Source organism: Colobus angolensis, unplaced genomic scaffold, assembly GCF_000951035.1.
Source record: "Colobus angolensis palliatus isolate OR3802 unplaced genomic scaffold, Cang.pa_1.0 Scaffold124, whole genome shotgun sequence".
Taxonomy (NCBI): Eukaryota; Metazoa; Chordata; class Mammalia; order Primates; family Cercopithecidae; genus Colobus; species Colobus angolensis.
Window position 1 is genome coordinate 585,906 of NW_012113586.1, and position 60,870 is coordinate 646,775.

The 60,870-nt window shown below is 42.4% G+C and overlaps 1 protein-coding gene and 1 pseudogene across 1 annotated transcript; one reads left to right on the top strand and one right to left on the bottom strand.

The window, feature by feature from the left end:
- Positions 1-18,746: 18,746 nt before the first annotated feature.
- Positions 18,747-19,350, bottom strand: LOC105505371 (annotated as a pseudogene).
- A 2,071-nt stretch (positions 19,351-21,421) lies between these two features.
- NBPF7 (neuroblastoma breakpoint family, member 7) lies at positions 21,422-45,441 on the top strand. Its single transcript, XM_011933035.1, is given in 15 exon segments — positions 21,422-21,849; positions 22,966-23,124; positions 23,223-23,432; positions 25,167-25,269; positions 26,107-26,321; positions 27,372-27,438; positions 28,296-28,507; positions 30,216-30,267; positions 31,456-31,595; positions 32,584-32,635; positions 33,471-33,640; positions 36,354-36,399; positions 37,146-37,324; positions 42,991-43,227; positions 45,236-45,441. Coding segments are annotated over 13 exon segments (1,854 nt in total). The 5' UTR covers positions 21,422-21,849; positions 22,966-23,124; positions 23,223-23,257.
- Positions 45,442-60,870: the final 15,429 nt, after the last annotated feature.

The window sequence follows — 60,870 nt, forward strand, 5'->3', positions numbered from 1 at the left end:
TGAGATGACCCCAGTACCTCAGTTCAAAATGCAGAAATCACCGGTCTTCTGTGTCCTTCGCGCTGGGAGTTGGAGACTGCAGCTATTCCTATTCGGCCATCTTGCTCCGCCCCTCTTCTTTTTTAGTTGTGCAAAATTTCACATAGTGATCTAAACCCATTTTGCCTCTTCCTCCTTCCCCAAGCCTACTTTTGTCTTTAACTTCCTGTAATCCAACTTCTTTATCTCCTTTGTATTAAAATTGCATTTCAGAAGATTTCTAATGACTCAAAAATTCTGATGAACATTTTGCAGTTATCACTAGTATTTGAGTCTCCTGGCTGTGACTTACTAATAACCATGGTTTGTTAAAATCAGTCTTGGGAATGTCAAAATAAGTAAGAGCAGATTCTTGCCTTCCAGAGGCTGATAGTCTTCTCTTCGGTGAGCTGAGTACATAACCCAGTAAGAGTAGTAAAATATTATAGGAGCCGGCACCGAGGCGTTTAGAGTTGAGTTCAGGGCAAGCTTCTAAGGCTGCACCCTTTGACTTGAGGATGCTATCATGGCTGAGCTCTCTTCCCACCTCTCAAACCTCCTTTTTTCTCACTTTCCTCCTTTGGATCCCATTCCTCATCCATTTTCTGAAGGGTGGATGTTTCTCATACTTCGGGTCCAAATCCTCTGTTCTTATCACTCCACCCAATTTCCCTCACAGACTTGACACATTCCATGGCAACCAAAAAAAGATTCAAAATCGGAGTCTCTCATCCCGGCCTGTATTCTGAGCTCCTGGGTATTACTGCTCCATGTTTTTCACTCGGAAAACTCATCTTCAACTTACCATCATCTCTACCCTATTTCTCTGTCTCTGTCAATAGTTCCCGCATTCTCCCATTACTCAGACTTAAAACAGAAGTTCACTCCTCTCAGTCACCTTCCTTACCCCACCAAGTACTTAGATGCTTCCCAGTTCCTACCAGTGCTTCTTTGAAATTCACATTACTATTGTTAACAGCGCTGCAATAAACATATGTGTGCATGTGTCTTTATAGTAGAATGATTTTTAATCCTTTGGGTATACACCCAGTAATGGGATTGCTGGGTCAAATGGTATTTCTGGTTCTAGATCCTTGAGGAATTGCCACACTGTCCTCCACAATCATTGGACTAATTTACAGTCCCACCAACAGTGTAAAAGCGTTCCTATTTCTTCCTCTCCAGCATCTGTTGTTTCCCAACTTTTTAATGAACGCCATTCTAACTGATATAAGATGGTATCTCATTGCGGTTTTGACTTGCATTTCTTTAATGACCAGTGATGATGAGCTTTTTTTCATGTTTGTTGGCTGCATAAATGCCTTCTTTTGAGAAATAACTGTTCATATCCTCCTCCCAATTTTTGATGGGGTTGTTTGTGTTTTTCTTGTAAATTTGTTTAAGTTCTTTTTAGATTCTGGATATTAGCCCTTTGTCAGATGGATAGATTGCAAAAATTTTCCCCATTCTGTAGGTTGCCTGTTCACTCTGATGACAGTTTCTTTTGCTGTGCAGAAGCTCTTTAGTTTAATTAGACCCCATTTGTCTATTTTGGCTTTTGTTGCCATTGCTTTTGGTGTTTTAGTCATGAAGTCTTTTCCCATGCCTATGTCCTGAATGGTATTGCCTAAGTTTTCTTCTAGGGTTTTTATAATTTTAGGGCTTACGTTTAAGTCTTTAATCCATGTGGAGTTAATTTTTGTATAAGGTGTAAGGAAAGGGTCCAGTTTCAGTTTTCTCCATATGGCTAGCCTGTTTTCCCAACACCACTTATTAATAGGGAATCCTTTCACCATTGCTTGTTTTTGTCAGGTTTGTCAAAGGTCAGATGGTTGTAGATGTGTAGCTTTATTTCTGAGGCCTCTGTTCTGTTCCATTGGTCTATATGTCTGTTTTGGTACCAGTACCATGCTGTTTTGGTTACTGTAGCCTGTAGTGTAGTTTGAAGTCAGGTAGCATGATGCCTCCAGCTTTAAACTGGATAAAGAAAATGTGGCACATATACAACATGGAATACTAGGCAGTCATATAAAAGGATGAGTTCATGTCCTTTGCAGGGATGTGGATGAAGCTGGAAACCATCATTCTCAGCAAACTAACCCAGGAACAGAAAACCAAACACCACATGTTCTCACTCATAAGTGTGAGCTGAACAATGAGAACACATGGACACAGGGAGGGGAACATCACACACTGGGGCCTGTTAGGGGGTGGGGGGCTAGGGGAGGGATAGCATTAGGAGAACTACCTAATGTAGATGATGGGTTGATAGGTGCAGCAGACCACCATGGGACATGTATACCTATGTAACAAACCTGTACATTCTACACATGTATCCTTGAACTTAAATAAAATAAAAATTTAAAAAAAAGAAATTAACATACACACATATTTTCTACTTCTTAGTGTGACTATGTGTAGACTTTCTTATTTCTCCCTAGTGAATTTTACTACTCTTAAAATAGGAATTAATTTTTTCTTTGTGTCTCTTACAGCCTCTAGCACAATATACTCCATGTAGTAGTTGTTCAATAAATATCTGTTATTGAACCTACTTACAATCATTCCATGGGGGCTTAAAGAGCCACGAAGTTAAACTGGATCGTGCCTGTAACATAGCCAAGGCTACACCCTGAGTCACTGACTGCAGGGCAGGAAAGATCCTGCAGTCTCACCTCCTGCATGTGGGGCTAGACTATCCACTGGTCCCTGTTTCCACCAACAGCGCCACTAATCAGCTCTGGACCATCTGGGGCAAGGGTGCTTCAGGTTAGCACTGTGGCAGTCTGCCCAACTGATAGGAAACTGAATTTGGGGTGAGGAGGTAGAATTCAGAGAACAGGCTTATTATAGAGTCCTCACAGTCAAGTTGACAGCAGAGAAATTGAAATATGAGACATATTTTCCCATTCATCCATGCAGAATACAAATGAAAATAACTTTCCAGTCCCAGATTTAAGTAGTTTACTCTCTCAATCAAAAAGTTCAATCCCTACAGTCTTACAAAAATAGAAAAATGGTTGTGAGAAAAGCCTCACTCTAGAGAATAACTCTTCACCAGCTAGAGGCTGAACTGAGACAGGAACACCCAGCTCAGAATAAGAGCACCGTGAGGAAAGTCTCCATTCCCAGACACGAGGAGCTGATGCACCACCTCTGGCGAATGTACTTGCAACTCACGCCAAACATTTTTACTGAAATGGTAGCACCGACAGCAATGGAAACCTCCCCCAGCTCTTGAGGCTCATCATGCTCTAAAGGAGAGCTGAGAGAAAGTGTGGTCAGTTTTCTTTGACTCATATCCACCTAACTTCCATTGTTCACTTCTGCTTCATGTCCCAGAGCACTATTCCAAGCCCACACTGAAATTACATTTCTGGATTAATAACAAGCACAAGAAAATGAATCACATCTGCCCCAGAAGTGAGCCCAAAGTCAAAAGCAGCCACAGAGGGGAATTTGTGAGCTGGGCTAAGGGTCAACTTTAATTCTGGAGGAAATGAACCTTTAAAAAAAATCAGATAACAATCTATGCAGACAAAACATTTATCTACACTGCTCTAATAAGTTTTGGGGTCTTTAAAGCCTCTTTCTTTCTTGTGTGGATAGCTACCAGAGCAGAAATTCTCTGATAAGATGGCCTGAGGCCAAATACAGTTCAATAAAGTGCTTCATCTTTATCCAACCCTCAGGACTACTTTCATTTCCTAAGGAACATCCAGGTATCCAGGCATATCTCTAGAACATCATCTCACTGGGGCTTACAAACCACCTGCCCTTTCTGTCAGGACATTTCCCTGTGCCATCAGGTTCAAGTAAAAGGCTGCAGCACGGTCACTTCACCATTGCTGCCAGCTTCTATTTTTTATTTTGTTGTTGCTCTCTGTGTGTGTGTGTGTGTGTGTGTGTGCGCGCGCGCGCGCACGCGTGCATGTATGTGTGCATACGTGTGCATGCAAGCATGGTTCCACATGTTTCTATCAGGAATGATCTTTCAGGAGCACATAAGAAGTGCATGTGGGAATCTCATGCTATATCTTGTAGGCTCTGTCTCGTCTCTGCTGTCCATTCTCTCCAAATTTTCTGGACTCTGTTGGAGACTACCAACCCTTGCTTCTGCCTTTAGACATCCAGTCTAAATGCTTCTAAGACATCTGGAACACTCCGACAACCCTGCCCTCAAGGAACTCTATCTTCTGGACTCACAAAATACCTGCAGGTAACTTGGCTGTGCTCTGCTGTGCCAGTTTCCACACTCCCTGCTTTGAGACAGGACAAGCCTTTCATCCCTGGAAAGCACTTGGCACCACAGTCCAAGGCTTTAGAATACAAAGGGCTCCAGGCTCCTCTGAAGCACTGCTGTTGCTCTGTGACATTACGTATGGCCTGTGGATTCCAGCACCATCTCTACACAGAGGGCCTCCTGGAGTCCTGGTGACATCGCTGGCCTGGCTGAGACCAGGGTTACCTCCTGTCCTTTCCCTCTGTGTCATATGGACATAACAGTACCCACAGCTCAGTACGCTGTGCCGATTGAATTAACCCAAATGCACACTTAGCACAGTATGGTTCCTGGTAAAAGCTCTGCTAATATTAGCTATTAGGATATGTACTGACAAGAAATAATACTTTTACTTTAATTGTGTAATGCAATATACAGAAGTTGAATAGAACATAGGTATAAATTCTTGCATATGTTAACATGCAAGCATTAGCCAGAACTAAATACTAGCTTCCGGAATCTTCCCACATGCCCCTTCCTCACCACAGCACCTCTCCTACCTTTGGCAATGACCATTACCTGATTTTCACGATGTTTGGTTCTTTATAATTTTCTGCTTCTCATGCCCTCCTAATGGGTCTAGGTTTTAACCTGTAATCATACAAGTGTATTCCCTTATGCCTGGGTTTTTTTTTTTTTTTTAACTAAATGTTATGGATTTAGTAGTCATCACTGTTCACCCACTTTCGTTGCTAACGAAATATACCATAATCTGTTTATGCATACGCTTGATGATGGGCATCTGGGCTGTTTCCAGATTGTGGCTGTTAGGCACAGTGCAGCTGCGGCCATGCATGTAATGGTGTCCAGGGCATGGGAGCACCAATGTCTCTGGGTTACACACACGGAATGGAATTCCAGGCCCCGTGTTTCACTAATCTAAGCCTTTTTGAGGTTAAGAATTGGGCTGGGCTCAAGCCTGTAATCCCAGCACTTTGGGAGGCCGAGACGGGTGGATCACGAGGTCAGGAGATCGAGACCATCCTGGCTAACGCGGTGAAACCCTGTCTCTACTAAAAAAAAATACAAAAAAAACTAGCCGGGCGCGGTGGCGGGCGCCTGTAGTCCCAGCTACTGGGGAGGCTGAGGCAGGAGAATGGCGTGAACCCGGGAGGCGGAGCTTGCAGTGAGCTGAGATCGCGCCACTGCACTCCAGCCTGGGCGACAGAGCGAGACTCCGTCTCAAAAAAAAAAAAAAAAAAAAAAAAAGAATTGGGCTGGGCATAGTGGCACACGCCTATAGTCCCAGCTACTCAGGAGGCTAAGGTGGGAAGATTGCTTGAGCCCCGAAGTTCAAGGCTGCAGTGAGCTATGATCACATCATTGCATTCCAGCCTGGAAGACGGAGTGAGACCCTGACACTAAAAAAAAAGAAAAAGAAAAAGTGGAAAATGAAAGAGTCCCCATAATCAGGGGAAAGGAAAAGGGACGAGAAGCTGTTTTGTGGCAAGAAAGGCGGCTAGGGGATGCCTGACCAGGGGAGGATGTGTGGGCACAGAGTAGGGTGGGGGTATTCCAGAGAACGGGCCTGCCCTTCTGGGGATGACAAGAGAACCACCTTGACAGTCAGCTCGCCCACCCCCGCCCCAGCCACTCTTCCACATGTGTCTCTCCGGCCCTTTTCTCATCTGTCTCCACCTCCCCATTCTTGCCATTCTCTTCCTATCTTGTTACTGCTCCTCCTCCACTCTCCCAATTGAATCCCCCCCACCAAGCACACAGCAGGAGGCCCCGGACCACTGGAAGGTTTGCCCAGTCTGAGAGAAATACGAGGGAATATTTTCCACCAGCAGAAGCAGCATGGACGCATCTTTCTCCGGTCAGGGTCTGTTTTCGAGGAAATCAAGCAACATTGCTTCACCTGAGGTTCTGAGCCTCCACAGCCAACTCCCGAGGCCTGGGCAGTGCAGACCTTAGGCTGCTCCCTGGAATGGTGTCACCAAAAGTCAGGAACCTCTGGATACGCAGGGCTAATATTTGCCACAATCTCCCCGGAACTGAAACCAGCAGAGTTCCAAGGGAAAGCACCATGGCGCACTCTTGTGGCCCCCGTGGGGACTGCAAACAGAGAGCCCTAGGGATCCTCCTGGCCTTAGAAGCAGTGCTAACCTGGAAGACCAACTGATTCTTTAAATAAAATTTTATTAATTTATATTGTAAATTAATATACAGTAGGCACTTGCGCATGTTTTAATTTGTTTTAAAATCAGAGGCAAATACAAGGAATCAGCAGGTGTAGTGCAAGTCCTTTGTCCTTGGTGACCTCTAGCAAGGAACTTCCCTCCTCCAGGGAGGGGGTCCTACCTGGAAGGCCCAGAGTTCAGCCTTGCAGTTCAGCTTCAGTTTATCTTTTCTCTTTTTCATACTGGAGGATTTCGGAGCTCAGGGCAAGAGTTTTCTTGAATGTCACAGTTGCTACCTGTGTTAGGAGACATGAGGAAGAATTGCCTTATGCATTTTATCAATGGCCCGATTTTCTTCCAACCTACATGGATGAGCTGAAGTGAAATAATGGTTTAAGGAGGTCAAGTCACCAAAGAGGCCTCAATGGGACATGGCAGCACTAGGGCAGCTCGTAAGTGAAAAACTCAGCGCCACCACCAGACAACTACTTCCTCAGTCCCATGGGCCCGGAGACTGTCGTGGATGGGAGAGAAGGAGAGATACAGCCTTGAGGGGGAGGTGCGGGATCCCAAGAGTGTGTAAGAAGAAAAAGAAACAGTGAATAAAATGGTTAAAAACAAAGGTGTTTTAAATTATGCTGGGAATGAGGAAGCTGTGATTATCTCCCTGTTGAAATAGAGTCCCTTGAGATACCTCTCATCTATCAGGAAGCCTCGTAAGACCCCACATCACCATAGAGCTGTTGACCACAAACAAGGTTCAGTATGCCAAAGCTCCAAGTGATTTGGCTACCCTCTGAAAATCACATTATGATGATTTATCAGGAGTGCTAATAAAATTAAGCTTATCACTTACCATATATTGAGCAATTATGTACCAAGCTTATTAAGATCCATTGGCGTCCTAGCCTGTAATTGCTCAGTGGGCAAAAGTACGTTTTCAGAGTGATGAATTATCTTTGAGTTACTGGTACAATATGAACTCATTTCTCAATAGGATAAATAGGGGCAGTATAAATAACTCTGTATAAAACTTTTAATAATAAATAGAAAAATCACCCACTTTCCCGATAAATATAAAAGATAATTCATAAGAACAAAGAGTGCTGCTCAACTCCCTTGTTCTGCAGAGAAACAAGAGTCTCTTTATGCACTTCAATAAGCTGTACTTATCTTGACCTCTCAGTCCATGTAATAAAACAGAAAGCTTCAATTTGTAAGTTAAGATTACTGGAGTTCAAAACAAAGATCATAAGACAGCAGTGAAAAATGGCATCATGCTTCTGGAGTTGCAAATGGGCACATACAAAAGAATATATGGTTTCGGAAGGAACTTTGGCAATGTATTTAGTTTAATAGGGACCTACAGGCCACTGAGTATTTGATCCATAAGCTAACCATGACCCTACACACTGATTATTCTGGTTTGACTTTGGCCAACGGTCACTATTTTTTTTAATTTTTATTTTAGGTTAAGGAGTATATGTGCAGGTTTGTTTTATAAGCTCATATTCTACACATTATTTCCTCACCCAGGTACTAAACCTAGTATCCAATAGCTATTTTTCTGCTCCTCTCCCTCCTCCCAACCTCCACCCTCAGGTAAGCCCCAGTGTCTGCTGTTCCTTTCTTTGTGTCTGTGTGCTCACATCATTTAGCTCCCACTTATAAGTGACAACCTGCAGTATTGGTTTACTGTTTCTGAGCTGGTTTGCTAAGGATAATGGCCTCCAGTTCCATCCACGTTCCTGCAAAGGACATGACCTCTATTTTAAGAAAGGTCAGGGAATTGCATAAGAGAATATCCACCCGAAATGGAGAAAACACAAAAGATCGGATTGCAAATAAACCTTATGAGAATCATAAACCATACCTAGTATCAAATGTTATTAATTTATATTATCGTACTCAAGAAGAAAACTAATTGTAAGAGACACACAAATCAAGCACAAGTGTGAGAGCACCCCAAAGAGCCTCCCTTCCATATTAGGAAATGATGTAGCCCAGATGTAACATAAGAACTCTGTAAGTGATGTGCGAGATTGTAACTTACATAATATGGAGCCATTTTTGGTCATCTCCATTTGATAAAGCTGATAGTCGCATAGATTATGTGACAGTTTCCAAGGAACAAAGGCATGTAAATCTACAGATTCCAGGTTTGACTACCATGATTACCTATATAGATATGACACATCTTACTAAAAGCATTCCACATGTAAGAAGGTTTCCAATAGTAAGAACCATTGGTGTATTTACCAAGCAGTCTGTCACTGTTTGTTTACAATGAAAGTTGACTGGGTTACCTTTTTTCCTTTCCCAGGCTATCCTTCAGTAAAGGGAGATCATAGCAACTGAAATAAACAGTTCTTTGTGTCTTTTTTCCAAATAATTTTGTGGAGATTTTAGCCAAATTAACAGGAGTTCAATTTTCCTTGTCTGAGAAAAGGAACAATGATTCCTTCCAGCATTGGCCATTAGTCAGTGCCAGATCTCAGAGAATTAGTTCAGAGTATTATTCTTAGAAATAGCATGATAGCAATCCTATCTGGAATCATTACACACTTAAGAACACCCCTATGGTGTGCAATAATCTGTCTCTAATGCTTTTTATTGTATCCTGGACACACATAATTTTCCCAGTGGTGAAACCGGTTTAGAGGTACTGTATGACTTGGGGATGGGGCCAAGAAATAGCCTGACCAAGCCTGTAATTGAGTTGCATGCCAAGTTGGCTTCCATAAGGCTACACGATGTGAAGTTAAATTCCACCCTAAAATACTATTAGGAATACACATTCCAAATTTAAATGTATAGATATGGTATCTTTGGGATGGGTATCAAAGTTCTAGGCCTGCAATCCCAGCACTTTGGGAGGCCGAGGCGGGCGGATCACGAGATCAGAGATTGAGACCATCCTGGCTAACATGGTGAAACCCCATCTCTACTAAAAATACAAAAAATTAGCCGGACGTGGTGGTGCATGCCTGTAGTCCCAGCTACCGGGGAGGCTGAGGCAGGAGAATGGCATGAACCCGGGAGGCGGAGCTTGCAGTGAGCCGAGATGGCACCACTGCACTCCATCCTGGGCGACAGAGCGAGACTCTGTCTCAAAAACAAAACAAAACAACAAAGTTCTTGGTACAGGATGTGCTCTCAGAAGTTATGTTCCTGGACTCTGTTAAAGGCGACCATCTCCTCACCTGCACACTTCGGCATTTCCTGTCCAAAGGCCTCTGAGACATCTAGGACATGCCAGCAATCCTAGCTTTGAGAATCTCCACCTTTATAGGCCCCCAAATACGTGAAGGTACCTGGGAAGTCGATTCTTCCCTGCCATGGTTAGGCATTGGTGCTAGACTTGGGCCTGGAACCCTGAGATCAAACAAAATAAAAAAAAATTCTGAGGTGGGAAAGATATTTTGTTATACTAAGCTATATAATTGCATTCTCCCTTTACCCCTCATTCCACTTCACAAATCTAGAAGACATTCCAGTGGGATCTGCACTTTACTTACCCTCGTTCAAGCTGAGGACACAATAATTTAAACTACAAACCCAACCTTTCCAATTTTGTCCATCTCCCCTGTTTTGACTACCATGTGTTTCAATTGACCATCAGGGGTTTCATTTTTCATTTTCAGAAAGGCTACTGCAGTGAGAGTGGTAAGTAATACATTCCCTGAACTATGTATTTACTCATAGTGTCAATTTCATTGGGCTAGTGTTCCTTTGGCCACACATAGGAAACCCAACAAATCTTAAAAGTGTGGGGTCTGTAGGCTGGGATAGGATAATATCAGCTAACACTTAGGATTCTCTCAGAGATCACTGGTTCTTAAATGGATGGAACCCTTGGTTGTCAACTTTATCTTTTCTTTAGGAGATTATAAGTCTAGATGCCTGCCATTTTCATGTTGACAAAAATGTTTACAAACTGAGAAATACCTTCAATCTGCTCCTAACTCCCAAGACACATGTTTACTGAGTCCCTGATACATGCAAGTTCCCCTTTGCATCCATCTCAGGAGGAGATTTCCTAGGAACCCAACCTCCATCACCTGAGATCCCTGTTAGCCCCTCTGTACAATCCTTCCCTGCCTTTGGTGCATTTTTGTTCCTAAGGATTCTTCTAGGAGGACTATCCTTGGGCTACTGTAACCATTTTGCACCCAGTCTCCCCAAACGGGACGTATATGGGAGTGTATAATCCATATATCCCACTTATCTCTCTTCCCTCGAGGCATTAGCCAATCACTAACAGATGCAGCAGGAAATCTCAATTTCATGGGCTGGGGAAGGATAACTTCTAAACATAACTTAACTCCAAGTTCCCCTGCTGCTATCCAGACAAAGCTCCCTCATGGCACTTTGCTTGACATAACACATACACAGCAATTAACTCAAAATGGATATAGACCTAGTTGTAAGAGCTAAAATATAAAAGTTCAGAAGGAATTCATGGGAGAAAATCTTTGTGAATTTGGGTTAAGCAAAGAGTTCTAAGATAATATACCAGAAGCACAAGTCATAATAGAAACCATTAATAAAATGGACTTTCTTAAAATTAAAAACCTTTCTGCTTCGAAAGAGACCATTACAAAGAAAATAGTCATAGGCTGGAGGAAAATGTTTGCTAATCATACATCCTACAAAGGACTTGAATTCACAATATATAAAGAACTCTTTTAACTCAATAAGAAGCAACCTAATTTTAAAAATCAGCAAAGAGGTATAGATGCAATTTTACTAAAGAAGAAATGTAGATGGCTAAAAAGCATATAACAGGGTACTCAATGTCATCAGTCTTTAGGTAGATGCAAATTTAAACCACACTAATATACCGCATACACCCATGAATATGATTATGCTTTAAAAGACAGAGAATACCAAACCTCGCTGATTATGTGGGAAAACTGGAACCCTCTAATATTGCCTGTGGGAAGGTCAAATAATAATCACTTTGGAAACCAGTTTGACAGTTTTTTAAAAAGTTAAGCATATGGTTACCATATGATCCAACAAGTCCACACCTAGAAATCTATCCAAGAAAAATCAAAACATATGTCTACACAAGATTTGTTCTGGAATGTTCACAGCAGCATTATTCACAAGAGTGAAAAACTGGAAGTATCTCAATGTCCATCAGTTGCTAAATAGATAGACAAAATGTAGTATATCTGTGGAATGGAATTCTATTCAGCAACAAAATCTCATATATGCTACAACATGGATGAACCTCAAAAACACGTTAAGTGAAGGAAGCCGGTTGCAAAATACTACATATTGTCTTATTCTATTTCTATGAAATGGCCACAAAGGATACATTTATAGAGGCACAGAGCAGATTAATGATTGCTTGGGGCTGGAGTGGTGGGGGCAGATGAGGGAGGAGAGACTGACTGCAAAGGAGCTGGAGGGAAATTGAAGAGGTGAAGAAACTATTCTAAACCTGGATTCTGGTGATAGCTGCACAACTCTATGAGTCTACTAAAATTGTATGAATTTGTCAACATGCATTCAGCTGTATACTTAAGAGGTGCATTTTTTTTTTTTTTTTTTGAGACAGAGTTTTGTTCTGTCACCCAGGCTGGAGTACAGTGCTGCGATCCTAGCTCACTGCAGCCTCAAACTCCTGGCTCAAGTGATCCTCCTGCCTCAGCCTCCACAAGTTGATTAGGAACAATTATATGGTATCAGTATATAAACCAACAAACAAATAGATAAGTGAAAAAGTATAGATAACTCATTAGAGATCATTGACTATAAAAATTTAATACTTAGTAATGATATGTCAAATCAGTGAAGGAAATAAATTTTAAAAAATCGTCTATGCTGGCAAAATTTAGTGTCCATCTGGAAGAAAATAATGTTGGATCTCATCTCACTCAAAGTAATTTCTAAATGGATTTAAGCCTAAAATGTAAAATAAAATTTTATTGTAATTTAAAGTCTTTCAAGACAACTTAAGAAAGCATATATGTAATATTGGCAATAGGGATACATTTTTCAGCTAACATTGGAAAGCCAGGAGGCACAAAGTAAAAATGACATCCGTGATAATATTAAAAATCTTCCCATTCTTCCACGTGTTACATCTCTTCATTTGTTGAGGCTTTCTAGCTTTTGTCCATTTAAACCCTACTAAATTACAGATTAATACTAGTAATATTAAGAATATTTCTTAGGATTTTCTACTTACATGTTGACTAAGACCTCCAGGATGTTAGTGAATAAATGTTGGAATAGCTGACATCATTCCCTTATTCCCTGTCTGAGATGGAAAGCATTCAGCATTTCATGATTAACCATGATATTAGCTCTATGTTCTTCATAGATGCATTTTGCAAGTTAAAGAAAATTTCTTCTATTCTTAGTGTGCCATATGTTTTGTTTTCTTTTGAAAATCATGAATGAGTTTCAATCTTGTCAAACTCTTTTTCTGCATTTATTGAAATAATTGTATAATTTTTTTCTTTGTTCTGTTAATGGGCTGAATTACATTAACTGATTTACAAATGTTGAAGAAACTTTATATTCCTGCGATAAACTAGACTTGGCCAGGATTTATTATACCTGTTATGTATTTGGATTTGATTTGTTAATATTTTGTAGGATTTCTTGAATCTATGTTTATGAGAAAGAGTGGTGTATAATTTTTTTCTTTCTTTTTTTTTTTTGAGACGGAGTCTTGCTGTGTCGCCCAGGCTGGAGTGCAGTGGCTGGATCTCGGCTCACTGCAAGCTCCGCCTCCCGGGTTCACGCCATTCTCCCGCCTCAGCCTCCGAGTATCTGGGACTACAGGCGCCCACCACCACGCCCGGCTAGTTTTTTGTATTTTTAGTAGAGACGGGGTTTCACCATGTTAGCCAGGATGGTCTTGATCTCCTGACCTCGTGATCCACCCGCCTCGGCCTCCCAAAGTGCTGGGATTACAGGTTTGAGCCACCGCGCCCAGCAATTTTTTTCTTATAAAATCTTCTGATAGCAGCATTATACTTGCTTTGGTTTTGGCATCAGGGTTATGCTTGCCTCAAAAACGTTGAAAAGTTTCTTCTTCTAAATTCTGAAAGAATTTATTTAATATTTGTATCATGTCATTCGTAGATAAAGGAAAGACTTCTACTTGAAAGCATCTGGGCTTAGATTTTGCTTAGTGTCAGATTTTTAAATTATAAATGCAATTTCTTTCACAGGTGGAGGGATATTCTTGCTATTTCTTCTTGTCATTTCGGGTGAATTGTACTTTCCAAGCGATTTGCCCATTTTATCTGAGTTATTGCTTTTATGGACATAAAGTTGTTTACCATGATCTTTTATTATCCCTTTAATGTCTGTAGAATCCATGGATATCACCTTTTTAATTCCTGATAAAAAGATAATTTGCATTTTCTTTCCTTTTCTTTAATTTGTCTTTGTAGGTATTTATCGGTTTTATTAATCTTTTAAAAAACAGCTTTTGGCTTTAATTTTTCATTGTTTATCTGATTTCTATTTCATTGATTGCTACTTTTTATGATTTCTTTTGTTCTACTTACTTTAGGTTTAATTTGCTTGTCTTTTTCTAGAATCTTAAGACTATAAATTTAGATCATTGATTTTAAAATTTTCTTCTTCTCTAGTATAGACATACAAAGTTATACATTTTTTCCTATCACTTTAGCTGCATCTCACAAATTTTAATATGTTTTGTTCTTATTTTCATTAAGTTTGAAGTATTTGCCAATTTTCTCTCCAGTGAGACTCCCTCTGGCCATAGCACTGGTTACTTCTGGACCGGCTTTGGCAGTTCCATTTACACTGGTTACTCCTGGACTGGCTTTGGCATTTCCATTTAAAGTGATTACAAACATGGCTGTATTTTGGGTGAGAAGTCGGTGTTCCAATGAACATGGTCATGATATAGTTGACAGATGAAGTGATGGTAATTTCCCTTGTGGTGGGGTTTCCAAAGGCTTGAAGTATTTCATTATTAAAATTTTCAAATATAAAACAAAGTTGAAAGATTTTTACAAAGCTGGGGTGCTTTTACCTATATACCTATCCCCTATATTCTATCATTAATATTTACTATCCTTGCTTTATCATATATCCATATATTTACCCATCTCCCAACCCACCCCTTCATTCATCTACTTTTTTTGATGCATTTCAAGTAAACTGCAGACATCAGTGTACTGAATTCGCATCCCACTGAATCCTATAGCATTCATGTCCTTTCCTAAAGTTCAATATTTATCTACAGTTTTTTTTGCTTTTGAGGTAAAATTTACATATAATAAAATGCTCAAATCATAAGTGAACATTAGATGAGTTTTGACAAATGCATATGAACATATAGAATATTCTCATCACCCTAAAATTTCCTCATGCCCCTTCCTGGACTTCATCCATAGGAAACTACTGCTTTTTTTTTTTTTTTTTTTTCTGCCAGAACATCTACTAATGGAATTAAAGAGTGCGTACTCTTTTATGTATGATTCCTATTGCACTCAAAATGTTTTTGAGATTCATCCATGTTGTTTTGTGTGTCAACAGTTTGTTCCTTTAGCCATTCCACGGAATGAAGGTATCACAGTTTATCGAGCCATTCTTGTATTGACAGATACTTGAATGTTTCCAGTTTTTCCTATTATGAATAAAATTGCTATGAACATTCTTGTACACATCATTTTCTGGACATATGTTTTAATTCCTCTTGGATACATACTTAGGAATTACTGAGTCATAGAGTAGGTAATTGTATAGTTCTGTAAGAATATGCCAGACATTTTCTAAATCAGAGAAAAAAGTAGAATATCTGTTGTTATTCTTTCAATCCAGCATTATACTAGAGACCTAAACCAATGCAATAAAGTAAGGAAAATAAATAAATAAAAGCATTGAAAAGTTTAAAACTAAATAATTGAAGCTGTCTTTATTCACAGATAATGACTGTGTATGTTAACAATCCTAGAAATCTACAAAAATCTACCAAAACTAATTAGTGAGTTTGGTAGTGTTGCAGAATATAAGCTCAATATAAGCAGTCTTTTGTATTTTTGAATATTAGCAATGAGCATTTGGAAAATGAAATAAAAATACCATTTCATTTAAAGTAACATCTAAATATATGATGTGCTAATAAATAAATTTAACAGGCCAAGTGGGATGGCTCATGCCTTTAATCTCAGCACTTTGTGAGGGCAAGGTGGGCAGATCATGAGGTCAGGAGATCAAGACCATCAATCAAAAGATGGGGAAATCCCGTTTCTACTAAAAATACAAAAAATTAGCTGGGTGTGGTGGCACATGACTGTAGTCCCAGCTACTCAGGAAGCTGAGGCATGAGGATCACTTGAATGGAGGCATGAGGATCACTTGTGGCACATGACTGTAGTCCCAGCTACTCAGGAAGCTGAGGCATGAGGATCACTTGAATTGGAGGCAGAGGTTGCAGTGAGCCGAGATTGCATCACGGCACTCCAGCCTGGGTAACAGAGTCAGACTCCATCTCGGAAAAAAAAAAAAAAGAAGAAAGAAAGTCAACAAAATTTATGAAGGGCCAGTACACCAAAAACTACAAAAATTGCTTTGAGAAATTACAAAAGAACTAAATTAATGGGGAGATAAACCTTGTCATGGATCAGAAGAGTTGTTATATTTAAAAAGTCAGTTCTTCCCAAATTGATCTCCAGATCCAATACAATTCTAATAAAAACTCCAACCAGCATTCTGGTAGAAATTTACGAGCTGATTCTACCATTTATGTGGAAATGTCAATGATCAAGAATAAAAGAGCAATATTATAGAAGAATAATGGTAAATAAATTCACTACCTATTTCCAGAATTACTATACAGCTGTGAAAATCAAGAGCATGTGTTTTGTTGAAAAAAGAAACATATATCAGTGGAAGAGAAGAGAGAATTCAGAAATAGATACTCACGTATATGTCTAATTAATGATTCTTAGGACATATATGTATGTATATACACACACACATACATATATATATATTCACCATTTTGAAGATTATCTATCATTATTTCCAAATAGGGAACATTAAGAGAACATATAAAAAAGCCACAATATAGGAGATATCATATTTATCTCCAACAAAGGGTTTTTTTAGAGTGTGTGTATGTGTGTGTGTGTGTGTATATATATATATATATATATATATAAAATACAGTCTGATAAGATAAACAGCACAATGAAACAATTTCTCAAAAGACTTGAATAGATACTTCAGAAAAGAAGATACATGAATGGTCAATTAGCATAGGAAAAGATGCTCCACTGTTTAGTCATCCGGGAGATCAGTCATTACAAAAATGAGATACCAGTACATATCCATGAGAATGGCTGAAATTAAAAAGGCTAAAAATAGCACATGTTGGTGAGGATATAAAGCACTTGGAAGTCTTATACTTGTGGGAATGAACAATGGTACAACTCCTTTGAAAATCTAACAGTTTCTTAAAGGTTAAACATATACAAATCAGACGGACAGTCATTCCATTCCTAGGAATTTACACACTATGTCTGCACAATGATCTGTATGTGTGTTTCCAGACCAAACTGAGGGGCAGGCTGCTATTTCTCATGGCCCAGTAATGAGATGCAGATGAACTGAGGAGGAAGAGAATTTTTACGTCTGCCACTGGTTACAGGGAGAAGGCCTGGAAATTATCACCAGACCAACTCAAAACTACAAAGTTTTCCAGAGTTTATGTACCTTCTAAGCTATATGTGTATGTGGAAGTGTGCATTCATCTAAATACATAAGTGATTAACTTCTTTTAATCTATAACTGAGGTCTGAGTCCTGAACACCTTCCTCTGGAGCCTCAGTAAATTCACTTAATTTAATGGGTCCAGGTGGTGGGGACCCTCATCTTGTCTCCTGCTAAATCACAGAGGTTTGGGGAGTTCCTTCAGACCTCCAATAAAACTTGTTTAATCCTAAATGATTCCTGTTAAGAATTCCTTTGTTATTTTGTCATGCTTTAAGGCCCAGGAAAAGCCTAGACAAAACTCTTGGTGGGCTTTTGTTACATTCTAGCCTCTGTATAAGGGCACTGGCTTATTTTTTGCTCTTAATATTTAATTTGACCACTCAGTGGGTACTGAAACAGTAGTTAGGGAGGCCTGCATTAGTGAGACCCGGCCTTCCATATATGAATGCTCATGTTAGCTTCATAATAGCCCAAACCTGGAATGATAGTAACGTCCAATCACAAGTGAATGTATAAACAAACATGGTATAGCTGCACGAAGGAATACTACTTGCAATTACAAGGCATTAACTGTTGATGCAAATACTCATATGCACGGATTTTAAAATGAAGTTGATGCATGAAAGAAGGCAGACACAAAAGAACACAGGTATCATTTCATTTATAGAAAACAGTTAAAAATTGAAACGGACCTGAAATGACAGCGGCTCCTTGGAACTGAGGGTTGAAAGACGGATGAACTGCAAAGGGGTACAAGAAACTTTGGGGCATAGGGAAATTCCTCTATCTTGGCTGTGACAGTAGTTCCATTAGTGTATACATTTGTAAACACGCATTGAATTATACATTATAAAGTGGTACAGTCTGTTGTACCTAAATTATACCTTCATAAAGTTGATTTCATCATCTTAATTTCTCCATACTAGCAATTAGCAGCTAGAAAATGAAATTCAATAAAGTATAATAGAGATTGATAGCTGGAATCATTATATGCTTAAGAATATATGCAATGAAGCAGGTACAAGGCCCCTAAAAGCAATTGGTGAGAAAATTAAATAAGACTAAACAGAGAAATAAATATCATGTTCATTGTTTGGAAGACTCAATTTTGTTAGCATAGTACATCCACACAATTCTGATTAATATTTCTAGTAAGAGATTTTAGAGAAATTTAAAAGCTAATTTCAAAATGTATTTGAAAATCAAAGAACCTAGAATAGGCAAGTCGGTCTTGAAGAAGCAATAACTTGGAGGACTTACTCTGCTAGATTTCAAACCTGATTTTAAAGCTACAGTAATTTAAAAATGGTAGTTTGGTGTACATATCCATAAATATATCAAAGTAAAAGAATACAGATTCAAACAATATGCCCACATATGTACAGCTATTTAATTTTTTTAGTAGAATCTTTTTTATTCATTAAAAAAACTCAAAACCCCAAAATGAAAAAGTTTTCCAACCACACACAGGAAGGGTATGGGTACAGGGGGTGTCTGTCCCTCTAGTCCTGGCCCCCAGCCCATGTGGTTTTGGCAGCAATAAGGGGTGTGGGGTAACGGCCCCCAGAATTAAAATGGTGTATGTGTGTATGAGACGGAAAGTGGGGCAAAGCTGTGGGAAGCAGTGGAGAGGAAGGAACAAAGGAGGTCAGTACTGGGAACACTGAAGGTGGGAGGCCATTTCATAACACTGCTTGTTGATGAAACTGCCGTGGACACTTTCTTTGCCCATCAGCAGGCCTAGTGTCTTGGCAGTCATGGTGACAATGACATTGAAGGTGGGGGCTCCACTGACACCCTTCATTTGAAGATCCACTGTCAATTCCCCATCCTGCAGCAGTGAGTCCGGGACCACAGTACATTTCTGGCCCCCCAGTGTCAGCCCATTCATGAAAAAGCTTGAGCAGTCTTTGCCAACCAGGACACCAACCTCAGGTGGGGTGATGTTGAGGAAGGTTTTCCCTGGGACAGCGGCCCAGACAGAGGGCGAGCCCTTGTAGCCCACGATGGCCGCGTCCTAACAGGTCCTGTCTGCCACCAGGCTGTAGATAGAGGCATCCACCCGGCCGTTGCGCTGCTGCAGGGGCTCCTCTGGTCGCTGCTACTGGGGCCGCTGTGGCTGGCGGGCGCGAGAGGCGGAGAGCTCAGGGCAGGCGCTGCCGTCCTGACCAAGGCACTGGCACTGCCAGAGACACCAATGCCCTTCATTGGGGAAATGAAAGACTTTTAAGTAAAACGTTTTTGAGTGAAATAATATTTGTTGTTTTAAAAAGTTAATATTGCCGGGCGCGGTGGCTCAAGCGTGTAATCCCAGCACTAACACGGTGAAACCCCGTCTCTACTAAAAAATACAAAAAACTAGCCGGGAGAGGTGGTGGGCGCCTGTAGTCCCAGCCACCCGGGAGGCTGAGGCAGGAGAATGGCGTGAACCTGGGAGGCGGAGCTTGCAGTGAGCTGAGGTCAGGCCACTGCACTCCAGCCCGGGTGACAGAGCGAGACTCCGTCTCAAAAAAAAAAAAAAAAAGTTAATATTAACAATCACTCTCCAGGACACACTGAAATTAACTTAAGGTATGAAAGTTAAAATGAGAAACCTTGTGAAGGAAAAGCAGGAAATAGTTTCATGAACTTGACATACTTTCGTATTTCTTAGATGAGATACTGTAGCACTCACCACAGTAAGCAATCAAGTGAATTGAACTTTTAAAAACTTTCTGCTTATTATGTTTTGTTTAACAACTTAAAAGCTATCTGTAGACCAGAAATAATTATTTGCTATATAATATCAAAAAATGTATATATAAATGGACATATTCAACATATATAAAGAACTCCTGTAGATTACAAAGAAAATGACAAACACCCCAGTATATCAATGAACAGAAACATTTGAAAAGGTCTTTTCCATAAGAAGTTATCTAAATGAACAATAGGTATGAGAAAAAACCAAAATAGGATATCTCCATACACATGGTAGAATGGCTATATTTTAAAACACTGAAAATATTAAGTGTGTGGGAATGTAGAGCACCTGGAAATGGCCTACATCTTTCATAGAAATGTAAAATAATACAACTTCTTTGCAAAACTCTGTGACCATTTTCTACCCATTCACCAAACAATTTCATCCCTAGGTTTAGATACCCAGGAAAATAAGTAAAATAAATATAAGTATGTATATTCACAAAAATAATTGTACAAGAATATTCATAGTTACTTATGCACAGTAGCCAATAAGCAAACCTGTCTTCCATCAGAAGAATGGATATCAAATTGTGTGATAATCATACAATCAATAGGATATTACTTGGCCAAAACAAAATGAAACAAGAGTAAAACACAATCAAACAAATTAGTGGCATATATAACCACCTAAGTAAGAAAAGTCAAAACAAGAGAACATACTAAATGATTCCTTTTTTTTTTGAAACAGAGTCTTGCTCCGTTGCCCAGGCTGGAGCGCAGTGGCACGATCTCAGCTCTGCTTCCCGGGTTCAATAAATTCTCCCTGCCTCAGCCTCCCAAGTAGCTGGGATTACAGGCACCTGCCACCATGCCTGACTAATTTTTGTATTTTCAGTAGAGACAGGGTTTTGCCATGTTGGCCAGGCTGGTCTCAAACTCCTGACCTCAGGTGATCTGCCCGCCTTGGCCTCACAATGTGTTAGGATGACAGGCGTGAACCACCAGGCCCGGCCAAAATGATTCCATTTTTATGAAGCACATGAATAAGCAAAATTAATCTATGGTGGTTGCTATAGTTTAGATATTGGTCCCCTCGAAATCACATGTGTAAATGTGGTCCCCAGTGTTGGAGGAGGGGGTTAATGGGAGGTGTTTGGGGCATGGGAGTGGATCCCTCATGAATAGAATAATTCCCACCCTGGGAGAAGGTAGTGAGTGAATTGAAGCGTGAATTAAACACAGCCAAGGGAAGGCCCAAGTCTCATACTTCTCTTGCATATTCCAAAGGTCCAGGGAAATTCCAGGTGATAGAGGTTATTTCCCATACTGTTAAAGCAAGGTTGCAGACATTTGGGAATTTTGGTCCCAGTACTCTAGGAGGGCACACCTCTGTCCTAGAAAATCATACAGGAATGAATACTCTTCCCGTGACTCACTCTGCTCATTTTTCCAGCATCACAAAAACCAAAAAATAGACATATGGCCAAACACATGATTTGCTATCCCTCTTCTTCAGGTTTCTTACCTGTTACTTACCGATAATGGCATCACCTTAAGTATTATGAAGAAGATACAATGTCCAAATATGAGCACAGTTTTGAACAAAATGCCTTGTACGAATTGGTCAATGAATAATTACTAAATAATTATGTGAATATTTACTGAATTATATGGATCCTATGAATAATTACTGAATAATTATTGTTATTGCTTTTATTGACAGGGCTGAAAACTCATCCCTGTGTGACCTCATGTAAGCCATGTAACTTTGTGAACCTGCAGTTTTATCATACTTGACAGATTTTCATTCTGACACAGAATGTCAGGACTCCCAGACCCCAGAAAATGCATTGACTTAAAGCCTTTGACGCATCTCAAAGCAGTATCTTTACAGTGTCATTGGAGGATGGTGTGGGCTGCAGAGACAGATGCTTTCAAATGGGATTGATCCAGTCCTCCTTCCTTCACTTCCACGTGAATGCTGGGCAGCCCAGGGTCACACCCACTGCACCCTCAACTCAGGCAAGTCCAGCAGCCAAATTGAGGAGACCTGGACTACAGAACAGTCTCCCAAGTTCCAGGCTCACAAAACCTAGGTGGAAATGAAAGCTGAGAAAGTGAGGAGGTGGTTCAGGGGGTCACTCTTTCCTACTCATTCCTCTCATCTCAAACTCACCTACTGCACAGCAACACTGAGGATCACCAACCAACCCTGACCAGAACCTTGATCTTGCCATGTTCTGTTAGTGGAATGCAACCAAAAATCAATGGTGTTAGTCCAGCTCAACAAAATATACATCAAATCATATTCCACAAGAACTGCTCGTGGCCCTGTTCTTTTCAGTATATGGGAAAACAAAATAGCCTCAGGTTTACAAAAATTCCCAAGATAGATGGTCACACATGTTTTCAGGAGACCTATATATAAATGATATTGATCACTTGATACTTTGGAAAGTGCGCTTGTGACACTAGAATGACATCCATAAGTGATAAGTATGAAATGTAGTGCACAGTGACATTAAGAAACAAATCAACCCACAGAGAGGAAGAGCTTTGGACGTAGGGATGCCAAACTGGTCTTGGGTGTGATGAAAACCCAAGATGGTGCCCCAGTAAGATAAAAGAAATCAACATAACAATGGGATGCAGCAAGAAGAATACTGAGATAGAAAAGAAAACATTTTTAAAAAATGAATTATTCATTCACTTTCTAGTGGATACACAAAAAACTGCAGAAGACCCAGAAGATATCAGGGCAGGCTAAAAGTTTGATATCTTACACCTGTGGAAAAGCCTTAGGCTGTGTTTTAACTTAGAGCAGGTGGGGTGACTTCATGACTACCATTAAGAAAATATAACCTGTTGGGAAACTGTTTCTGCTTTGACGATTTTGTACAGACAAGAGCTAAACAGTGAGGAATATGCTTAGATGTATTGGGAAAGAGATGGGTCTATGCCATTGTCACGAGGGTACACTAATACTGAGAATGAATGCTGAAGGAATGATCCCCACTGGTGGTGACCCTCAAGTGAGACCAGAGTGCCTGTGTTTCAGCAAAGCCTGGGCAGTTGGAATGCAGGGCTCCTAAGATTCCACGACACCCCCACCTTCTAATTCTGTTATTGCAACTGGAGACCGTTACCTGGCACGCTGGCGACAATCTCCCTCACTCTTGTTAGAGTCTGAGCTACGGGCAGTGCCTTCAGCTCTGAGCTAAGGTACCTTGAACCTTGTTTTTGTGGTTAAGGATCCTAAAGTGCTCTGCGGAGTGATCACGTTTTTCTCAACAGTAAGTTAAGAATTTCAGTTACTGACATCCCTGAGTCCTGACTAAACCTATTTGATTTCACCAATTTTTAACCCACCATATATTTGTGTTTCTTCTCCCCAGTCCCTGGCTCCACCTCTTCTGCCACAAACTTCAGCATGGTGGTATCTGCCGGCCCTTGGTCCAGTGAGAAGGCAGAGATGAACATTCTAGAAATCAATGAGAAATTGCGCCCCCCGCTGGCAGAGAACAAACAGCAGTTCAGAAACATTAAAGAGAAATCTCTTGTAACTCAAGTGGCCTACTTCCTGGCCAACCGGCAGAATAAATACTGTAAGATCTCTAGGCTCACCATCACGAAAGTGACGAATGATGTCCTGTCTTCTCTCTGAGAAGCTAAATGCTCTCTCCATCAAAAATAATTTCATCCTTCCTGTACTTCTAGGAAAACAGAAATGGGTATTTTAACATGTTGTTAAAGTTGGAAGACAGAGGTACCAAAGTATTTAGCAGCTTTCCATGTTTGCAGTCAGGTGGGGGTGGGACTAGAGTTCAAATCCCAGTTGTTGCTTTCTGACACAGGCACAGAACGACCTGTTTTCTCCAAGAGGCTCAATCATGTTTTCAAGAATCCTCTCTGTACCAAATAAGATCCTGCAGACAAGTAACATCTAGTCTGTTGTTCTAAATGTCTGGGACTAGTGAACTTTTATTCAGTACAAGATTCTGTTGAGGCCCAAAAGGCAAAGCTCTGTTCTAGTGACCCTGAGGGAAAGTTGGTGATAGTACCCAGTACTCGCTCTGAGGGGCTTCAAGAGGAGTCTGCTCCCAATAGAACCTGTGGTAGCTATAAGTGACAGCATCAAGAGCAGGGAGTAGGAGCCGGGTGTGGTGGTTCACTCCTGTAATCCCAGCACTTTGGGAGGCTGAGGCAGGCAGATCACAAGGTCAGGAGTTTGAGACCAGCCTGACCAACATGGCGAAACTGCATCTCCACTAAAAATACAAGGATTAGCTGGGCATGGTGGCAGGTGCCTGTAACCCCAGCTACTTGGGAGGCTGAGGCAGGATGATCCTTTGAACCCAGGAGGCAGAGGTTGCAGTGAGTCAAGATAGTGCCATTACACTCCAGCCTTGGGGACAGGGCAAGACTCGAAGGAAAAAAAAAAAAAGCAGAGAGTACCCTGGTGAGAGGGAAGTCCTGCTTCCTGGGGCACAGGCTCTTGTTCCTAAAGAGGAAGAAAGATCGCACCCGAGAATGTGTGGAAGTAGCAGTGCAGTGTGCATAGCAGGGACACTGGGCCTGTATCCTGCGCTCCATCCAAATTGCTTGCCTTTTCTGATCCTCAGTTTCATCATTTGATCATAGAGTACTACAATAATAACTACCTCTGTAAATTGCTGCAGTGAATTACATGAGCTGTTTCTTGCCAATCTCCTGGAACAGTTACTGGCATAGAGTAAACACTTTCTATTAGTTCTTCATTGTACTGTTTCTAAATTAACACAAGCTTTATTAGTATTTGGGCATATTTCCTTTATGACCTTATGGTCTTATGTCTCATACTTTATGCTTCAGGTATGATTCTTAAAATCTTATCTGAAGATATGATTTAAAAATCTTTGACATACTTGTCCTTGGAATTCCCAGTAAAAGGGAAACCATCAGTCCAGTAGTCCTAGGGGCCTTCCCGACTATACAAGAAATCACTGCTTCATGGCCCAGTGCAGTGTTTTAGAGGAGAGGCTGAAGGCTTGGGAAAGTGGCCCCGCATTCAGACTCAGACCTCAGGGGCTGTGAATTCTGACTCCACTTCATTGTGGTTGAATCATCTTGTCAACTTCCTTGATGTGCCCTTGAGTTTCTCTTTCTTTGTATCTAAATTTTGGAGGATCAGATGCCAGAAAGTCAGGAGACTGAAGAGTAAAGATGTGGAAATCCCTGCCTAGAGCCTGGTAGCGGGGACAGTTTTGTCCTTAGGATGGACCTGCCTCCTTCCCTGTAGGCAGTGACCACAGCAGCATGTTCAGCCTTCCACTGAGGCAGGCATGTCTGTCTTTTCTCAGAGTATGAAGAGTGCAAAGACCTCATAAAATCTATGCTGAGGGATGAGCTGCAGGTCAAGGGGGAGAAGCTTGCAGAGCAGCTCAAGGAAGCTGAGGAGCTCAGGTGAGGGGGCCCTGTGGGGGCAGGCAGGTGGGCAGGTGTGTAAATCTCTGACGTACAGCAGCAGCTCGGCGGGGAGAAGTAAGAGTTAAGCTGGGTGAGGGAAGGGCAGGAATTGCCATGCCACGCTCACGACACACAAATATTTATCAAACAGAGAACAAGGATAATACTAAGTTATGGGTTGCAGTGGTTTCTCAGTGCCTTGTTTTCTCTTTTTCAAACAAGTAATTGTTGAGGTGAAATTTGCATAACACAAAATTAACCAAAGAAGTGGGAACCACCCAGCAGCATTCAGTATACTCAAAATGGTGCGCCATCACCACCGCACTTATCCTTAGTCAGAATCACCTCCTGACTGACTGTGGCATCTCATTCTTCCACTCAATCAATGTTGCCTTCTTGGCCCTGTCATTCTTTTCTTCTTTCGTTTTTTCAATTCGCCCCATCTGCACTCGGCCTCATTTCTGTCCCTGACTTTGTATCTAGTCACTGCAAGATGCACTATGTGTATTTTCACGTGGAAATGTCCGTGGCCAGAGTGAGGAACTGAAAGGATGTCTTTTGGAAACAAAATTAGGAAGACACCTACTTTTGTTTACAGAAGAGAAAGATGAATGGAACATCATCAAGGATCTTACAGAAGTCCTCTCTGATACAGAGAAAGCCTGTAAACCATTTTCTATTCTTTCTCTTGGCCACAGACATTCCTTTAAACATGTGCTGACCTTCTGCTTGGAGGTCTCCTTGAGGACATTGTCTCAGAAATCTCTGTTGCAGTATTAGAACTGATCACTCATCCCTTTCCACTGTTAAATGTTCTCTACCATCTCACCTTAGGCAACATAAAGTCCTGGTTCACTCTCAGGCACGAGAGCTGGCCCGGTTAAGGGAGAGGTTACGGGAAGGGAGAGATGCCTCCCGCTTATTGACTCAGCATCTCCAGGCCCTCCTCACTCTGGATGAGCCAGATAAGTCCCAGCGGCAGGACCTCCGAGAACAGCTGGCTGAGGGGTGTAGGCTGGCACGGCACCTCGTCCACAAGCTCAGCCTAGGTAAGGTGGCCATTGGCCCTGATGACCCAAAACCCCAGGCTTATGAGAGACTCCAGACCACCACACTTTCACAATGACAGTTGTATCGGTGGGGTTTTTTTCCACTAAACATATGTGGCCATGACATGACCAGGACTTCCTGGGTAAGAACGGAGATGGGAAATCCATGGGGTTGGAGGTCACAGTATTGCAAATATCCCTCCTTCCTTGATGGAAGGTGGTCTTTGGAGCAAGAGGCAGTATCTGTCTAGTTTTAAAGGACAGGAAGGAGGCTGTGACGGAGGACGCTTGTTAGAGTGAAAAGAGCTCTGGACTAAGAATGAAGGTTCCCAGGCTATCTCTTCAGCAATGTTCTTAGTAACTGTTGGTGAGTGATTTATTTATCTTTCCTGGGTTACTGTATCTCATTCTGCAAAGGCAGACACATTATCTCTTGCAAGTGTCTCTATCATTCAAATGCCGGAACACTTATGACTGCTTTCCAAAATGAGATGAAGCCTCTCACCGTGTGGTGTTGGAGAAGGCACTTGATGTGGGGGCATTTGGTGGTAGGAAGGGCTTCAGGCTAGAGCACTCCCCATGGAGAGAATGTCCGTGAATAACACAGCAGAAGCCACGTGGAGGGCCTGTGCAGTCTCCTGATGTATAGAGGACTGTGGGACAAGTTTGTCCTCTCCTAAGAGAAAGAATTAGTTTCTAAATGCAAACTGTGACAGGACACCAAGCCCATGCCTGGGAATCAGATCTGTGGCGGGATGGGGGAGACAGCTGCCAAAGGCCGGAGAGAGGCTGCATAAGCCTCCAGTGATATGGGGAGCAAAAGGTCTTTTCAGTGTTTGGCCACATCTTGATGGTGACCCTCCAGATCAGAAATGCATTGCCTGATGGATCAGGAAACCACGCCAGGGCATTTTGTTAAAGATAAAACATGAGAGCTTTCAGTCCAATGCTGACCCATCATAGATGTTCATGTCTCTGTGCACATTGGGCTGACTGTGCTTGCAGAGTGTGAAGTGGGAAATATCTGAACGAACACTTCTGTATTTACAGAAAATGACAAGGATGAAAATGATAAAGCTGAGGAGGCTGATAAAGTACAGGAATCACCTGTCCCCAGGTAAGACTGAATAATCAGGAGCAGGTAATGGGTGGTAACATATGGAAAAGGTCTCAGCAAGAACACAAGGGGAGTGAAGGTAGTCACAGATTCCAGATGCAGGATAAAGAAAGCTGCAGTGCACTGATTTTTTTGCACTCACCCAACAAGGAAATAGGCCTGTTAAAATGTTTGTCCGTTGTCTTCATGCTACCTGTAAGCAAGACCCTCAATAAACTCACCAGCCCCAGGGACTTCCTGTACACACAGAGAAGGCCTGTTCTACCCTGTTGTGAAAACCAGGAGGAGGTGCAAAGCTGCTTTCTCCATGGTTGTCTTTAGGTTCTTGTTATGAACGATAAATAGCAAAGAGGCAAGAAGCAGAGGAATTAGGAAGTACCTAGCAAAGTTAAACACCAGGAAAAGTACCTAGACAAAAAAAATTACATTTTATCTCACAATGTTAAAATAAAAAGGCCTAGAAGGCACACCATGTCTGGAGTCTGTAATGGGTCCAAAGCCTGCATTCCCTTGGCCACAGTATGTGAAATTCAACCCAGCTTAGAAACAAGGTGTGACAGCTGTTGTCTCTCTGTGTGTGCTGTGTGTACTGTACAGGGATAGCTGAGTCTTCATCCTCCTCAGCTCCTATCTGTCCAGTGCAATGAACACCAGTTGCTCTCTTCCTCTCTGGCTCCCATGGCAGCCATGCTCTATTGCAGAGAGAAGAGGATTACCTGTTCCCTCTTAATGGGAACCTCTTGTTTGCTTTCTGGAACCACTCTCTTATGCCTCCTGTCAAAACCAGCTAGGACTCCCTGGGGTCCAATCCCTCTCAGTTTAATCTTCTGTCATCTCTATCCCACCTGGCTCATTAGGGAGGCACAGAGGGCTGAAGAAAAGGAAGTCCCTGAAGACTCACTGGAGGAATGTGTCATCAGTTGTTCAAATAGCCACGGCCCTTCTAACTCCAACCCTCCTTACAGGAACACAAAAATCACATTTGAGGAAGACAAAGCCACCTCAACTCTGATTGTAGATGGTGAATCCTCTCAAGATGAATGGCAGGATGCTCTAAACATTCTCCCAGGTAACCTCTATTTTCCTTGTGTCTCATACCTCTGTCTAGGCTATGGAAGATCAATTCTGAGGATGGGCTGTATACACACATATTGGTTTGAGTCAGAAACTAGGATGGAGCTCGGTGCAGTGACTCACATGTATAATCACAGTACTTTGGGAGGCCCAGGTGCGTGGATCACTTGAGATCAGGAGTTCAAGACCAGCCTGGACAATATGGTGAATCCCATCTTTACAATAAATACAAAAAATTAGCCAGGCATGCATGCCTATAGTCCCAACTACTCAAGAGGCTTAGGTGGAAGAATTGTCCAAGCCTGGGAGGTACAGGCTGCAGTGAGCCGTGATTGCACTGCTACACTCCAACCTAGGCGACAGAGCAAGACCGTGTGTCAAAAGGAAAAAGAGAGAGAGAGAGAAAGAGAGACAGAGAGAGAGAAGTGAAAGAGGAGAGAGAGAATGAGAAATTAGGATGGAATATTAAACACAGATACCAGTGGATCAGAGAGCTTTCCTGTCCTCCTTGGCCGATGTCATGCCTTTGTCATCCTGGCTCCAGTATCAGGTTATTGGAACAGAGGCAGGTGTGACAAAGCCATAGCTACCCATGTACAGGAGGTATCTGTCAGGCCTCCTAGCTCGGTTCCTATGTCTCTTGTCAGCTGCAATGGTGTAATTTGTGTCTCTGAACAATGTCCATGGAGTTTCTTTGCCTATCTGAGGCCACTGACAGCCTTGTCCGTTTATTTGAAGATGTTGTTTCCCTGGTTTCACTCTCCTCATCTCCATTCTGGATCTCCTTTAAACCAGCTTGTCTCAGCTATTCAGTCAACTGAAACCAGGACATCAACACTTGTACCCTTATCTTGCTTATAAGTTTCCATAAAGCAAGGCTGGGTCCTGAGTTCTTCACCCCATGAGTGGCCACTGTTTCTGTGTAGCGCCACAGATTTCTTTTCTTTCTTTCTTTTCTCTTTCTTTCTTTTTCTTTTTTTCTTTTTTTTCTTGTGATGAAGTCTCACTGTCACCCAGGCTGGAATACAGTGGCATGATCTTGGCTCACTACAACTTTTGCCTTTAGGGTTCAAGTGATTCTCTTGCCTCAGCCTCCCGAATAGCTGGTACTTCCAGTGTGCGCCACCATGCCTGGCTAATTTTTGTATTTTTGGTAGAGGTGGGGTTTCACCATGTTGGCCAGGCTGATCTTGAACTCCTGACATCAAGTGATCTGCCTGCCTTGGTCTCCCAAAGTGCTGAGACTAGAGGCATGAGCCACCCGCCAGCCCCACAGATTCTTTTTTAAGCAAAAGTTGTTAGAATTAATCTATCAGTTCAGTTTTCTATATAAATTTCTCTAACCATTCATTGACCATGATATACGAAGAGATAAATCAGTATTGCAGCAACACTTCTGGAAATCAGTTAGGGCAATTTTTGAAAATCTTAGGGAAAGTGATTTAATTGTTTCTGCTGACTCAGGTCAGAGGATAAAAGATTAAGATCTACCAGATGAGGGAGATTTTGTCCCACGGATCTGAAAAGCAGGCTCATCTACTTCTGTCAAGACTTAATCTAGGGCACATTAGAACGTTCCTGTCAGAATATCACATTCTTACACTGAGAATATTTATGTCCTTGTGCTATGACTGGACACTGATTTGGTCTTGTGTGAAGCGTGATTTACTTAATGTGACCTGCTCTTCTGAATTTGTTTACAGAAAATCAAAATGATCATGAGGAAGAGGAAGGGAAAGCGCCAGTGTCTCCCAGGTAACTCTGTAGATTTGTGGGGTGTTAGTACAATAGTGACACCTGGAGCCTGCAGATCCAGGGAAAAATAGAAAGTGACGAACAGAACTGCCTCATCCGTTCATCCAGCTGCAAATTATACGTTTTAACAATGCTGTCTTCTTGATTGTGGTACTTGAGTAGGTTACAAATTTCTTTCTTTCTTTCTTTCTTTCTTTCTTTTTTTTTTTTGAGACAGAGTCTTGCTGTGTCTCCCAGGCCGGAGTGCAGTGACATGATCTCGGCTCACTGCCAGCTCTGCCTTCTGGGTTCACGCCATTCTCCTGCCTCAGCCTCCCAAGTAGCTGGGAATACAGGCACCTGCCTCCATGCTGGGCTAACTTTTTTTTGTATTTTTAGTAGAGACAGGGTTTCACCGTGTTAGCCAGGTTGATCTTGATCTCCTGACCTTGTGATCCGCCTGCCTTTACCTCCCAAATCCCAGGTGTAATACCACCTGGGATTACAGGTGTGAGCCACCGCGCCTAGCCAGGTTTCAATTTCTTAATCCCCCCCTTGCATAGGAATATGCAATCAGGTGAGCCAGGTGAACTAACCAAACTCAGGGATGACACCTGTTCTCTCCCATGTGGTTAATCCAGAGTGAGATGCATGTATGCTTTCTACATATTTGATGTCAGCGTGTTGGCAAGTATTTCACTACAAAACAGGGAAATGGTAATTCATGTCAAAATATTTTAAAAATGGGCTTTGAAAAGACAAGATCTGTGTATCTGGAATGCCTCAAGAGCTGTGTTTACTTGGGTGCTGCATGTAAACATCAACAAGTTTAGGCATAGGAAGCAAACCCCTATGTCAGTTCTCTGCACTGCAAGTCGTGATCGCAGTTTACAGGGAGAGTCTGGGACCTCCCGCAGCATCTCGTTTGTGGCAAACGTGCTGAGCACCTGCTGCTTGCATTTTCTCTGTCCCCAGGGCAGTCACATCCACCCCACACTTAGAAGGATAGATTTTTCTCTCTTGGAGGAGACTACCCCTTTGGTTTCTGTGACCACTCCTTTATGTGTCCCATGAGATCACCTGAGATGCTGTGGTGTTTAATCCCTCTTGTCACTCCTCTCCTGTCTGGCGCATCAGGAAGCTGCAGGAGTCTGAAGAGAAGGAAGTCCTGCAGGACTCCCTGGAGGAAAGTGTTTTGACTTCCTGTAGTCACCATGATATGTCCCAATCTTACCAGCCTTGCGAAGGCACCTTCTTGGCACTGGACGAACAGAAAGTTTGCTCTGCTCAGGATGTAGCCAGCGAACACTCCAATTCCAAAGGGGAGGAAACCCCACTTGGATTCCCAGGTAGGCTCCCTATTCTTTGCACCCCACAACCGGTCTAGAATGACAGATGCCATACCTTCAGGCAGACCCTATACTCATATACTGGTTAGAACCAGGCTCTAGGATTGAGTTTGAAGAAGGCATCCCATGAGTCAGAGAGTTTTGCTCCATCCTAGCCCCAAATTGCATGTCATCTTTCATCTTTGCCCCACTAGCAAATCACTGTACCCAAGGTTGACCTGACAAATTCATATGCACCCCTGCAGCCTGGATGCAGGATTTATCCATCAGTCCTCCCAATTTAGATTGAATCCGTCATCTCACATGGGATCTTCTACTTTTCCCTCCCAAACAGCCTGAGTTTTTATGCTGTCCAAGGCCATTGCAGCCATTTCTATATTCCTGGGGCTGTCATCATTCTTGTTGCCTTCTGTCAGGCTAGACACTGTCTCTTTTTAGTTGGCTTGTCTTAGCTAAGTAGTCTCTGAGTACCAGAACATGAACACCACTATTGGATTTTTGATGTTTCTCTGAAAGAAAGCTGGGCCCTGAAACTCCCTACAAGATGAAAGCCCAGTGTTTCTGCATAGCATGAGAGATTCTTTTGACGCAATCTATCCATCTAAATGTGAATTCTACAAAACCACCAACAGTAACGTATCAGAAGGAAGCATGCTGAATACTGTAGTAACCCTCCTAGAAAGCATTAAAGTGGATCGCCAGGATCTCTTAGTAAAAAAAAGATGTGTTTAACAGTTTGCTGTGGCTCAGGACAGAAGGGACTGTGATGATGACCTGTTATGTTAAGGAGATTTGCTCCATGGCTCAGGAAAGTAAACCTAGTGGCTTCTCACAAGGCTCATGCCGAGGCCTCCTGGAAAGTTCCTCTCACAATAGGCTGTTATTACACTGAGTATATGTATGGCACTGTGTAGGTTTGGACAGAAGTTTGTGCATGTATGAATGGGATCAAGTTCATGTGACTGGTTTTCTCTCAATGTATTTGCAGAAAAGCAACTTGGTCTTGAAGAGGTGAAAAGACAAGAAACGATTGCTCCCAGGTAATTGAGAAAAATCAGGAACTGTCAATTCAGGGGTGATATCTCTACAACTCATATCCACAGAGAACCAGAAAGTCCTGAATGTACCTAACTCATCCCTTCAGCCAACCAGAAATGATCCTTTTGAACAATGTTTTCTGTTTTCATTGTGATACTTGTACTATTTGCCATTTCTTATTTGCCATTTCTTATTAACTTCTCAAGTTCAGTACACAAAACCAGTTGACCTTGTGAACAACTAATCAGTCACAGAGATTTCCTGCAAGCAGATATGTTCTTCTTATGGTTTCAACCACCCTGAGATGCATATCTGCTTTCTGCTGGTTTTGCATTAGCACAGTGGTGAGTACTCCACGGCAAGAAAATTTGATAGAAAAATCATTATTATACCATGCCACAATATTAAGAGAAAGGGGACTTGATGACATGAGATTTTGGGGATATTATAATGCCTCAAAATCTGTGCTTACTTGGCCAATACATATAAAATTCAATACAATTTAAGAAAAAAGAATGAAACCACTGTTAGAGACATGATAATCAGTAAGTCTGACTGTACCATACAGAAACACTCAGTCTCCTTCCTCAGAAAATCATAATCTGGCCAATTCATGGAGTACCTGATGCTTCTCTCTCTCTTGTCTCTCTTTCCCTCTCTCTGTATTGCTCACCTACCCCATGGTAACCCACTGCAACCTACCAAGAAGAGGAGAATATTGAACTCTTTAATGGGTTGACCATTTGCTTTCTGTGATCACTCCTTCATGCCTCACATGAAATCCAGCTAGGGCTCTGAAACTTTTTGGATTAATCTGTAGTCCTTCCTACCCCGCAGGTTCAGCAGGGAACCGCTGAGGGTGGACAAGCATGAAGTCCCCCGGGAGTTACTGGATGGATGTTATTTGATTGCTTCTGTTCTTCCTGACCTGACTCACTCCTGCCAGCCTTATAGGAGAACTTTGTATTCTTTTGAAGAAAAGCAAGTCAGCTTGGCTCTTGTAGACAGTGAGTACTCCATTGTGAACACGATAAATCTCTAATTGGTGACCCAGGCAGACTTTGTAATCCTTGCACCTCGCACTCCTGGCTGGACTTAGACGTGTCATTGGTGTGGGCATGACTCGTAGACACAGGTTGATTTGCTGGAGCTTAGGCTGTAATGTTGGCTCTCCTGCTACCCACCTCCTTCTGTATGACCTGGTTCCTGACAGGCCATGTATCGGTGTTGGTCTGTGGCCTGGGGATTGGGGGCCCCTGTTCTAAATCATCAAAACCTGAGTATTTGGTGAAGAAGGCTGAATATTACAGTTTCCCTCATACAATGCAGTTTAGCTATTTGCCTAGAGTCTGTGGGGAAAAGGATTACTTTACTGTTTGGCCAGAGTCAGAATGGAGGATGCTGGGATGATGGCCTACTGGCACAGGCAGATTTTGCCCCATGGCTCAGGAAAGTCAATAAGCCAGTTCTCTCAAGACACTACCTTATGCCTCCTGAAATATGTCTCTCGCAGTATCCTGTTTCTCATACTGGAAAGTTAGATGTCTCTGTGTTAGGACTGGACAGTGAATTGGACATGTGTGGAGGGGAATCAGCTTAATGTGACAGCCCTGTCTGAATTTATTTGTAGAAAATCTAAATGACCGAAAGAAGATGGAAGACCAACAACTACTGTGCCCCAGGTAAGTCTCAGGAACTGTAGACTGTTCATTCACTGTTGACAGCTGGAGACTCCAGACCTAGGTAAAACAGAAAGTGCCATACACACACACACACACACACACACACACACATATATATATATATATCCTTTCAGCAAGTCACAAATTATCCCAGTCATAAGATTGTCTGTTTTCATGGTGGCACCTGCATAGGATCCCATTACTTGCTCCCTCTGACATTTAGTAACCCGCAGTTGGTTACTCAGGTCAACACACCTGACTAGGGAGTTCCTGCAATTTTCCTGCAATTGCCCCTTCTCTCTTGGGTGCGGGGCCACAACCAGTGTGATGCAGACTTGATTTTGGCTTGTTTCTCTTCATCATGTGTTAGGACTTTGGCAATAGGAAAAGGAACTAGAAAAAAACCATAGCCTGTCACTATATTGAGAATAAGAGGCCTGCCTGAAGGTGAAAGGTTTTGGAGCCTACACTTCCTCTAATGCTACAATCATGTACCTATTGCATATCAACTTCAACTCATTTTATGCAAAACCACTGAAGCCACTGCTTTAGTAATCTCTCCATACTGTGTGTCATGAGGGTGATAATAGAGGGCTTCCTTTCTCCCTCCCCATCGCCTTATAATCTGGCCAGTTCCCTGAGCACAATCCCACACCACATTCCCTTGGAAGCCACACTTTATCCCACAAATTAGAGGATCCTTTTCCTCCTTTTAAATAGATTCCCATCTCTGATTTCTGCAACCACTGTCTCAAACCTTCCACCAAATTCAGATAGACCTCTGTGGCACCTGATCTTCCATGGATTAATTTTTAGACCTTCCTACCCCAACAGGCTCAATAGGCAACTGCTACAGGTGGAGGAGCATGAAGTCCCTCAGGAGTCATGGGATGAAGCTGACTCGACTCTTCCGATCCCTCCTGACCTGACTGGCTCCTACCAGTCTGATATGAGGAGTGCCCTGCATTCATTAGAGGAACAGCAAACCTGCGTGGCTCTTGACGTAGACAGTGAGTACTCCGTTGTGAAGGTGATATAAGTCCTAGGTGGACCCCAAAATCCTTGGGCCTCCCACCTGTGGCTGGGCTGAGAGTTGTCAACACTGTGAACTGGACCTAGATATACATGTAGATTTGCATCACTCTGGAATCGAGTCTGAAACAAAGACGTAAGATTGGGTCCATGAACTTTGGCCTCTTCCTAGTCTCAGGCCATTCTTGTGGCATCCTGGATCAACTGTTAGGACACTGGACCCCAAGCAGGTGTGAAAAATTCACACCAATGTACATAACACATGCCCAACAGGTGTCTGTCAGGCCTCTTAATCTGAATAAACTTTGTCTTGCCAGCTATTGTGTTCCTTACAAGCTTCCTTCCCCAACCATGTTCCTTCAGGTTCTACGTCTGCCCAAGGCCAGTGGCATCTTTGATTACATTTCTATTAGAGATATTACCCAGATTTCAATGAATCAAGCCTCATTCTCTGTGTTTTCGATGTTGGCCTGTCTTAGCAGAGCAGTCCATTACCTTTTGTTACGTTTGCAGAAGCAAGACTGGGCCTTGTCACTCCTAGATGCCACGAATAGCCAATGTTTCTTTATAGCACCAAAGATTCATTTTGATTCAAGAGTCTGTTGATTCCCCCCTTCATTCTAATTTCAGTGTCTAACATCCTTGCAACCATGAACAATGTGGGTATTTAATGATAGAAAGCTAGATATTTCCGCTAGAAAGCAGTTGGGGTATTTGCTTTAAATTGGTGTGAAAAATGTTGCATAACTCTTTGCACAAAATCAGGAGTGATGATATTGGGATGATGATCTACCACAACAGGGAGATTTCACCCCTAGGCTTAGGGAAGAAACCCAGAGCACCTCTCTCATGACAGGACTTCAGGCCTCCTGGAATATTTCTCTCACAGTGTCCTGTTCTCCCACTGAGGAAACAGATGTTCCTATGTTAGGATTGCACAGTGGAATGTTTGTGTGTGTAGGGGAACCTGCTTAATATGTCTGTCCCTGTCTGAATTTATTTGCAGAAATTAACAAGGATCAAGAGGAGCTAGTAGACCAAGACCCACCATGCTGCAGATAACTCTGAGGAATCATGGACAGTCAATTCAGTGTTGATATCTGGAGACTCCACATGCAGGGAAAATCAGAGTGTGCTGAATATATCTGTTTCATCTGTTCAGCCAACCATGAAATAGCCATGTTCATAATGTTGACTCTGTTCATTGTATATCTGTATTTGTTTTTTCTCCTTATTAATCCCTGTAAATTGTACTAGTCTGCATTCAGTTGACTCTGTTGAACTGATCAATCACAGACATTTTCTGCGGCCCTCTTTTCTGTCCTTTTTGCTTAAAGTGAAGAAGAGGTGCACATCTGATGTCTGCCTCTTTGACAATACCAGGTTTGCAAGTATTTGATAGCAGGAAAGTAAGCGAAAATTACTCATGTCCTGCTACAATATTGAGAGCAAGGGATGTTGAGGATGCACTCACTCTGTCTGTGAAGCCTTAAGAGCCTGTATTCATTTGGCCAGTGATGCTAATTTCAACAAATGTATGCAAAAGTGCTGAATGCACTGTGTCATGGCCGTTTCGCACAAGGATTGTTCCATCTCTTTCCTCCCCAGCTCATTGTCTGTCCAGTGCACTGAGCACCTGCTGCTCTCTGTCTCCTGCTCGAGACAGGGAAGCATCCTTGTATCTCTCTGAGGGGACTGTCCTTTGCTTCCTCTGGTCCCTCCTGTGAGCCTCCCTATAGACCCAGATGAGTACAGTGGTTTTGGTTCTCTCTGGTATTTACCTTATGTCGTCTTTACCCACCAGACTGAGGCAGGAGCTGCTAGAGGTGGAGGAGCAGGAGGTCCCAGAGAACTCCCTGGATGAAGTTTACTTGACTCCTTCAGTTCTCCATGACCTGTGTGACTGCCACCAGGCTTATAGCGGCACTTCGTACTCACTGGAGGATCAGCTTGCCTGCTCTGCTCTAGATATAGCCTGTGAGTACTCCAGCCTGAAGGTCACAAAGCTCCACTGTTCTCCCAGGCAGCCTCTATCTGTTTTGTTTTGTGCAACTTGTGCAGCTGAGGTAGTTCATCTCTGTAGGCAGGCCCTGTATACTGAGCCTGTTTTGAATCTGGCTCTTGGATCTAGTTTTAAGCATAGACATCCACTAGGTGGAACTTCCTCTTCTTCTGTCCCAACTGGCTCATCTGTCACCTGGCATCTTCTCACAAGAGCAGGCTGTGCGTATCCAAACAGACCAGAGAGGGGGATGGTGAGGGATCATTGCAAAATCTTGACAACAGTAGCTCACCTGGAGAAATCTGTGTAACAGACCTTTTTTTTTTTATTTTATTATTTCATTTATTTTACTTTAAGTTGTGGGATACATGTGTAGAATGTGCATGTTTGTGACATAGGTATACATGTGCCATGGTGATTTGCTGCGCTTATCAACTCGTCATCTAGGTTTTAAGCCATGCATACATTAGGTATTTCTCCTAATGCTCTCCCTCCCCTTTCCCCTCAACCCCCAACAGGCCCTGGCATGTGTTGTTCCCCTCGCAGTGTCCATGTGTTCTCATTGTTTAACTCCCACTTATGGGCGGTGTTTGGTTTTCTATTCCTTTGTTAGTTTGCCCAGAATGATGGTTTCTAGCTTCATCCATGTCATTCACTCTGCAAAGGACATGATCTCAATCTTTTTTATAGCTGGTGTAAGGAAGGTGTAAGGAAGGGGTCCAGTTTCAGTTTTCTGGATATGGCTAAGCAGGTTTCCCACCACCATTTATTAAATAGGGAATCCTTTCCCGATTGCTTGTTTGGTGAGGTTTGTCAAAGATCAGATGGTGTCATTCTTTAAGATAGGGCATCTCTCTTTTCTGAAATTATGTTGCTAACTGCATGCCCTGAGCAGTGCCCTTATCTCTTTTCTGGCCACCCACACGTGCTTGCAGTCTTGCTCAATTATTTTGGAGGTCTGTTTCATGATTTCCGTGTCCCAAGGAAGATTCTCTACTTTAGGGGTCCCCAATCCCTGGGGCCACGGACCTGTGTTGGTTCATGATGCACAGGAGGTGAGCAGTGGGCAAGCATTACCGCCTGAGCTCCGCCTCCTGCCAGATCATCAGCAGCACTGGATTCTCATAGGAGCTTGGACCCTGTGGTGAATTGTGCATTTGAGGAGTCTAGGTTGTGTGCTCCATATGAGAATCTAATGCCTGATGATCTGTCACTGTCTCCCATCACCTTCAGATGGGACCAACTAGTTGCAGGAAAACAAGCTCAGGGATCCCAATAATTCTATATTATGGTGAGTTGTATAATTGTTTCACTATGTATTATAATGTGATAATAATAGAAATAAAGTGCACAATAAATGTGATGTGCTTGAATCATCCCAAAACCATGCCCCCCACCCTGCTCCGTGGAAAATTATCTTCCTTGAAACTGGTCCCTGGTGCCAAAAAGTTGGTGACTGCTATTCTACTTCCTCTGTGGTAGCTTCCCTCCACTGAAGCAGTCTAGTGTCCTTTCCTCCATGCAAGGCCATAGCTTGCATCCTCTGTAGAGCACTAGTAGATTTTACATGGATGGGATTGTAGTTTCAACCACGTGTTGGTCTCAGTGCTATATTCTCACAGAAGCCATTGACAACTCGTATATCTGATGAGGTGCTGGCCTAACTGATGAACAAAGCAGAGTGGTTCCCGTCCCCACGATCTCCAGAAAACCCTTCCTCTTAGCAGCTTCCCCTTGAGACAGCAGCTTCACAAGATGTGTAGAGAAAAATATCCAAGGTTCATTTCTTCTTGCTCATTCTATTTTTTTTTTTTTTTTGAAACGTGGTCACTCTGTCACCTAGGCTGGCGTGCAATGGCATGGTATCGGCTCACTGCAACCTCCACCTCCCAGGTTCAAGCAATTCTTGTGCCTCAGCCTCCTGCGTCGCTGGGATTACAGGTGCCTGCCACCACGCCCAGCTAATTTTTGCCTTTTGAGATGGAGTCTCGCTCTTGTTACCCAGGCAGGAATGCAGTGGCACGATCTTGGCTCACTGCAACATCCACCTCCCGGGTTCAAGTGATTCTTGTTACTGAACCTCCCAAGTAGCTGGAATTATAGGCGCCCACAATCATGCCTGGCTGTATTTGTATCTTTAGTAGAGATGGGTTTCACCATGTTGGCCAGGCTGGTCTTGAACTCCTTACCTCAGGTGATCCACCCACCTTGGCCTCACAAAATGCTGGGATTACAGGCATGAGCCACAGTGCCTGGCCTAATTTTGCCTTTTTAGTAGAAATGGGACTTCACTATGTTGGTGAGGCTGGTCTCCAACTCCTGGCCTCAGGTGACCTGCCTGACTCGGCTTCCCAAAGTGCTAGAATTATAAGCATGTGCCACCATGCTTGGCCTGATTGTTGGGGATTTTACCCATCAAATCATCTTCTAGTAAGAGCAAGGAACTCTGTGATGTCCCCCAAAATATATGAATATTTTATAATGAAATTAGCAACAATGCCAGGTGCAGTAACTCACTTCAGTAATTCTAGCACTTTGAGAGGTCGAGGGAGGGGGCTTGCTTGTGCTCAGGAGATTGAGACCAGTGTGGGCAACATGGCAAAACACTGTCTCTACAAAAAATTAGCAGGACATGGTGACACACACCTGTAGTCCCAGTTACTACTCGGGGGGCTGAGGTGGAAGGATCATCTGAGCCTGGAAAGTTGAGGCTGCAGGGAGCTGTGATTGTACACCACACTCCAGCCTGAGCAACAAGGAGAACTTGTCTCAGAAAGAGAAAAAAAGAAAGAAAGAAAGAGAAAAGAAACTAGCAACAAAAATGTTGGCCTCTATCCTATTTTGGTAAGTGCCTTTGATGTTGGGACCATCCCCTTTCCTGTTTTCCATTTCTCCCCGTTTCAAAGAAGCAAAGACTTTTTTAGGATCACAGCAATTCATGAAACAGAAATAAAATACACATTGACTTTGCATCGGCTGTATGCCAGGCCCCTTGCTAAGCAAGCTCTGTCCTTGCTGTAACTCGTTCAGTGCTCCAGGGACACTCCCAAGTTTGCGGTGGCATCTCCATGTTAGAGCTGAGGACGCCGAGGCTCAGAAAGGTCCACTCACTTACCCAGGATGTCTTGACTAGTTGCGGTGGGAACATAAGCCCCGTATCTACCTGACTCCAGAGCACAGTTGCTGTTATTTCTGTGTTGGTGAGAGAACGTGTCAGGGCTGAGCCGACATGGGTGCTCACCCTTTTTTCTTTTGTAGAAATTAATTTGGAATGATTTCAAGTTGGAACAGAAAAGTTGCTAGCCTGGTACAAACAACTCCTGCAGCCCCTGGCTCAGATTCCCCAAGGAGGAATGCCTCTGTGCAGTTTGTCTGTGAGCAGAGCTAGTGGCTCCTCCAGTCCCTCCAGGGGGACCTACAGCTCCATGGGGCTCTCCTTGGAAAATCACACAGGGGATGAAAGGTCTTAGTCTCTCCCCAGCCCCTGTCCCCAGGGTTTCTACTCTCAACTTGGCCATCCTTGAGCCCCTGTAAATCTGCAGGGCTCTGTCTGAGGAACACCTCAGCCAGGACAGGGCTTCTACAAGGAGGAAGGGAAGTGCTCAGACACATGTCTCAGAAGTGACATGCCTCTGATATGGGCCGGCTCTGCCAGAGCATCATGAAACAGGGGCCTGGGGAGGCAACAATCTTCCATGCAGATGGGTCGAGATGAATGAATGCACCTTTCAAATTACACCAGGATGCATCCTGTGTGTGGGTTCATGACAATAGTGTGTGAAGAGTGTGCACAGTGCGCAGCCCTGACCCCAGCAGTGGTTTCCACAGGTGGTCTGCTCCATCCATCCTCTCCCTACAGAGGAAAGCTTGGTAGAACCAAGGAGGATACAATCTAAATGATCACTTGATCTATTATTGAGCTCTTTTTCCCACCTGTCCAACTCACAATACTACCGTATTTTAGAAGCTTGAGAAAATGTTTTCCCTTTTCTCCTGAAAATGCAAAGAATATTCAAAGTATAAGTTTAAGTATAGACTCAGTAGTCTAGCAAAAAGGGAAAAAATGACATGACAAAATTAAGTAGTGATAATTAAAAACATTCCTAGACATTGATTCTAAATAGCAAGTGCAGAGGATCAGAAAGAGAGACTTGTGTTTGCCCAGTCTTCACCCATGAAATTTGTTGTTTCAGCATGTTGTTCTCATTTGCCCAATATGAACTACCTTAAAATCTTAGATTGTCCTAAGTGACTGATGGTTAATGATCAGTAAACTGTGCCCTGAGTAACTAAGGAGGCCACACCAAGCCAAGAGAAGTGCTCCTGGACAAAGACCCAGAAACTGGAAGGCACCCTGTGCAGGGCTGGGCCAGGGAGCAGCCAGCCTGACCCCAGGGGAGACTCTGTGTGAGGGAGTGGTGGGAGGTGATGCTGGATAGGATCATGGGGCAGAAGATAGAAGGAGCACACAGACAGAGTGAGCGGGGAGAGTGGTGCAGTGGGCAGTGGAGAGTTTTCAGAAGCAGAGTACAAACGTGGAAAGAACAGGGCTTTTGGGTGATAAACTGCTTGTGGTATAATTGCTCGTATGGAGATGGCAGAATCAGAGAAAGCAGTTGCAGGGGTGTATGAAGTCAGGCATCAGTGATGAGTCTGATACATTGTTCTCTCAGGAAGACGAAGGAGAACAGATATATGGAAGGCATTTTTAAGAAAACTTAGAGAAATCTTGGTGAGAATGAGGATGTGCAGAGGGGAGGAGAGAGAGGAGCCCTGCAGGAACGTGGATCAGGCCCTGCGCGTCCCGTCCCTCTTCTGAGGCAGATCTGGACTGGCATGAGGCCACTGGAAGTCTTTCCTTAGCCCACTTTCTGAGAGTGTGATTTCCTCTTCCTGTGGAAATAGCGATAATTTTTATGAGGGGTGCTGCCCGGACCCCACTGGAGGAGCGGGTAAGATGAGGACTGTGCTCGGTGTTATCTCACTACAGAACCACACATGCTGATTGGTAATAACTGTGGCCCCTAAGTGTCCGTGAAGGGACTGGTCCCTCTAATACTTTGGTTATGGCTGCTGAGACCCTCTATATGGCAATAAGATGTATATGTGTGGGCAGGTGGTAAAACCATTATAGGCAATAGGAAATTCAAAATGTCCCGGAACCCTGAAAAGCTTTCCTCATTTAGTATTTGGTCTATAGGATCCCAGGCCCCTTTTCCATGGTTCTTTCTCAAAGCCTGGCAGCTCTAACTCTTGCCCTGTTCTTATACCCCTGTGTGTGGAGAGAAACAACTCCTCCTCTCCTAGGCTCTGAGGGCTCTCTAGAACTTTCCCTCTAGGCCACTGGAAAGAGATCAATAATAACAGAATAATTAGCATGACCTTGTTAGCCAATCCAAAGCTTTCTGGGCTGAAACGGGCATTTCACTTCAGGGACGCCCAGCCTGGGCACCTGCCATCTCAGCATCCCCAGGCACAAACAGGAAAGGTGACCATGCCTGCATTTACATGATGTCTGTCTGTGTGGCCTGGGTCACTGGGTGGCTTTACTGAGAGGCAGGGACATCAAGGATAGGCGTTCTGGGCATGCATAACAAATGGAAAACTGAGGTTGTTACTACTGAAGACCCTTCTCTTTCAGCTCCCACCCAGGCAGCTTGTCCCCACGGGCCTTGGAGTGGAGACATCAACCACCACCTGTCAGAGGTGGAGGCTTCACAGGCACAGCCAGAGCCGAGAACCCTGGTGCCCAATTGTCTGCGACTGAAACTGGATCAAGGGTTTGATTGTGGCTATGGCTTAGCCAGGCGGGGCGTTTCCTCCACCACCTGCAGCTTCACAGCCAACGCTGATCCTGGGAAGCAATGGCCCTTCCAAGGTAGGGAAGGAAAGGGGACCAGAAAGCTCTAATCCGGGTGTTGGTGATCATGGTGCTGTGGGTGGAGGAGACAGTGGGGCCTCTTCATGCTCCCTCAGAGTCAAGTTGAAATCCACGATGCTCCAACCCAGTGAGGTGAGCAAGAGCCTGGGACTTAGGATCAAATTTGCTCTCAGGCCCTGGCTTTGCCACTGTCTGGTTGTTCGCTTTGGCCAAGGTTTTTATCTTTTTACTATTTATATCTCAGTTCCCTCATGTGAGATACCTGAATAATCGTATCTACCTGTACTCATTATTGAGAGTATTAATTATGATAATTTCCAGAGGGCCGGATTCAATAACAATTGATCAATAAACCTGTGAATAGATGATACCAAATCCTTTCCTTTCTGGCAAATTTGCACTTAGAAAGTGACTTCACAGGCTGTGTTTCGTCTGCGGTAGAGCAATTGTTAGGATCTCTGCTTTCCGGGGACCCCTCTTCCATTTCTTTCTTAGAAAGTCTCCTTTGCCAGCTTTCTTCCTCTCATTACCCATCCCTTATGAGGCCAATTTTCCTTTACCAGACACTTTCAATAATAACCTATCAGGCACATTCAGTAAAAGTGTAAATCCTGGCCCACAAGTCATTCTCCCGACGTATCCAGCTTCTGCTTTTTCAGTTTTTTTTTGAAATAAAAGGGCAACCTTCTCATGGAAAGTGCACAAATCAGTCTCTTTTATGAAACTCCATTTAGTTCATCATCTCTACTATGTCCACAGCCACGTCCTCAGTTTCCTTCTTCCAGGGATCCACTTCTGCTCAGATTTCCTTAAAACCCTGGGTCGTGTTCATCCTTACTCTCCGTCCCACTCAATATCTCCTCCTGGATTTCCTGGGGCTGCCTGGTGCTCATCTGTCAGGCGATGCCCTCAGCTGAGGAATACAGAGACCCATGTCCTCAGGAGGGAGGGTCATGTGATGTAACGAGCACCGTCTGGATCCCTGGAGAGGACACACGGAAGGCGCTCAGCGAGTGTCAGGGAATGCGTAGTCCCTGACATGCGCCGTGATAACTTCGAATATTTAAACATATTTCTTCTCACTGGAATCTCTTTTGTTTCTCCGTGGATTCCCACACCCCCAGTCAAGACTCACCCCAGTGGCTCAGACATGCCCTCTCTTGCTCATTTTCCCTGGAGTCTAGAGCATGAACCAGGCTCCACGTAAGAGGACAGAATGAATGCCTTTTGTTTTATTTTCCTTCACCTGGTGATTTCTCCTGGCTTTCCAACTGGTCATTTGTTTCTCACCACACTTTTTCTTCTCGATATTCTCCTGTTTCTATTTTTTTCCAATTTTTATGGACGAGAAGAGTGGTTATACTGTTACATTCAATAGCTCCCAAATCCCTGTATAATATTTTTATTAGATTAATATGTATATATAGATATATGCATTTGTGTCATTTATCACATATATTAAGCATATTTGGTGTATATGTTTTATAGGGTATATATACATGCAGTTGATCATATAATGATGCAAGTTTTGTAACTTCTCCATGTTTAGTCTTCCTGGTTCTTTTCTCTCATCAGCTGCTGTCACCTCTGTCTGATCTCACCTCTGTGCCCCATGGGCTGCCGCCCTGCCAGGCCCTGCCATCGCCTTCTCCTGTTTGAGCTCAGTTCTGACTTCAGTTTGATTTTGCTTGAGTTTTATAATCTCTTCCTTCCCAAAAGCACAGTCTATATACAGTATGATTTCCTTGCCTTATCTACCTGTAACCTATTTGTGTTTCTTAATCCTCTGTTGTTTGAATATTTTTGTGAATTGGGAGTGTCTTTGCTTCCTGGCAATCTTGTCATTACCGGGTAATGTAAGAAAGATCAACAAAAAGAAAATATCAAAGTGACTCCATTGGCTTTGGACACCACTTTTCCTTATTTGACATTCTTTGGGTAGAAGGAAAGTCACAGTGAGAACATGGATGCCAGTGGATCCCATTGTCTGTGGTTTTATTTTCAGAGCTAGGTTCAGAGCCTTCCCTTGGAATGAAGAACCCTCCCCAGCTGGAAGGTGATGCTCTTGAAGGCTCAACCGACAACACACGTGAGCATCAAATCATTGGTCACATTCATGCCTCAAGTGTCCTAAAACCAAAGATGATCAAAAGAAAACTGCCATTCAGCAAGTGGAGACTGGCATGCAGATTCCCTGGCCTGCAAGCTTAGGGTACGAAGGTAATCACATCTCCAGCTCTTAGCTGCACTCACTCCTTATTTCTGTCTGTCTATGATGATAGCTCCTTCCCCCACTGCTTTTCTCTTCCCTATTTGTGGGTATTGTCTGAGGCCCCTGCTGCTTTTCACATCCAGGTTCTTCCCATAGTCTGCTCTCCTGCTCCTTCCCAAAAGACTGGGACATGGAGTTGTAAGAGAGTGGGTTTCTCTGCAAAGGGCCCTCTCCTTCTACAGCCCTCTGCTTCTGAGTGTGCATGGTTGACGCTGAGCACATCCTCTCTGGGAGGTGTGAAAAGCCATCACTCTGCTCCGGACAAAGGGGATCAGAATGAAAGGGTCATCGGCTGCTGGTTGGGCATAGGCAGGTTCTCATATCTGCACTCCAGGCTGACTGGAAGTTCAGGGGTGTTTTCTTCTCACTTGTGGATGGTACTTGCCCCTTCAGCTAGCCAGAGGCTGAGGCTTCAGCACATCTTCCCAGCAGGAGCTCAGTTTGCCCCTGGGCTATCACAACTTAACAATCCCTCCAGACTCAGCCATCAGCAGGACTTGACATAGATGCTCCTTTCATTTTTTCTTTTCTCTCTCCTACAGATACCAAATACTGCTGGAAGGATGAAAAAGATGAAAAGATGTCACAAAAAGTAACTTTTCCACTTGACGAAAAAAACTAAAACAGCAAAGCAAGTTGAAGTTCAAATGCAACACTGCAGGGGTCCTTTGCTGAGGACTGAATTTTAGACACAGAATGCTCTTGATGATTTCAACCCACTAGGATCCATTGATTTGAGAAACCACAATCCGTCCCATTTCCACTTGTGATGAATACCCAAGGAGACCAATTCCCAGGTGGACAAACAGCATTGAGAGGCCTTAGCCCTGCTCCTCTCAATTCCATCCTGTAGAGAACAGGAGTCAGGAGCCGCTAGCAGGAGACAGTATGTCACCCGAGACTCTGCCGGTGCAAAATATGAACAATGCTATGTTCTTGCTGAAAACGCTTAGCCTGAGTTTCATAGGAGGTAATCACCAGAAAACTGCAGAATACAGAACACTGAGCAGGACAACTGATGTGTCTCCTTCACACAGTCCATGTCACCACGAATCACACAACAAAAAGGAGAAGAGACATTTTGGGTAGAAAGATAATGTAGCTACACTTCTTTAGTTATTTTGAACCCAAAGTATCTCCTCATCTTTTTGTTGTTGTCATTGATGGTGGTGACATGGACTTGTTTGTAGAGGACAGGTCAGCTGTCTGGCTCAATGGTCTTCATTCTGAAGTTGTCAGAAAATTTCCTTATGATTAAATTCAGCCTAAACATTTTGCCAGGAACACTGCAGAGTCAGTGCTGTGAGTTTCCAACCTCAGCTCATCTGCAGGCAGAGAAGGTCTGGTTTGTCTGTCACCATTATTGTTATATCAGGACTGGTTACATGGTTAAGGAGGGGTCTGGGAGATCTGTCCTTTGTAAAGACACCTTATTTATAATTAATTTGGAAAGTGGTTTGAAAAAGGATAAATACCCTGTATTCTAACAATCTTCCTCTGAGAATTTCATCATTAATTAATCACCCCTGGCTGTGTCAGTTATTATACTTATGTTTGTACATTAGAAATTTCTATCTCAGTTCTTACTATGAACTTATTTCTGTTGGCATTCTGTTGTGAAAAACAATATTCCCTGCCCAAATTTTAACTTTCATCCAGGACTAATTTTAGTCTATTAAAGTTAAAATGTTTATGTTTTAAATCTGTTTAATTAAAATATTCTTGCCTATCATTCTGGACTAGTAGATTTTTTTTTACATACAATGTTTTAAGCTTTTATTATGATTGGTTTTGGTGGATAAGGATACAGATTAATAAAAACATTCTTATTTCCCTGTTTACATTTTAAACTCTTCCATATTTTAGTCTACATTTATCATATGCAGTAGTAGATAGTATTTACTACATTTCTTTATCAATGTTATTTTTTCTTTGTGTGTGTATGTATGCATTTTTTTTTTGTTATTTAGGAAGGGTTGTGTAGCTCATGTTTAACATTGCACTAAAAATGTTTTGACATCACTAGTCCCCTTTAAACTTGATACACTTCTAATATTTGGTTTATAAATTTTTAATCATATCTTTTGAATTTAAATTTTTACCTCTATGACAACCAAAGATATTATTTTCCTCTTCTCTGACCTCTTAACCTGCCATTTCTTATAGTGTTAGTTCAACCCAGGCATACACCAGTGACAGCCTGTGTTTCCCACCTTGTCTCCACCTTGGCTTTTGGTTTAGGTCCACAATTAAACACGCTGATGCTCATGAACTATTCAAAAGTGAGTGTCCTGGGCATCACTTGTTGAAGGGAATTTATTCTTGGGAGAGTCCTCATGAGAGAATAGGGTCTCGCTGAGTTTTGCTTAATAACGTTTTCCCACTGCCTTGGTACATGGTGCATATGACTAGATATAAGGTACTTGCCAAAAATGATTTTTCTTGAGTTTTTAGAAAATGTCTTGCTTTAGGGGACAGGGATGGTATGTGTTCTCATTCTGGGATTCTGTTTTGTTCTACCAGGACCTCTAATTTCTGCCAGTTAATTCATTCATTCTCTTCACCACAAGTCTCCAGAGGACGCTTCCTTTGTCCACACCTCCCCATCTCCCAGCAATTCTGGGTTTCCGAGCTTGCCACCTCTGGTCCTCTGCACCATGAAGCCCCTTCCTTTCAGTTCCCCAGTAGCCAGTGTAAGTATGGATTGATTAGTTCTATAATGAATTTTGAGTTAGTTTTAGTGCAAGTATGGATGTTTAGGTAGATTTTTTTCTTTCTTTGCTTATTATTTTTTACTACCAGGTCTCAGGCATGATCTGTCTTTCTTCACATTCACTTTCTGAGGACAGTTTTACCTGTGTTCTGTCATGAACAGGCCCTCCCTGCTGTCCTGGCTTCTATTCACATAGTGTTTCCTGTTCCCTCTGCAGTTGTGTGGCTCCCAGACCCGGCTAAAGAAAATCACCTGAGGGCTACAGGGTTCTTTAGCCCTGGTGTTTAGGGGCAGGGTTATGGGTGGTATTTTTGACTCCCTGCTAATTCCTAGGGCTTTGAAGTGTATGTTAAGAAAATCAGCTGTTATCCTATCCTACTTCTTCAAATGTGGAATTTCAATAGTACCAAAAAAGGAGACAGAATCATATAATAGAACTCCCTCATATTCATTGGCTAGCTCAGCAATTATCATTGAATAACTGAACTTCTAAAAATACAATCCTTCCTACTTATGAAATGTGTGTATACATATATATATGTATAGTGCATGTACATGTATGTGTGTATGTGTGTGTGTATATACATATAAATTTGGACATATGATTATGGAGGCTGCAATTCACAAGATGGAAAGCTGGATACCCAGGAGGAAAGCATTTCCTTCTTATTAGGCCCTTTCCTTCTCCTCTGACCTTTGGTTGATTGGATGAGGTACACCCACATTAGGGAGGACAGTGTGCTTCACTTAGTCTGTCTATTCCAGTGTTAATGTCATCCAGAAACACCCTCCAGCACACACCCAGAATAATGTTGGAACAAATGTCCTGGCACACTGGGACTCGGTCACAGTGACACACACAATTAACCATTATACAGGTCCTTCATCATATGTGGGATTTTCATATTTTTCTCCCAATTTGTAGCATATGCTTTATTCTATTATCAATGTCTTGTGCTGACCAAGGATTTTTAATTTTTATGAAGTTGAATGTATCAATGTTTTCTTTAATAGGTTGTGTTGATACGATAACTAAGAATACTTCGTGCCTAACTCTACATCATGAAAATTTTCTCTTACGTTTTCTACTGTTAAGTTTTCTAGATTTGCAGTTTACATTTAGTTGTATAATCAATTTGGAGTTAGTTTTTGTGCAAGTATAGATGTTTAAGTGGATTTTTTTTCTTTCTTTCTTTGTTGTCTTTTACTTCCACTTTTATTTTAAGTTCAGGGGTACATGTGCAGGATGTGCAGGTTTGCTACATAGGTAAATGTGTGCCATGGTGGTTTGCTGCACAGGTCATCCCATCACCTAGGTATTAAGCCCAGCATCCATTAGCTACTCTTCCTGATGCTCTCCCTCCCCCCACTTCCCACCCCCTAAAAGGGCCAAGGGTGTGTTGTCTCCACCCCTACCCTATCTGTCTATGTGTTCTCATCATTCATCTCCCACTTATAAGCGAGAACATGCAGGGTTTTGTTTTCTATTCCTGTGTTAGTTTGCTGAGGCTAATGGCTTCCAACTCCCTCCATGTCCCTGAAAAGGACATAATCTTATTCCTTTTTATGGCTGCATGGTATTCCATGTGTATATATACCACATTTTCTTTATCTAGTCTATCATTAAAGGGCATTTAGGTTGATTCCATATCTTTGCTATTGTGAATAGTGCTGCAGTGAACATATGTGTGCATATATCTTTATAACAGAATAATTTATATTTCTTTGGGTATATACCCAGTAATGTGATTGCTGGGTCAAATGGTATTTCTGCCTTTATATTTTTAAGGAATCACCACACTGTCTGCCACAATGGTTGACAGTTACACTCCCACCAACAGTGTAAAAGCATTCCTTTTTCTCCAAAACCTCACCAGCATCTGTGAATTTTTTTCTATTTTTGCCTATGGATGTCCAGTTTTCTCAACACAATTCGTTGATAAGACAATGCTTTCTCTCCCGAATTGTTTTGAACCATTGTCCGTCCATTGGAGAGATGAGACTGGAGAGAGGACTGTCCTGATCATTGGAGGGACAGGGCCTGAAGTAGGGCAGGTCTTATGGAAAAGAAAATGAACACATATTTTTCAGTGAGGCAGAGGAAAGCCCCAAGCACAAGTGAGGTACTCCCTACCCCCATGTGTGGCACACTTGCCTCTGCTCTCTCTGCCTCTCTTGCTGCACAATCTTGGGTGTGCACAGACACTGAGGCTGAGTTGTGTCATTGGGCACATTTAGGCATAGACATCAAATGTGTGGCATCAAATCCCAGAATCTCAAACAGGCAAAGGGGCAGGAAAGCATGAGACATAATGAAGAATGAAATAATTCATTGAAAATGACACATATGTTAGCAATAGCAGGCAAGGACATTACAGCAGTTATTATAATTTTAATTAAGTGAAGATGTGGGAGATATTTTTAAAATATCAAGTTCCATAAATGAAAACTACATTTTACTGTCTGAATTTTTTTTAAAAAATGCACTGGATTGAGCATTGCAGACGAAAAGATTAGTGAATTAGAGGGAATAGCAATAGAAACCAACACAAATGAAACACACAGGAAAAAATGAATTTAAGAAATAAAAAGCCCATCAGTGGGAAAACTTTAAACACTCTACTAAATGGAATCCCTGAAGGGAATGGAGTGGATAAGAGGGATAGAAAAATATTTAAAACACGCTGGATGAAAGCTTTCAAAGCTTCATGAAAACCATAAACCCCAAATAACCAAGAAACATAATGTATTCTGATATCCCAAAGTCTGTGCTCTCTTCAGAAAAGAAAGTTCAGCATAAAGCACTAAACCAGGAGTCAAGATATTGTATTTTCAACTGTTATTCCGACAGCTGTATTATAACAGGCCAGTTTATCTCACGCCTTTCTAATTTGACCTAAAGTGCTGGGTGGCATTGGGGCTGGCACAGCCTTGCTCAATTATGTGTTGAAGAGTATACAGAGACTGCCAGGCTGAGGGCAGATGCAAGAGAATAGAAGAGATGCTCTCAGGGAACAACAGACCACAAGGCCCCAGAGTCAGAGGCAGCATCAGCCACTGTCAGCTGCTCATTTTCCCAGACAGAGTCCGCAAGCCTCAGCCATGCTTTGCTTCTGCAAGATGCTTCTTCAGCTTTTCAATAAACCTGCCTGAATTTAAGCTGATGGGAGTTTATTTCTCCTTCATCATAAATGAAATTCTTCACCACAACAATCGCCAATGAATTGTGGGCACAGCAGGCAGGCCCATCCCTGCTTCCGTTTCACCATCTCCCCTGTAGGTTGAAAAGGAGGAGGTACTGAATTACCTTCACATGTTCCCCTGGCTCTGAGATTCTGTTATTCTGGTTTCTTTCTGGCTACTTTGCACGTTTCCTAAGGCGTCCGGTTGAACCACCTTTGTCTACTGTGTCCAGGCATTCCGGGTGGTATTTCAGATAAGACGTTCTTGGGTTACTGCACTCACAACCACTGAACCAATTCTGTGACCATCTGTTTCATGGCCACATGTTTGCTCATTTTCTATGTACATAAAGGGAGGGGACAGACAGCAAACTTGCATGTTATAAATTGTGTCATCTTAAAAAGGAAATAAGGCAAGACTTTGCAATAAAACCTTAAGATGCATTAATTTTGATCCTAATGCAATAAAGAATGCAATAAAGAATGCCCATAAAAATTTTATCTAAAGAATCAAGGGACATCATCATTTAAAGTGATACGAAGAAACCTTCTCAGCTAACCATATGGGCTAGATTAGAGAGAAAAATAAAGGACTCATCTCTGCCCTGGAAAAACTACTGGTAGCATCTTTCAGAAAGCTCTCTGTGTCTGAGTACGCACCTTGATCCATAGGCTCACATTTGATCCCAACTGGTGGCTGCTTCTTGGCATTAACATTGGGTTCCTAACTAGTAAATCTTACCAAGATCTGAGTTTCCCCAGGTGTGATATTATTTTGTTTGACCATCCTTATCTTCAAGGGCTACCAAGAAGAAAGAATTTATTTACCTCCCCAAAGGAAAAGGTTTTACCAATGAGACACTTTCTTACCATGACTCCAGGGCCCCCTGTGCCCTGTTCACTCGAGTGCCCTGTGTGGTCTGACAGGAGCTCATGCTGGTCACAGGATTTCTTATATGATTAACCTCCTTCCTGAATCCCAACTTCATGCTGGTGGTGATGACAGGTGTCCTGTATCCCATGCTCATGTCCCTGAAGTCATCAGCCTGTCTCCAGTTGGAAAAATTTACACATATGTAGAAAAGCCTCTTTGGAAGTAGCGAAAGGTTTCTCCCTTCTCATGTATTAATGGTTGGAATGTACAGTAGTATAAACACTGTGGGGGAAAAAAGTCTGGCAGATTCTTATAGAACTGAACAACTACTCACTCTATGACTCAGTAATTCTTAAGTATTTATCCAAGAGAAATTCAAACATATGTCCACAAAATGATTTCCACAAAAATGTTTATAGCACTTTTATTTGTAATAGCAAAAACTAGAAACATTGAAGTGTCTGTCAACATGAGAATGGAGCAATGAACTGTGATACATTCATTCCATGGAATGGCTAAAGGAACAAACTCAAACTGTTGACACACAAAACAACAGGGATGAATCTCAAAAATACTTTATTAAGTGCAAAAGGAGCCATATGCAAAAGAGTACATATTCTTTAACTCCACTGACAGACGTTCTGGTGGAAAAAAGTCCCCACAGAATAGTAGTTTCCTATGGATGGAATCAAAATTGATGGTGAAGGAGCACAAGGAAATTTTTAGGGTGATGAGAATGTTCCATATCTTCATATGCATTTGTCAAAATTCATCTAATATTCACTTATGGTTTGAGTATTTAATTGTATATAAATTTTACTTCAAAAGGAAAAAAGCTGTAGATACATACTGAACTTTAGTAAAGGATGTGAATGCTGAAGGAATCAGTGGGAAGTGCACTGATGTCTGTAGTTTACCTTGAAATGCATCAAAAACCTAAGATGAATGAATGGATGGATTGGGAGATGGGTAAATATATAGATATGTGATAAAGCAAAGATAGTAAATGTTAATGATAGATTCTAAGAGATAGGTATACAGGTGAAAACATCCCACCTTTGTAAAAGTCTTTCAATTTTGTTTTACGTTCAAAAATTTAAATAAGGAACTACTTCAAGCCTTTGGAGACCCCACAAGGAGGGAAATTGCCATCCACATAATCTGTCAACTATTATTATGACCATGTTCATTAAAATACCAATTTCTTGCCCAAAATAAAGCCATTCTTTGTCATCGATTTGAAGAGAAACTGTCAAAGCCAGTCCAGGAGTAGCCAGTGCCATGGCCAGAAGGACCCTCAGGGGACTTGGTCTCCCCATGCATGAGGATGGAGCTGAGCATCAGCATCGATAGCTTGTTCCTCTTCTCAGTGGAGCAACACAAATCCTGTTTCCTAGTTTTTATATGAAATTGCTCTAGCCACACAGTCTACTAACTGAAAAGATGGGTCCTGACTGCTTCCAACCCGTTCTTGCAGAAGACGTGGATTTGCCTCTGTTACCCAAGCTGACCACTGGGGGATAAACTATTCCTCCAAATGGCTGAGAGTCTCTATAGGGGAGAAAGCCCCAAAAGGGATTCTAGCCTAGTTAGTTCATAAATCCATTGATTCCCACCATGTTTCCCTCATGTATTCAGTAACCATACATCGAGCCTTTATTATATGCTGGGCCCCTGTGGCAGATGCTGAAACAGAGCAATGAGCCTCTGCTATCACCAAGGTCACAATCTCAGCTTTGCTGCACCCTGTAGTTGATCTGTAGTGCCACATCCTCACACAGCAACTTCCTCAGCTTTCACTTTCAGGCTCTGGTGCTTCCAGATGGCTTGTCAATGCTGGTCAGGGCCAAGATTGCTGAAACAACTGAGAGACACCCTGGGACCCATCACCAGCAGTTCCCACTCCCAGAGCAAACCACACCCACTGCTCCCACTTGAAATCATGAGCCTCAGGCCTGTCTTTCAGTACATAGGACTGCATGATATGAACTCCAATGCCCCACCACGTTGTGGAGGACCTGAAACAAACATGGCCCTCTCATTCCCCTGATGTCAGTACCAGGGCCTCAAGGTTCCCTCAGCCAGAGAGCATGAAGTCCACTTATTTGTTGACTTTTTAAATTTTTGTAAATATGGCCGGGTGCGGTGGCTCACGCCTGTAATCCCAGCACTTTGCGAGGCCGAGGCAGGCGGATCATGAGGTCAGGAGATCGAGACCATCCTGGCTAACACGCTGAAACCCCGTGTCTACTAAAAATACAAAAAATTAGCCAGGTGAGGTGGCGGGCGCCTGTAGTCCCAGCTACTCGGGAGGCTGAGGCAGGAGAATGGCGTGAACCCGGGAGGCAGAGCTTGCAGTGAGCTGAGATCCGGCCACTGCACTCCAGCCTGGGAGACAGAGCGAGACTCCGTCTCAATAAATAAATAAATAAATAAATATTTATAAATATTTGAAAGCATAGAAAGGAAGAAACTCACATAAATCCATAGTATCACCCTCAAAATAAATTCTTCATATTCACTTCCTATTTTTAAAATAAAATGTATCTATTACTTACGCGAAGGATAAGACATCTTTTGAAATTCAAAATTAAAAAGCCTGAGAGCATTTAAGGTTGTGAATAATTTTTAGAACTGAAGGTAAATAATAATTCTTCCTATCTTTCTTGTTTTCCTTAAAGAGGTTGGAAACCTGAGCAAACCAAAAATTGAGGGAGGTAGAAAGTACTCGAGACCTACAGGTGGCTTTGAGCCTTGGCTTTGTAACACCTGTACTTTCAAGCATAAACTCTGCGCATGAAAATTTATATACCACCTAATGTGAGTACTTTGGTTAGAATCTTGGGAGTAAATGAAGTAAATGATATTCTCTTCTTTATTCCCAGCTTGTATGTGTCACAGGAACAACTGGGGTACTTCAGGAAGTGTCCACTTTTTTTTTAACTTTTTCTTTTTTTTTGAGACTGTGCCTTGCTCTGTTGCCCAGGTTGGAGTGCAGTGACGCAATCTCGGCTTACTGCAACCTCCACCTCCCAGGTTCAAGCGCTTCTCCTGCCTCAGCCTCCAGAGTAGCTGGGATTACAGGTGCACACCACCTTGTATGGCTAATTTTTTTGTATTTTTGGTAGAGACGAGGTTTCACCATGTTGTTCAGGCTGGTCTTGAACTCCTGACCTCATGATCTGCCCGCCTCGGCCTCCCAAGTGTCCACTTTTAAAAAATGATATTAAGAGCTTAATAAAGCTCTTACTATGTGTCAAGCACCATACTAAACTCTTTGCATTCATTATCTCATTTAATATTCACAACTTCTCTATGGCAGATGTGTAATTAATATCTGATTTTATTAGAAGGAAAATAGAGGATTCTTGAGGCTATCTACCTCAAAACCCTTCAGCTAATAAGCAGCAGAAGCCCATGAGAACCTGAGTCTCTGATGCCAAAGCCCAGGCACTGACAACCGTACTCTAAATGCATTATTTGAGTTAGAAATGAAGCCAGAAATCACCCACTCCAACTCCTTTGTTTTAAAGATGAGAAAACCGAGGCCTGGTAAGGCATACTGATTCCCCTACAAAAGACTTATCTCCTCGAGAAGAACTGGGACATTTTCTTTGAGTAGCTGTTGGGTTTTTTTCTTTTATTGTGGTAATATACAAATAACATAAAATACATCATCTTAACCATTTTTTAATGTAGAGTTCAGTGGTGTTAAATACATTCATAAAGTGCAACCATTACAATTGTCTTTCTCTGTAACTCTTTTTGTCTCGTACAACTGAAACACTGCACCCGATGAACAATAACTCCCCCTGCCTACCTCCCCAAGCTCCTGACAATCACTACTCTACTGTCTGCCTCTATAATTTTGATTGCTCTAAGTTATTGCATAGAAGTGGAATCATACTGTTTTTGTCTTATTGTGACTGACTTGTTTCATTAAGAATAATGCCTTCAAAGTTCATCCCTGTTGTGCCATATTGCAGAATTTCATTTCCTTTTAAGGCTGAATAATATTCCATTGCATGGATATATCACATTTTGCTTATCCATTCATCTGCTGATGGACACTTAAGTTGCTTATATGTTTTAGTTATTGTGAATAATGCTGCTATGAACATGGGTGCACAAATACGTCTTCAAGACCCTGCTTTCAATTCTTTGGGGTATATACCCAGAAGAGAACTGCTGGATCACATAGTTATTCTATTTCTAGCTTTTTGAGGAATAGTCGTACTGTTTTTCACAACATCTGTACCATTTCACATTCCTACCAACAGTACACAGGGGTTCTGATTTCTCCACATCCTCGCCAACACTGGTTATTTTCTGTTTTATTGATAGTTGTCATTCTAATGGACATGGGGTGTTATCTCTTTATAGTGTTGATTTGCATTTCCCTAATGATTAGTGATGTTGAACATCTTTTCATATACCTATTGGCCATTAGTATATCTTCTCTGGAGAAATTTCTATTCAACTCTTTTGCCTATTTTTGAATCAGATTTTTTTTGAATTGACAGATAAATTGGTATATATTTTCCACATAGAATGTGATGTTTTGAAGTACATACGCATTGTGGAATGACTAAATCTAACAACATATGCATTACCTCACAAGGTTATATTTTAGTGATGGGAACACTTTACACCCACCTTTTTAGAATTTTTCAAGAATGCAATATATTATGAGCTATAGTCACCGTGTTGTACAATAGATCTCTTGAATTTATTCCCTAACAGAAATTTTGTATCCTTTGAGCAACATCCCCCTAGTCACCAACCTCTATAAACAGCCCCGCCCCGGGGAACCACCATTCTATTCCCTATTTCTATGAGACCAACTATTTTAGATTCCACATATGAGTGGGATCATACAGTACTTGTATTTCTGTGCCTGGCTCATTTCACTTAATATTCTCCAGGTTCATTCATGTTGTCGTAAATGCTAGAATTTCCTTCTTTTTTATGGCTGGATAGTATTCCATTGTGTATACACAGTACATTTTCTTTATTCATTCATCTACTGATGAACACTGAGGTTGACTCAATGTCTTGTAGCTGTTGGGAATAGTGCTGCAATGAACGTGGGAGTGCAGATTGCTGTTATCACTTCAACATGGGTTATGTTTTGTTGTTGACTTTTTTTTTTTTTTTTTTGAGACAGAGTCTCACTCTGTCACCCAGGCTGGAGTGCAGTGGAGCGATCTCGGCTCACTGCAAGCTCCGCCTCCCGGGTTCACGCCATTTTCCTGCCTTAGCCTCTGAGTAGCTGGGACTACAGGCGCCCACCACCACACCTGGCTCATTTTCTGTATTTTTAGTAGAGACGGGGTTTCACCATATTAGCCAGAATGGTCTCGATCTCCTGACCTCGTGATCTGCCCGCCTTGGCCTCCAAAATTGGTGGGATTACAGCGCCCTGCCTGTTGTTGACTTTTAAGAGTTCTCTATATACTCTGGATATTACTCGTTTATCAGATATATAATTTGCAAATACTGTTTCCCATTCTTTGGGTTGCCCTTTTGCTATGTTGATAGTTGAACAGTTTGTAATCCCTTACTTTGTGTTAAGTTATAGCATGTAAAATAAATGTCTCACTTTTTGAATTAAGACAAAAAGTATTAAAACACTAACAATGCCAGATTAACAATTACTAACAATTACTGAGGATGTGGAGCACTTGGAACTCTCATGCATTGCTAGTGGGAATGCAAAATGATTCAAAAGCCCTGAAAGACAGCTTGTCAGTTTCCAATAAGCTTAAATATACACCTGTCACATGACACTAAAATCCCACTCCTCGCATGAAATTAAAACATATGTCTACCAAAAGACTTGTGTAAGAATATTCATAACCCAAGGACCTCCATGAGATAAAGCCAGGAGTGGCTTCCCTGTGTTCAAGCTGAGGACCAGGAGTGCCTACATGGCTCTTCCTGCTGCTGCGCTACTTTTATATTTAGTTTGGCTCCATAAATCCATTTCAGCTATACATTTCAGACATGGGGTGGTGGGGCCAAGATGGCTGACTAGAAGCAGCAGCGACCAGAGACTCCTATCAAAAAAACCGTAATAACCGTGTGAATCCTTCACCGCCAACCAAGGTATCCAAGTTCTCTCATCAGAATTGACTAGAAGGCTGGCATGACTCACAGAGAGAAAGAACAGTGTGGTGTGGTGGCCCACTTGAGAGCCACACGGGAAAGGGGAACCCTCTTCCCCAAGCCAAAGGAGGTGGTGAGTGAAGGTGCTACCCAGCTGGGGAAACTGTGCTTTTTCCACGGAACTGGGCAACCCACGGATTGGAAGATCCCACTCACAAACCCACACCACTGGGGCCTAGCATCCCAATCCCAGAATGTGCAGATTCTTATGACCTCTCAGCTAGAATCTGCTTAAGCCTACAGAACTCCCAGGGAGAGGAGTGACCAGCACCTGCTGCAGCTGCCTGCTGTCTAAGCCTTTTGAGCTCTTTGGGGAAGGGGTAGCAGCCAGCACTGGGACTCGCAACTGCCTAACACGCTATGCTCCCTGTCGTGGGGGAAGGGCAGCACCCATTTCTGTAGCTTCAGGCTGGGCTTTTCCCCTGCTGAAGCCAGAGAGGCTGGACAACTTGGTCCCAAGACTTGTCCCCACAGCCCAACACACTGTGGCAGTCTGCCGCCAGTGTGCCTCTTCAGGCCTAAACGTGACCCATCCTTCCTCATTGGGCGGGGCTTCCCTGCACTATCTCCAATAACTCCAACCAGAGGCTCAGGGACAGAATTCGGATCTCCCTGGGCCTGAGCCCCTAGCGGGAGGGGTGGACGCAGTCTCTGCAGACCAGCAGACTCAGCCTCTCCTCCTGGTAGTTCTGAGGAATCCAGGCAGCCCAGACCAGTGGGTGTCCCCACAGCAAAGCCCACCCTCTCCGCCAAGGGACAAAGTGCTTTATTAAATGGGTCCTGCTCCCTGTGCCACCCAACTGGATGAGACCCTCTAACAGGGGTTGTCAGACATCCTATGCAGGAGCGATCCTAGTGGAATCAGTTTGGTGCCCCTGGACATCAGAGGTCCCAGAAGAAGGAGCAAACACCCATCTTGGCTGTTCTCCAGCCTCCGTGAGTGACATCACCAGGCATGGGAGCAAACCAGATGAATAGGGCCTGAAGTGAACCCTTAGCAAACTGCAGATGCCCTACAGAAGAGGGACCTGACTACTGAAAGATAAGTCAGCTTCACCCCTGGGATGCAAGGCGGGCTCAACATATGCAAATCGATAAACATAATCCATCACATAAACAGAACCAAAGACAAAAACCACATGATTATCTCAATAAATGCAGAAAAGGTATTTCATAAAATTCAACACCCTTTCATGTTAAAAACTCTCAATAAACTAGGTATTGATGGAACATATCTCAAAATAATAAGAGCTATTATGACAAACCCATAGCCAATATCATAGTGAATAAGCAAAAGCTGGAAGCATTCCTTTTGAAAACCGGCACAAGACAAGGATGCGCTCTTTCACCACTCCTACTCAACACAGTATTGGAAGTTCTGGCCAGGGAAATCAGGCAAGAGAAAGAAATAAAGGTATTCAGATAGGAAGAGAGGACGTCAAGTTGTCTCTGTTTGCAGATGATATAATTTTATATTTAGAAAACCCCATCAGCTCAGCCCAAAAACTTCTTGAACTGATAAGCAACTTCAGCAAAGTCTCAGGATACAAAATCAATGTGCAAAAATCACAACCATTCCTTTACACCAACAATAGGCAAGCAGAGAGCCAAGTCATGAATGAACTCCCATTCACAATCGCTACAAAGAGAATAAAATACCTAGGAATACAGCTTACGAGGGATGTGAAGGACCTCTTCAAGGAGAACTACAAGCCACAGCTCAAGGAAATAAGAGAGAACACAAACAAATGGAAAAACATTCCATCCTCATGGATAAGAAGAATCAATATCATGAAAATGGCCATATGGCCCAAAGTAATTTATAGATTAAATGCTATTCCCATCAAACTACTATTGACATTCCTCACAGAATTAGAAAAAACTATTTTAAATTTATATGGAATCCAAGAAGACCCCATATAGCCAAGACAATCCTAAGCAAAAAGAACAAAGCTGGAGGCATCACGCTACCTGACTTCAAACCATACTACAAGGCTACAGTAACCAAAACACACAGAGAGGGCAACAACACACACTAGCGCCTGTTGGGGGATGGGGGTAGAGGGGAGGGAACTTAGAGGATGGGTCAATAGGTGCAGCAAACCACCATGGCACATGTATACCTATGGAGCAAACCTGCATGTTCTGCACACGTATTCCGTCGTCATTGTTTTTTTTAGAAGAAATAAAGAAAAAAAAAAGAATATTCATAGCAACTTTAGGACAAAACCAGAAATAGTCAAAATGCCCATCAACCAAGAATGAATAATAATAATAATAATAATAATAATAAATAACCTGTGCTGCATTCATATAATGAAATAGTACTTAGCAATAAAAAAAAAAAAACTATTAGTACCGGCAACAATGTCGATGAATTACAAAAGCATTATGTTGAGTGAAAAAATCCAGACATAAAAGATTATATATT